This window comes from Ammodytes marinus (assembly GCF_949987685.1).
Source record: "Ammodytes marinus genome assembly, chromosome: 5".
Lineage (NCBI taxonomy): Eukaryota > Metazoa > Chordata > Actinopteri > Uranoscopiformes > Ammodytidae > Ammodytes > Ammodytes marinus.
The window spans coordinates 21,338,754-21,410,842 of NC_137234.1; the positions used below are offsets into that span (position 1 = coordinate 21,338,754).

Below are 72,089 nucleotides of genomic sequence, written 5' to 3' on the forward strand. Positions count from 1 at the left end.
GTGATTACATGATTCAGCCGCTCTCAAACCGTCTGAAACCAACGTTTACAACGCAGCAAAAGTTTTTCTTATGTGGGTTCATTCTTCAACTACAACCACTGTTGGTGTTGTCAAAATGTGACACATTATTAAATGTATTGATATGTTTTAGTTCCCCATATTGTGTATTTAAACATTTCATGATAGTGGCTGTGCTGAAATTATTTCATTAATAGACTACATTAATTTTGACATCTTATTACCACACCAGAGGAAATCTTCATTTTCCACACAGAGTTGGCTTTTTAAACAAAATGCACTTAGCTTGTGTTTTCAAAATATCTAATGTAGCCGCACAAGATGTGAACATATATTTAAAATTAATTTGTTTTCAGGGGTTTACACATAATATTTTTCCATGGTAAAGATGCAGATCAATAGCTGAACAATTTTAAAACCCATTAAAAAATAATGTTATTGTGTTTATTTGTGATTACTTCAGAATGTGTGTTGTGATGGTAATGTGTGGTGGAAATGACAGCATGTGTTGGAAATGACAAATGTGACAACAGTAATGTTGAATAATGTGAATTAGCTAATAACATGTTGTTTAACTGTTTAATTTATGCATATTTTTCAGTGATAAAGTGGAAACTTAATCTCATAAAAAATAAAAGGACATCTTGAATAGGCTATCACTATGCAGCATCTAGGCTAGCCTACTGTCAGCCAGTTTAGCCAACTTATTTCATTGACTGACATTGTTTAATGTTACCGAAGATTGTTAGGCAAAGATATAGGACTACTACTGTGGATGTAATATGCTCGTGTATGACAATTTTTAGCAATGTTGGGATTGGCTTTATAAAGAATCACGTGACATTTTCAAGTTTCGTGGCGCAATCCCATAATGCACGGGCACAATGGATAACGCGTCTGACTGTCTTTATAGGACCATGGTCTGACTGCGGATCAGAATATACTAGGTTCAACTCCTGGCTGGCAGACAGACCAGCGGACAAAAAATAAGCATCTTGGTACCTGTCATGACCTGAGATGCCTGCTTTCGGGCCAGTGACTGATGTACTTCCTGACCATGTTAATGACAATTTCCCCTGTCAGAAGTAGGCTAAAGAACTTTCAATACAAGGATAAAACATGCACTAGGCTACTATTACATAGATTTCATGGCCGGCGATTCAAATTACAATGAGGATTTCTGTCTTTATTTCTATGGTTGTTTAATATTCAATCAAAACATCATCAACCCTTACTAATGTCACGGTTTCCTGTTGTTAAAATAGAGTGAGAAGTTCGATAATGAATGTTAAATCTGTTGATGAATTTTCGTGCAGCTTCAATTGTGACAGACTGTTTTCTGACAGAGCCCAGGCGGCACAAGCTCCCCTGAATGAATCCTCCGTGTTTGAGCAACACACGCAGCCAAGGGCTCATCTCTCGCGAGGAACGACGCCGTTATCGGAATCTCTACAAACAACACGAGAATTCATCATTCACACGGTAATATAACCCAATCTTACACGGTACATGTGTCGTGTGCCAGCATTGGGGGAAAAGAGATGAATCAAAATCGCATTTTATTATTATTTCTTCAAATACCTTAGCATTCGTGCATTACATTTCGCGGCCTTCGGGCCCGTGTAGCATGCTAACCACCGCGCTAGCTTAAACGCCGACTCATTTGAAGCCGTTCAGTTTTAACGTTAGCACGCGAGCTCGCAAAACCATGTTTTGTAGCGCAAGCTAACATTAGCTAGTGTGCGTTTCTCTTCGGGCAAGCTAACTAGCGTTAGTTCCAAATATAATTTATTTTGCAGAAATGCATAAGTAAAAAACGCTAGCAGGGATACATTGCATACAAAAATGAATATGAATGCATATACAGCTGAACCTTCCCGTTTGATTGTTTCCTTAGTTTCTTTTATTTGCCCATACTGAACATCTTAAAGAGACCCCCGCCCAGTTAGCTTATTGCTAACTGTGAGACGACGCAGCTAATAATCTAAACGCATGTTGCAAGGATATAATGACTTTTCTATCTCTGCTCGCCATTTCCATTGCCGTATCAGAGATGTTAAAAGTAATTAATATTGAACATCACGGGTTTGAACAAATTAAATGATAAAATATTTACCATACCAGTCTGACCATACTAACAGAGCTAACTCAATGCTAAGGGGTATTGCAGTTTCGAGTCGGTTATCGTTGATGAAATGTAATGAAATTATTTTGATATTCTCATACACATCGTTACTGTGCCCCTTTACACTATTTTCATCAATTTGCATGCTTAAAGGTTCAATAAATGATTCCTGATCGACTCGGAGTGTTGAGTGAGACATAAAATCATCCTGATATTTAATCTGTAAATTGTGTAAAGTTTTGTTTTTTCATCACTGAGTTAATTGTTTGCGTGTATTCTTAAGTCTGTGATGGATGAATAGTTTTTTTTGTTTTGTTTTTGTAATACCATGGACTACACCTACACATGTTCCCTGGTGAAATGCAGTTCACCATGAAAACAGACCCAGTAACCAAATCACAATTTTGAAACCGAAAATGAACATAATATGTGACCTTTAAGCACACAGCAGTATAAAGACATCAAAAAGAGCAGAACTATGTTGAATATGATAATCATAACCGTACTACAGAACACAATACAAACTTAACTAGGTGCAACAAAGTATTGCCCAAAGAGCAAATAGAAAAGGCATAGTATTAAACTATATAGCCTCAACATGTTTTTATGTCTCAGATATTCCTGCCATGTTTTGCTTAGAAAGAAAAGGCTGATTGGGAAAATAATATGGCTATGATGCAGTATACTGTCTTAGTAAACTTTTTTAGAGGTTGTGTCTAATCAAACTGTTTCTTACACCCTGTCCACACAGGGAGTTTAGTGAACACAGTTGTCCTTCATCAAAGCAGCTTCAGTCATCCATTATTGACTAATACAGATGCGTTCAATAACAGTACTGCTGTATGTGACCAACTGCATTTTGGCAGCATTCACAGTCCAGTAAATAATCACTATAGTTATGCAAGTCAAACAGAAGAAAAGAAACAACCAGTTGGTCAGAGTTTTACACAAGAAAAACTGCACAAGCACAGCATCAAGCTATTCTGCCTTAGCATGTCAATAAATATATATTGTGCTGTTTTACTAAATTAACCAAGTATTCCCTTAATCTCATTTCAGTTATGAACAATGGCTGAGCAAGAGTTGGATGACATTGTGCAAATAACAGTGGAGGACTTTAACCAGGATGACCGTACAGGTAAGATTCTTGTGGAACACCCTGAAAACATACTGGTTTTGTATTGAATACAATTATTTAGGACCTGCAACACTATATGAGATTGTGACTTTGTATCAGCATCAATTTGCCTTCGATTGGAACAGGCGCACAGCTGTAATCTGGGCATCCCATAGAGAAATCCTAACAAGAAGGCTATGTGTTGTTTTGAGGGTGACCCTATGTTTGATTTATGGCAGACATGCTGGACAATCATGAAGATGATGACGAAAGACCTACGAAAAAAAAGAGGAAATTAAGCAACAGCCAGGAGAGTAACGGCAATAATCAAGACATATCGTTTATTAAGGTACCAGCTTTGCCTAATGGAAACTGTCCAAAGCTCATATCTTTATATATGTTGAATAGTGTTTCTTAATGCATAATGGTATTTATTTAACTTTTTTAATTTGGCAATAAATAACAGAGACTACATCTTTTTATCTGTGTTTCCAGAATCTGTTGGTCTCATTGACCGCATCAATCAGCCAGCGACTAGAAGGAATTGAATCAAAGTTACAGGCTCTGGACGCCACATGCAAAGCCCTCGGACGCAAACTGGACAGCATGATGCCTTGTGCAAAGAGTCCTATCCAGGTTCCTATGGTTGCAGGTTCTCCTCAGGGAGCAACTCAAACTTGGAACAAAGTGCGATGGTAAGTGGCCAGTTTTTTCCCATTAGCAAATGTTGCTTCTAATCGAACATTGTCTTAATTCTAGCAGAACCACACTACATGTTTAATTTATATGGACTGTACACAGCATGCATACATTTGCCAGTTAACCAATGTGTTCTGAACTTCTGCTTTAGTGTTGTTCCACAAACAAATGTGATAGTGAGCAGTGAACAACCGAAGGGCAGTAGCCAAGAAGACACCCCTCTGGAGAACCTTCTCAGCAAGTGAGTGGCTCTTATTCACCCTATGCCTACAAGCCCTAGTGTTGACTGAATATAGAAATGTGCAAATCCCTCAAGACACAATGGTGGGGCTTTTGTGTCGCAATGTTTGCTTTACTTAATAAATGTAGAAAACTTCAGCTTTCTGTAGTCTTTTTGACAAGTTGGTTACTCCAGTTATGTTGTATGCATGTGAAGTGTGAGGGTTTGAAAAACTACATATGTTGGAAAAACTACATCTCAAATTTCTTAGGCGCATCTTAAAAGAGAAAAGAACAACCTGCAGTCATATGGTGTATGGGGAACTTGGGAGATACCCACTTTGTGTTGGAGTTAAAAAAAGAATAATTGGATATTGGAGGAGACTGTTAGAATGTAAAGAAAGTAAAATTATGTACAATCATCTACACAGCTTGCATAGCAGCGGTGCATATTCTTCACCCTGGGTATCACAGGTAAAGCAGATACTAGATGACTGCGGGTTGTCCTACATCTGGATCACACAAAAATGCATCAACATTAAATGGTTGAAATTAACTGTTGAACGGAGGCTGAAAGATCAATTTATCCAGAGGTGGCAGAGTGAGCTCACAGACATGACCTCTTGCGACACCAATGTATTATTCAAAATAGAGTTTAGATTAGAAAAGTATCTCATGTATGAAAACCAAAAGTCCAGGCAGGCTATCTGTAACTTTAGAACCAACAACAGAATACCGAAAGTCACTGGAAGATATAAAGGGCTTGAAAGAAGCCAGAGAATTTGTAACCTGTGTAATGATAATTGTTTTGGTGATGAATTTCATATCCTGTTTGTGTGTAAGAATATTAATGTTATGTATTATCGAAAAAAGTACTTGCCAAAATATTTTGTGAATTTCCCATCTATGTTTAAAATGATTTTGCTTTTGAGTTCAGACAAGCCAAACGTTATTGGTAATACAGGTGCCTTCTTGAAATATGTCCTAACATTAGTTAAGTAGTGTTTTTGTGTTTGCCCCTGCCGGGCACCATTGTTTTGTTATTATTTGATTTGATTGTTGTGCTCCATGCCATGTGCTGTGGCCGAGAGCCGTGAATAAAATGAAATGAAATTAAATGGAAAACTGTAATCAAATGTACTCCCCTCCCTCTAAACGCTCCTATATTTAGCCATGCCATAGAGGAATACACAGATTCTGACACATCCGTGATCTGTAAATATAGTCACCCTAATGATTACAAATCTGCATTTCTTTTCAGCACGGCAGCTAGGAGGCGGCAGAACACAATCCTGGTAAAGGTGCCGGGCCCTGATGAGAGCCAGGAAGAACAAGATAGTGGCTCAGAGGCCAGTGACACTGTTTCTAACGGGGGCAATTCCAGCAATGCACAAAATGGCCAAAACGTCACACTCATCACACTCAATTCGGAAGGTATGACTCACCAATGCTGATATAGACACATGAACTCACGCACATGGATGTTATTACTTTTTTCCCCCTGTTGATTGTCAATGAATATAAATTAACATATTGTTTATATTGACTATGCTAGAGACAAAGCTGTATCTTTCAGGACCACCTCTCAGATTTTAAATTAGCGAATTGAAGACAACCATCTCACTAATATCAAAATAGAGGTGCAAATAAATATGGTGTGTGCAGCCAGGTCATCTGTGTCAATTTAGGAAAACTGTTGTGTAATGGATTATTGGTGATGTGTTGTGTTGATGTCCCTGTGGTTCTCTCCAATATGAAAATGTCTTATCGTGCAAAGCTAAATGAAGTCTGCATTGTTGTTGTATTAGCTGAGATTATTGGTTTGGTGATTCTGCGGTTTTCAGTTTTCTTCAAAGGCAAACTATTACTCATTTATTTGCAGCTGCGGGTTACCATGATAAAACTGTGTTAGTCAGCATTAGCTAGTTGGTACCATGTGGTGTTCTTCAGAACAGTCTGTCTCATGCTTTTTTTGTGTGTTATTTTGTACGATGGACTGGACATCACATACGTGGTTAGCAAACAGCCACACCACATATTCTTCTTTTTAATAGCTTTAATAATAACACAGTTTTTCCCAAAATTAACCTACTTCTCATTTTCTGCCACACGAGTGTGCTGTTGTATTACATGAAGTGTCTCTGTGGCTCTGCACCAGTACAGTATTTGTCAACCTTTGATTCAATACAGATACATTTTATAGTATGGAGATATTTTGCTCCCCATTAAAGGAAGACTAGGTTGAATTTGCACACTTTTAATGGATATCAGTATTCTTAACAGGCTGCAGGTTTGTTAAGAGAGCTGAGTAGATGTGTTTGAATAACCGTCCCTCCTCCTGTTTCATCTAGATGATTACCCAGCGGGCACTTGGTTGGGAGACGAGAACAACCCAGAGATGCGAGTCCGTTGCCCGGTGTCTGCAGCTGACATGCTCCATATAACCACAAACTGTCGCACAGCAGAGAAAATGGCGCTGACGCTGTTGGACTACCTGTTCCATCGGGAGATCCAGGCCATGTCCAACCTCTCTGGCCAGGGCAAACACGGCAAGAAGCAGCTGGACCCGCTCATGATCTATGGCATTCGTTGTGAGTCCTTTCAGGCTAACACTGACAGAACCCATCAAGCCTTTGAAGATAACCTAGCATATCCTCTGTCAAGTGTTTCTCAGCTGTTTTAACTTGACTCTTTGTGAGAAATTCATTGACAAAATGACCCACTAGTAACTGCCAAGGTGGTGTCTAGCAATCACAATTTATTTCATGATTATTACATGATTTCTGCATAGTTTAGATTATACACACAAGTTTCACTCAGCTGGGGTTACACCTTATATCAATAAATTAACTCCAATATTTCCCTTCAATAGTTTCATCCCCATTCCAATACAAAGCGGCAACCAATTGAACACAGGAATAGACTGCAGTCTGTATTCCTAAGGCGGGTTACAACAACATGCATTCATCATTGCACACACGCATAAATGTGCAACACATTTTGTAACATACCAGCCTCTAAATGACAAGCACATGTCGGGCTACAAAGTCACCCTCACTTCAGTGATTTCTTTAATTCCTGATTAAGCAGAGTCAGGTTTATGATGGTAGACACAAAATTATTTATGAAATTCCTGGTGATTTATAATATGTTTATATGGTTTATACTGCAGTGTTAAAGAGTGCAGTTTGTGCCCCCTGCAGGAAGTTTTATTAAATATCCCCCATGGCACATATAAGTGTTTTTTTTTCTCTCCTACTTGGATACCTATATATTGCTGTGGGTGTGTGTAGTTAAATGCAGATTTGGCCTGACATAGAGGTATGCAGAGGCTGGAGCACAGCCAAGGAACTTATCGGTGACTCATTCTGCTTGCATAAAAAAACAAAAAAGAAATGAAAAAGGAATGAAGGAGCAGCTGTCCTGCTTGTCTGTACAGGACCCATCAGGTGTGAAAAAGCTGCTATACACTCACTGCCACCCCACTAACCCCATATTGCTCTCAGCTACCCCTCTGTCCCATTTTCTACCCTGAGGCTTTGGCTGCATGGCTAATTTATGTAGAAAATTAGCTGTCAAGGGGCTCATTCCTTTTAAAACAATTCATAACACTGAGATAGACAGCCACTAGAACAGCTGCATCGAGCCTCACCTGCACATGTCTCCAGTGAGGGGGGGGGGGGGGGGTTGCAAGCCACAATCACAGACCTGTGTTCACACTGCTTGTCCAAGGGTGTAGAGTATTACTCAATTATGTCCAATTTATGTCTATTCTAATTTATCTACCGTATATCTATTATTGCAAGGACTTTTGTAGGATAAAGTACTGTATGCATGATAATGTTATGAGTTTAAGATTAAAGGTGGAGCAAGCGATTCTGGAGAACTGTTGTTGTCAAAATCAATTTTGTCAACATTTTGACAAGCATTCTCCAGATTTGAGAGACAGCTGAGTGTCCAACTGTACACACCTTGCTAGTGAATGCACTTGGTAAATGGACATACAGTATATAGCGGCTTACATATTTTTTCTCACACACACACACACACACACACACACACACACTAAAAATATATATATATATATATATATATATATATATATATATATATATATATATATATATATATATATATATATATATATATATATATATATATATTTTTTTTATAGTACTTTACTTACTCAATTTGATGTCCCCACAGGCCACTTGTTCCACAAATTTGGCATCACGGAGTCGGACTGGTACCGCATCAAGCAAAGCATTGACTCAAAGTGTCGCACTGCCTGGAGACGCAAGCAGCGTGGACAGAGTCTGGCTGTCAAGAGCTTTTCCAAACGCACACCTCGAGGCTCAGGTAAAGTACATAGAAGAAATTGACATAAGATATAATAGACTGTGTGTGTGTGTGTTTTAAGTGTCCAAGTTTAGATGCATTCCTGTGATCACAATAACTATAAGAAACTATATTTGTACACTGCACTTACAGTTGAACAGTGAGAGTTTTTTTTAAATACTGTAAATGCTTCAAGATTAGCATATTAATACAGCCTATCTTTCAATATCAAATATGACAGGCAGATAGACAGACAGACAGTGTGAAAAAGAAAGATAAGCAGAAACGGTATGGGAGAGAATGAAAAACACATTAAGAAAATAATGAACAGTTCTCAAATCTAAGATTACTCTAAGGTACTTTTCAGAACACTTCACGTTTGGTCTAGGATGATATTAACTGTGCATCACTTTTTATTCAAAAAAGTTAAAGCCCAGATTACATTCAAGTCCAACCTTTTTCAGCTTTCGGAAGTGAGCATCTCTATGGTCTGAGAAAACTAATACTTACCTGGCTCGACTCTCCCTAGAATTTTCCAGCTGATAACGTTGCTACGTTTCTCTTGTTGTTTTCCAATCAAACATGGTCCATAGTTGTGAAAAGACTGCTGCTGTTTCTTTTGCTAACAGGTTTTCAGTTTGTTTGGTTTAAGTGGAGCGGCATGTGGTGTAGGTTGGCTTGTAGTTATGGATCTGGTTATCTTTGTGCTGTCAGCTTTGAGCTGTGAACTGGTTCTCAACCAATTAGAAAGGAATGGATGTTCATGTTTTCTTTCTGAAAACTTTGAGGAAGTTCACACTCAAGTCTTGTCGGCCTCTTCACTTAATCATCTTGATAGCCAAAGCTTTCTTATGGTTGTGATGAAGTTATTCCAGCTTGAGGCTTTTCTTTTTTTAGTATTACACTAATAAATAGCGCAAATAGCTTTGTTGCACATTTTCGGTTGGTTAAGTTTGACACGACCAGTCAACTATTTAGTCACCTAATTGACATGTGCCTTTTCTCATTGATTGTCTGATTTAGATTAAAAGCAAATACATAATTCAAGGTTCCATTTCTATTACTTTTATCCCGGAAAATTATTGTACGCAAACAGTCAACAAACACAATCACACACCCAACACTCAGACAGGTCTTACTTCATCAGCTATTTAAAAACCTAAATCCAAATGCAGATACAGTTGTGTTTCTGCAGATGGTTGTAATCTGCACACAATGCCTGCTGTCCCTTCCTCCCTGTGAGCCATCACCTCTCACCTCTGACCAGGGAAAAATGAGACTGTTGGGGAAACCCAAATATCCTGTGTGTACACACTAGGGGTGGATTGTCAGGCCCTGCCTTTACAGGCCACACACACCCCGGAGTGTACAACACAAATACTACTTCAACACAAACATGCAAAGACACACACCGAACATTCATTTCTTCCTTAATCAGATAACATGTTAATGGATCGGAAAGAGGCAATTCTGCTGCTTTTAAAACTATTATTCACAGTGAAGCAGCAAGCAGAGCTCAACTTGAGTTGTCACAAGCCACCTGGCTCTTGCTTCATCGTTTGATAAACAAAATTTCAGAGGGTTATTAACATCATAAAGTACATGGCAGTGATAATGAAATATGTGAATTGTCTTTACTCTGAAGGTGTATGTGATATGGGCTGTATGTTTCCTGCCATTTAAGGCTAATTTCCTTGATTTGTTTTTGTAAGTAGTTTCATTAGTATTTTGCTGCATTAAGGTCTATTAAAAGAAATGCTCTCAAAACCCTTTCTGGCCTCACTCGTCTCACCTATCCCAAATGGTGATTTTGTTGCTGCACATTTTGCAAAGGGAAGGTGTGATTTTGTGTATGTTCTGACCTGTAGTATAGACAAGTTTCCCCAAGTGTTTTCTGTCTTTGAATCCAAGAACGGTGTTTTTTTGGTCGTATTGCAGCTGCAGAAGGTGATGGTACAGGATCCATGCTGGGTTTTTCAGTACACTGGTGTGATAGCGGCTGTTTAGACTGAGGGCTGGAGATTGTGTTTAGCTGCTAGATCATAAGTGTGTTTGGAGGGCTGTTGCTGGAGAGTCCTTGTTGTGTATTAAGGCGTTTGATAAAGTACAAACATGCCATCATTCAGCAGATGGCCTGGGAATCCGCCAGAATCTTCTTTACAAGAGGTTGCTAAGGCCCCTTGTGTGTGTGTGTGTGTGTGTCTGTGTGTGTCTGTGTGTGTCTGTGTGTGTGTCTGTGTCTAAGAGTAATTTTTCATTATTTTATGTGACCTGGACTCATTTGCACTGTATTTCTGACATACTTCCACATGCACGAGCGCACAAATGACCATACTTATTTTTCTCCTCCTTACCAGATGGAGGCATGGCAGAGGAGGCGGCCCACATGGAGGCAGCCACCCAGCAGACTTTGCACTACACACTGGGCAATCAACAGGTCCAGTTTCACCGTATTGGTGAGGATGGACAAGTTCAGGTGGTGAGTGTCAGACAATTCATTCCGCCATTCTTCTATATTTATCTACTGGCAAACCAACGACAAAGTATTCTCTTAAGAGGCAAAGATAAGATGACTTTGTACAGCTGTGGCCAAAGGTCAAAGTCAGGCCCACTGCAGCGTTCTGGGTGGGCTAACAAAGAGGATGTGGACCTGAACCTCTCAAATCTTGTCTTCCCTGTGCTCTGAAAAGTCCTAAAATACCTTGCTTAATGGGACAAGGGAGGAACCCGTTCACAGTGTTAGTACATCAGAGTTTGAAAAGTTATGTTGTGCCTGTGGAATATCTCCAATTGGCAAAGTGCCATGTATAAGTCGAAGCTTTATCATTTAATGTACAGTCATTAATTGAGTGGGAGCAGTCTTGTTCATTTGTTTTTTGTTTAAACAGCCACTGACAGATACATACAAGATGTGAGACAACATTTGTCGTGAGGGATTTTTCATGAGTAAATTCCATTTTCTTATTTTTCCCCTTGTGCTACAAGCAGGTGTTTGAGATGTAAAGTCGGTGTTGCCAACTAAAGTATAGGATCGTTATCACAGCACATGATTTGATAAATGAGTAATTTTCATTCTGCTCTACTCGTTGACACACCCACTGTATATGACAGTGCTATTGAACTATCTCATAATTTACAGTGTTAAGTATATCAGCTGTTAATGTTACATGATGAATGAGTTCAGGGGTAGTGATGATTGGTGACTCGCTTGAGAAATGTTGAGGGCGGACAAGCAGGAAGAGAAGTTATGGACAAAATAAAAGAGTGGGAGAGAATTTCATAATTTTGTCCCCCATGACTAACATTTGAAACAGGGACTTCTTAAAGCCTCTAGAAACCTGGTCTGAAATAGTAAACATCAATACAGATATCAAAGTTGGATGTCTTGATAAGCTTTTACAAAAATGTTATTGAAAATAAATGTTCATAAATATCCTAAAACTTGGCCAGTACCAGTGTGCCGTGCACTGCTTTATTCATTGTCTAGACTGTTTGACAGGACTGGGTGGGCGGGGCCCTTTCAAACTGTCTCCATGGCAACAGTCATTGTTTTAAAATAACGTTCGGGAAGAGAACTTCAGCAGACATTGGGTCAAAATACTTATTGTTTCATAAGAACCACAGCATAGCCCGCCTCATCTAAACCAAATTCATGAAAAGTTTATGTTTATAATTTTATAAACTCAAATGACAATATACAGTATATACAGTATTTCTAAGATTATTATTTGGCTTTTTTCACTTTATTAGACAGATTATGAGAGACAGAGATGAAATGGGGCAAAGAGGGGAGGACATGCAGAGAACAAACCATGGGTCGGATTCGAACACTCTAACACTACACCACGAGCGCCCCTACAAATAACAATATCTTTAATTTGGATTGATAAATATGCTATAATAAACAACTCTTTTCATATGCTTACTATCATGGGACTAACTCCCCAAATTGTTATGGATTTGGGAATGTATCAGTATATTCAGAATGAACAAGGAGGAATCATTACTGCAAACAAAGTCTTCAATTAGCTCCTGACAATTGTTTCAAGACAGCCTTGAAAATGTGTGAACGTGACTACATTTTAGAATTGGGATACTTATTTGTAGATTTAATTATAAGAAAGGGAAACTTATTGATCAAATTGGTGGAATATATAATTAACAGCTGCCTCTAATCCTTCATCTGTCTCTTTCAGATTCCACAGGGTCAGTTGCACATTGCCCAGGTGCCAGGAGAAGAGGTGCAGATCACACAGGACAGTGAGGCAAGTGTGTGTGTGTGTGTGTGTGTGTGTGTGTGTGTGTGGTGTCTAAGTGAGTCTATCTGCCAGTTCTTAGTTTGAGTCATTCTTCCTAGGTTATTTATTGTCTCACTCTCCTTTGATGAACCTTTCTGTCACATCGAAAGCTCACCAAGTGTCTCTTCAGCACATTTTAGATGATGTTCCTACAGCTGTGTGGGAGAATATAAATGATTTATTTGCTATACCCATTTCCCATTGATTGACACAATGTGTGGCTGCACAGCTCTCGATTAGGAGACCATAAGCAGATCTGCTTATGAAAGAAAGAGGGGTTTATCTTCATTTAATAAAGAAAACTATTATTATTTAAATTAAGTTTGGTAAGAATCTTTAAGCAATTATGTGTCCTTTGAGTGTCTGTATTACCATGCTTATAGCAATCGCTGTAAAGCATAATGCACCCACACAATGCCTGAATCATTTTAAGTTAGTATTGAATTTGAGCAAAAACAGATGTTCAGTTCAGAAAATCTTTATATTTGTATATCCACCTCCTTGTGTGTATGGTGTTATGACTTATGCCTAGATGTCCCACATCACCCAACAGACATGCACTCTGAATGCACACTAAGCGCTGGCCTGCTAGTTGAAATCAAAATGGAACTCCAAACCACACCAACTGCTGTAGAGGAATTTCCGCGTCAGCGTCATTTTTAGTGATTTTTCAAGGATGTGGGAGAGGGATTTTTTAACGAGGCACCAGTCTGTGTAGTACATACATACACATGTAATCACATACTCGAGTGTACATGATGCATGCCAAACATGCATGACATTCATGCAAAATCAATTGACACGTTTGCCATCTGTTTTTCTAATTTCCTAGTCAGTTGTTCTAAAGAGGAAGAAATGCAGGATCGAGTGAGAAAGAGAAAGTGACTTGGAGGCAGAAAAGCTCTAAAGCCTTTCCTGCTCTTTGTGTCTGAGCCCAGATTTTTTCATCTCTCTCCTTCCTATTTCATGATATTGTTTGTTTTTTTTAGTTCAAAGCTTAGCAACAAAATCCCACTACTCCCAACTGCCACTCATGGAATATGTTTTCATAAGAAACGGGCCCCTTTCATCAAAGACATTGGTTTTAGCGTGCTTGAAAAGGAAATGAGCTGTTTGAGAGATTACACTGCTCTCTGGCCACATGGCAGCTCGGATATATACATGAAATACAATTAGTAAGAGAAAACAGCTGAAACTTGGGTTAAATATGGCTCATATGATGTCCTCTCTCATGTGGTCTTGTTAACATCAATGTGGGTGTTCAGAGACTTTATGATGGACATTGCATCTTGAGGAGACGGCGATGAGCTTGTGCCTGTTTGAATCTCTTTCTGTTTTTGTTTACAGGCTCCTCGATGTAGCCAACAATTACAGAATAGCTGACGTTCATACAAAGACATTGCATCCTTTTAGGATTTTTATGTCATCATATCTAAACACGCTCTTTCAAAGCCAGCCTGCTTAAAATCCTGTAAAGACAGTTTTGACACTGCCGTGCTGCACTTTGCACATTTATCATGAAAGTGCACTTTCACACCATCTAAGCTTGAATGACTTTGTGACATTGCAGTCTTAACTAGGTGTCCATGCAGGTTAAGTTGAATAGGAGAGCAAATAAATGGGTAGATGTAGATATACATTTCAATGGTTTTTTGCCAGTTCAAATAGATAAATGATTGATTGTGTAATTATTATATGGCACAAGGGTTTTTGACATGATATATCACTTCTCTATTTCAGGGAAATCTCCAGATCCACCAGGTACATGTTGGTCAGGATGGACAGGTAAGAACACATTCAAAGTAAACTGATATAAATTATAATGTATGAATGGAAGATAAAATTAGGATAAAACACGTATTTTCTTATCTTAATTTTTAATCTTTATTTATAAACAAAGGCTGGATTAGCCCATTGATGACTATGGCAATCTAGGATGCATGTCCTTAATGCCTGAGGGTTTTCTGAAAAAATTGTACGGATTGTCAACGTCTGCCAAAACCTTAATATCTAAGCCTGTGTAGCACATAGAAACATGAAATAAAATACATTTAAAAGGTAAGGTTCACAGGTTTTATTTAAACATGCTCCCTTAGCGCTTACAAACCAACACATTTTTTAAAAAATCATCAAAATTAGATGGGGGAGAAAAAATAAATAAAAATAATATAAGATATTTAAAAATAATGTGCTAAATGAGGTTATAATCCTGCTTCCTTTTAGCATGGATAGCAGTGACTGAGTGTGCAGTGGAGGAATAAAGATAGACAGATATAGGAAGGAGGAGATAGCTTTATTTTATAATTTAGTTCAAATTATCACTGGCACCATCAAGCCAACTTCCCAGTACAACTGGAACGCAGACTGACTCCCGCTGCTGGGAACCGATCAGCTGGTCCAAACGGCTGTATACCACGGAGATGAAAACAAAACTGAAACTTAACTATCGCCTGGCTGGGCTGAATTTGAGTTGGAGCAGCAAAATATAGCCTAAATTCTTAAATATTGTTAATAAATAGATGCAATGGCCCTCATTTATCAATTTTGCGTGGAAACTGGTGCAGATTCTGGCGCAAATACCTCCCTACGCCAGGTGTCGCGTGGTATTTATCAAACAGGCGTATCTCGCCAATCTCAGCGTACGCCAGGCCATTATTGATAAATGCGGCGGATGAAAACAAGCGTATCACGCCCCTATATTTTCTCAGTTTAGAGGCCTCGCCCAGAGGTTTTACGACATGGATATGCGCAATACGGCACTTCCCTGAAGTAGAAATTGACAGAATAACAGCGAAAGTAGAAAAAAAAGAGTTTCATTTCGGAGCATTAGCCTACAAGCAGCATCAAAGAACGACAGAAGGCAGCAGTTAGGAAGGAAATAACTGCTGCGGTCAACAGCGTTGGTGTTGACTCAAAATCGCCTCTAAAAAAAGCGTGTTGCTGTTCTGAAATGCAACCAACTGGGGGTGCGGGGCTGCGGGCATAATATAAGTGGTGGAGGAGAAAAAGACGCACCAACTGTCCGATAATGGTCCCCATAAAATAAATACACGTCTGCAGAGATTTGAATGATTGGAATGTATTGGCCCTTTTAGATAGCACTATTCAAAAGGGTTTTAAAAACTAAAAATAACACATTTAGCGTTTTACTGTATGACAGCATGCGCTTGGCACGAGTGGTCAGCCCGGCCGTCAGCTGCACAAGCCGACCCGGCAGCGATCAGCTGTGAGAGCGCCCACCGTCCTGCTCCACCAGCAGATAGGAACAACGTGCCGGTTAACGGTGGAAATAAATCGCTCGCTTTAGCATTAATGACACATTAAAAGAGGAACTAACATCTACAAAGTGCGTCAAATAAATAAAATGTTAAGCTGAATGTTGTGCCGTGTATTTTTTTGTATCATAAAGAGCAGTGTATGTCTACTACATATTTAATACTTAGGCTAACATTTTGAATGAATGCAGCCCCCGTGCCTCAGTGTCCCCCCAGCTGCTCCAAGTCGAAGATAACTGCCCTTACGCAGTCCCATGCTGCGCTCCTAAGTGGCCGGTGTGCGCACTATTGAATCATCTCTCCTACTCAGTTGCGCACCATAAGCTGCACAATTTTAAGTGATTAATATCTTTATTTCGGTCTGAGCAAACACTGCATTTGTATTATCTTCTAATAAGTGTCCAACAAAGTCATCGGCTACCCGGCACAGCCTGCACTGCGAGTCCAAGCTGTTTTCAAATTTGCGTACACGAGCTGAGAGCTGGCGTGGGATTTGAGCGTACCCTACGCTCACGTCCATATTGATAAATGCCGAGATTTGCGTGGAAATGTACGTACACCCATTTTTCTGGTCTACGCAAGATTGATAAATGAGGGCCATTGTGTTGTGTGATTTTCGTCAGTAGTCTATAGTAGGCCTAGATTCTGTGCTCCGAACGCCACTAACTGTTCTGTAATACACTATCGCGGACACAGCTGGCTTATTTTTTTTATTATTATTATTATTATTAATTAATTCTATGCTGTGCACGTTATGAAAATTAGATAAAGTAACAATGCTGCGCTATGCAGCAGCCGGCAGGAGATACAATGTAGCGTCGCGCAGCAGCCGTCATCAATGGGTTAGAGGAATGGTGGGTCTGTTTTGTATTATGTAAAAAAAACAAAAGAAAACACGGATATTCAGTCAGCTGTACACAGTACAGTTGTAAAGTCATCATCAAATGATTAACAAATTGTTTGTATTTCGAAATGCCCCAAACCCTAAAGAGCTTAGCAGGCCTTTTTTGCTTTTGCAAGTATGAGATGACATGCACAAGCATCGATCACTCTGTCTGGACCAAAACTCTGTCTTTGACGTGACCCCAGTTCTGTCTTTTTATGTTATTGATTTCAGACACCTGATGTACAAAATATATGACTAGTCCAATAACTGTAGAATTAACAAAAAAAACATGTCCGTTTTTTTTGTGTAGGATCTATTAGTGCAGCATTTGCAAGACAACCCATTTTAGCTGTGTTTGCTATCTTTTTTCTCTCTATTTGACTGCCCCCAGATGCAGATGTCAGATGCTATATGTTTCTTTTGTTAATGCCACTCAGAGTAGTGAACCGTGGTGACTTCAGTGTACGGTGATATCATATTCATACCCTCTATTGCCCTGTCTTTGTGAGCGAGACAACCCTGAGGTGGATGTGTGAGGAATATTTTACAACTTTGACCAATTTGGTCTAAATGACCGCCACATTAACAACTTTATTTTGAGCTCCTTAGAAAGAAACGGGTTGAACATGGTGAAATATTATGCATTAGAGGCCAGAAAAAAATACAGACAAAATCTAACCGTTTCAATACTTGCATTGCACTCACTCAAATGTGAACTCACTGTTTAGTGAGGCAGAAATCATTTTGAAGGTGCCCTTTGGAATTCTATTGGCGCTTTTCCACCGCACATGTAGCTCTGCTCGGCTCAACTTGACTTAACTCAACTGGGTTTGGTAGCAGCACGGGTCGTTTTCCACTGCAAATAGTACCTCCTGAACGTGGGCGGGGTCGTCATACTAAGGGGCAGAAAGCCGACTCCGGAGCCAAGTAGCGAAGCAGAAATTACGAGCAGTTGTTGTAGACTATTAACTGAACCAACCTCCAAAAATATGGATGGAAAATGTTTAAGATATATCCCCCATGTATCTGTTTGCTAATAGAAGAAGAAGAATATTTCGACGGGCCATTAAAAGGGAGGACTGGTGTCCCAATGGGTGACTCGACCACTCAGTCAGCTGTAGGGAATCCAGGGTCGTCACGTATATCCCTATGCACCTTAACACGGGCATCATTAAGTTGTTTTGTGCTTGTTTTAGGATACGTGTTTTCAAATGCTAGCCGTGTCTCAGCCTGAATATTTTATTGAGGTAATCAGTGCAGTCCGAGGCTTGTAATGTAATCGCTCGCTATCATTTCTGTCCCAGCTGGCTAACTGCTATCTGCTAGCTGCCCTACATGTCTCTTCTCGTGTACAGTATGTTTAAAGTAACATCCCCAACAACCAACACAACTGGGTGAGCTTAGCGAATATATGGACATTTCATTAGGTTTTTTCGGATCTGTGACGCAAATCAAATGAAAGAGAGCCAGAGACAAAATACACTCAAAGTCCCGGAGAGTTTGGGAGAATAAACAGAATGAAGCCGGTAGTCTCTGGCGTAAAAAATTAAAATTTTTGCATAGGGAACCATTGGTTTAGACGCGTTGATGCGTTACATGTGGTAAAGCGGTGCGTGGGGCGCAGTAGCCGCGCTACACGCGGTAAAGCGGTGCGTGGGGCGCAGTAGCCGCGTTACCAGCGCGCCTACCGCATCAACGCGCAAGTTAATTTTTTTTAACTTTTTACGCTCAAACGTGTGACGCTTAGCTGCGATAGCCAATCAGCTTGGAGAATGACCCGACGTCAAGGACATCGGCACGGTCGGAGGACGCAGAGGCTGAGAAACACTGAGGAGGAAAATGTATTTGCGGGCGGCTGGTGCAGCCGCTCGGGGTTAGAAGACGTGGGGAAAGTGAGCCAGGAGAATGGTCTTCCTACTTAATTCAGTGAATATGTGCGGCTGTTCTTTAGCCGATAAACCAAGTTAGCACCGGTCGGATAGCATTAGTTAACTCACCCGGGTTGTGTAGCACCTCCATAAAATGAACCCAAACATAACGGCTAAGTCCGGGGAACTTTCATGACGAGTACAGCGAAGCACCGGTGTTTATATCTACGCCAGCCACGGTCCCCTGTCACAGCCAGGTAGGGGAATGTAGGCTACTTGCCTTTATTTTGTACCGCCGTGCACACAATGCTGCTGTAAATGTGTTTGGTATGGTGCTGCCTTGCTGTTTGTGTTCATTTCCGAGCGGCGTGAATATGCAATGCCGTTTTAAGGCTATTTGTTCCGTTCAGTTGCTGTTTATTTGTCTTTTGGCACAATTTTTGGCCGTGTTGTTGTTGTTCTTGCTGCGTAGGCGCGTTGGGCACGTTGAACCATTTTTGACACAAAATGATCAAGCGGCAGATTAGGTTCGTTGGGCGTAGGGCTGCTCGATTATGGCAAAAATTATAATCACGATTATTTTGATTGATATTGTAATCACGATTATTAAAGACGATTATTCACTAGGGATGCCCCAAAATGAAAATTCTGTAAATTCTTTCAACATCACATAAATTAAACTCCCAAATGTTCTCCTCAAACACAACTAAAAAGCCACCCTAAATAAATAAACAGTGAAACCTTCCAATCTAAGAGTAAAATTAATATTTTACTAGGGATGTGATGGTGAACAACTCATTTATTTGCACGTTGAGAAGGTATGAATCTACAAAAAGATCAACTCTTTGCCTTTTTTTTTTACAGTGCAGGTTGAGTTGCTGAAAAAAAACTGCACAGTAGCTGCCAACGTAATATTCAGACTTCAGAATTTGCATCAAAGCCCTAATGATCATAAAAACAAGAGGCTTTATTTAAACGATGTCCGTGGTGGTTATTGTAATTTGTTCGGCTGTAGACTGAAACTAACGGAGGGAGGCGGATCACTGTATATTTTCTCTAGTCGCGCTGTCAGTTTGGCGACATGGCTTTGTGTATCCAGGCTCAAGAAATGCAATCCGATCGCGGAAGCCTTCCACATCAACAACGTTAACGGGCAGGATATCCCCGGTTCATTTTAGCTGTAAAGCCACAGGGCTTTTCTGTGCGGCGGCTCCCACTGGCGAGGTGTCACTGTGAATGACACCGTTACCAACCGCCACAGAGTTTCAACTGGCAACTTGCTATTTCGCTCGTGCAAGGCGTTTGTGTTTCGATTTAACGTCAGTCTTGGGCGAGTACTTTAACTTTATGCTGAATAAACCATTGCACTGCAATCGCTGAAAGCAAAAGTGTTCGGGCAGGGGCGGGGCAGGGCGCACACAGAAGGGTTTTCTGCATTTACCACACAAGACACGGCGTGCGACATAATAATTGTTTACAAACAGTACGTGTTCAATGCATTTCCTTCCTCATAAAACATTTACAAAACTGATTTTAAAAAGAAAAAAGTACTTTAAATCCAGGATTGTTTACATCTACAGTATGTTTACTTGCTAGCATTCTTCTCATAATTGCCTTTTCTGGTTACCGTCATCTGTAAAACAGTGGTAAGCAAATACAAACAAAACAGGCATCCACTCATGTAGGAAAACAGTGGTATTTCAACACGTTTCTATTCATATTTGATATACTTGAAGGACTAGTGAACCTGACAATACACATAGCTCAACAGCAGAGTATATAGTGCATTTGAGTGGCACATAGAAAGGGCCATTGTTCCTTTTTGCATTGTACCATACTGTTGGATGCAATAACGATATACTAATTAGAAACACACACCCCTGAGGTGAATTTTAACATGTGATATTGTGCTATGTAAATACAATCACACACACACACACACACACACACACACACACACACACACACACACACACACACACACACACACACACACACACACACAGACATAGGTGTTTTTGAGTCCTCCTGTCTTTGTTCATCTCTCTCCAACCATCCATCTTTGTCTTGTATGTTTTGGAACAAGGGTCCTTCCTGTTTCTCTGTTCTTTCCTCTGAGATCCAAGTGAGTCTCGATCAAAGCAGAGCCGGCCTGTGTATGACCATTGCAGGCCACATATGGACGCCTGAAGACTAACACATAATTTCACTTTCATGCTTTCATCATGTTTGTCTAGAAACAAGGCTTTAGGGAAGGAAGTTCTGTCTCACGCGGCCTGTCTGGTGGTTAAACTGTTTTGTGTTATTCTGTTAGGACAGGTGTTTTGTGTAACAGCCAATGGAGGATCTTTTCCTTCTTAAATGTGAATAAAGGCTATTCACTTCTATCGTTATTCCTAGAATATAACACCTTAATATTTCCTTTTGTTATCGTTTTTTTAAGATAGTGAATTTCATGCTCCCCTAAGAAAAGTAGCTAACCAATTCATCACAGTTCTTTTGCATTATTTCCTCAAACAATAGGGCATTTGCATTATTTCAGTCACTAAATATTTTGAAGGTTAATGCTTTGTAAGAGAAAATAAGAAAATAACACTGCGCTATTAATATTGCACTTTGTTCCATGCAGCCCGTTGTTGGCACAGTCAGGTTGCTATCAAAGAGAGCTCTTGCAAACAGAATGCAGAATGTTGAAAATGGCTCAACTTTTGCTACAACAAAATACCACATCAACAGCAGGCATGGCACGGCGCAGCACTGTACTGGCCAATCTAATATGTGCGAGCACACTTTCCTGGTAGATAACTTTGTAACATGAACAGTATTATTCTACTGTTCTTCTTCTAAGGGAAAAATCATTATTACTGTGATATATTTCCAGAGTTTTTCATCATAGCGTTATAAAGCACTGTGCAATGTTTTAGAATCTGATATGAACTATTACTCAAACCAGTTACATTGAATCATATTTCATCGTCCCTTCAGAACCTCAACCAACAAGCCCCCACCAGCGCAGCGCCTTGTGTTCAAATACACACTAAGACCACATTGCTCAACAATTCCAAGGTTGATATGAAAACTAGTCAAAAATAAATTATCCAGCCTTAAATTCATACGGTTTGAGTTGTATTTGCTACTTTGTTGGCTCTGTCATAAGCACTCTGCACATAATTCTAAGAAATCTGGCATGAACTGAAGGCAGAATAATTCAAATTTTTCCATAGATATTATGCCAATGAAGAAATTTAATAGGATTAAGCCGGTAATGTAATTAAAGCTGGGGTTGAGAGTTTGCGAGAAAACAACGCTCTACCTGCTGTAGTTCCTCCCTCCGAACGACAGCTATGCGCGTTCATGTGAATTCAGTTACATTGACAGGAGACAAACACCATGTCCGATTCCGAGGTGATTAAACATTAGTAATGATAACTACATACGTACATATTGAGCATCTACATTTTAATCAAAGACATACCATGTATGTTAGCTTAAAATCATTGTAAGTGTGCTGGTAGGCCTAAGAAAAGTAGCTGTAACAGCCAGGCAAGATAGCAAACTAATTGTAACTGTAACAGAGCGGAGAGGTGTGTATCTCCTGGTCTGACTGCAGCTGGGAGGGGCTGCTGCGCGAGGACCGGGCTGCCTGTCGGTGCTCTGTGACGGGGGAGGGGCCGGGAGGCTCCCGCTGCTCGTTGAGAAGAGGTGATACTTGCTTTGGCAAAAAAAGTCACCAATAACACCAGAAAAAAAGATTTGTCGCTTGTCGCTGTTTTGAAAAAAAAGTCGCCAGGGGGGCTGAAAAGTCGCTAAATATAGCGACAAAATCGCTATGAGTTGGCAACACTGAGCACAGGACGAGGGATATATAGGGCCAGCGGACGTCCTGCTGCTAGCGGCAGGCAGCCTAGGGGCAGAGGAAGGGGACGAGGTCGCGGTCGGAGAGGTCTTGACGTGATTGGGAAAGAAGACATGGCTGGTGTGGAAACACTCCGACTTTACTCTGGTTTTATTTCGAGCTCTCTCCGTCTCCCTTTTAGCAGTTAACTTTTCAACATTCGTCTTTCCTCGTTTTTTTGCTGTCTTAGCGGTGTTAGTTGTTGGTATCCGGGGAATGGTAAATTGAGGGTTCGTTTGTGAAGACATTGCTACTCGCTGTCCGCTTTAGTAGTGCCAAACAGTCGTGTCAGACTGCTAGGGTCGTTAACGCTCACGCAACTGACACATCAACGTCGTTGCCAAGGTCCCACAGCCAATAAGAACGGAGAATCTGACCTCGCTCTGATTGGTCAAAATTAACATGAGCGGTGGCAATTTTTGGGGGCAGCACACAGAGGCAGGGGGGAGCAAAGTGATGAAAAAATATTTTCAGACCACTTTACCTACATATAGCTGAATGGCTATTATGACAGTTTTGCCAAATATTACAGTGAAAAAATTATCAACCCTAGCTTTAACTGCCAGTTGTTCATTTGTTAAAGTAATGCTTTTTACTTTGTTTCAATGCTGTAAATAATAATAATCGGATTATAATAATATTACTTCTAAGGACATACTGAACATCCAAGCTACTTAAAAACTAAGGCAATCATCAACCTTTCTATGGAACATGTATGAATATGTGTCAGCCCCTGTCTGGAACCATGTGCTTTGGGCTGCTCAGTTAAGACCGAAATCATCCAATGTCTTCATAGGTTCAAAATACCATTTGCTATCTTTGTTTGCCTACACATTCATTAAGTGTGAATGCATCTGCCTTATATGAAGTGTTTTTTGTTGTTGTTTGTTTTATTGGCTGTTGGTCTCAGTGTGTGTTTTTGATTGATGTGGTCACCACACTTCTGCCAAGCTCCTTCTCTCTCACACACATGCATGCCTGTGTCCTCGAATGAACTGCTCACCGAGACGGACGGCAGCATTCCTTTCTGTCTCTCTCAAGGATCTTGGAACAAGTTTTAGACAGATTTTCATTTTGGTTTAACGTGACGCAAATTTCCAACAGTTATTCATATCAGTTCACAGAGTTCATGAACCATTTTACAAAGCTCCTTCCAGCTTTAACATGTTAAGCTCTTCTATAGGGTATATGTTATGCCATACACAACATGCATACACAACAAAAGCACTATTTGAAACTGCAATGTGGGATATGCACTGTATAGGCATTAGTTCCTTTAACATAGACACCAAAGCGTCCCAGGATGTGAGAGCAAAAAGCTGCACAAAGGCCTCTATTCCCTTGGCAGTGTCTGGGAGCCCAGTCCAATAAAAAGCTCTTTTATTTTCCCTTTCTCTTTAGCCCGTGCTTTGAATGGGTCTGTAAAAGGATATGAATGCAATGCCAAAACAAACACACACTGACTTATTCTTTAAACCTCATGTTGCAGGTCAAGCTTTTCACACACATGCGAAGGTACACTACAGTGGCACTGTCTCCTCAATTTCATATTCTCATGGAGCGGAGGGCGGGCGACTCTTAGGTTAGCTCTTAAATCTGATGAATTCCAGAAAGAAGATAAAGACACTCAAGGGAAACAGGGTCCAAACAATGAGATAAATCACTTTGACCAGTTTTGGTTGCATGCAAACCACATATTATGTCTTCATCATCATTGTTGTAGTGGACCAGAATTTGTCAAGAAACTCAGACAAAGACAATACAGATCTGGCTTAATTCTGATGTACGCTTTCTAAAATGTCTAATTTGTCTGTTTACACAAAGGGCTCACTTCAAATAAGCTATGTATGATATCACTGTTTTTGTAATCTGGCAGAATAGTACTGAGGCTATGTTGGTCTAACCCAGCATAAGCAATTCATCACACACAAGCTGTTGTTTTAGTCTTCCTTTAGGGCGGTGTTTCTCTCTTTCCCATCTCACTTTCTTCTTTTAACCTTCCCTGTGCTACGTAGCTGAGGTTACACCTGTCTTTTAAAGGCCACCTGCTACATCCAATCACTCCAGATCTCAGAAGCTGTCGATGTTTACACTTTTTAGGTTGAATTTTGGAGCGTGAGGAAAAGTTTTCCCACTCTCAGGCTCCATCAGCGTCTCTTAATTTAAGTGCATATTTTCTATAGTTGGTTCTGCACCTTGCATATTTTTGAGTCTCTGGAGTATGTTTCCCATTGGGCTTCATTTAAAAAAAAAAAAAACAGTCTGAAGTGGCCTGGCTAGTATTCGGTTATGTGTGGAGTTGTGTCTGGCCACTCTCTGAATGCGAGAAGCACCAAGCATCTAATTGACTGGACAAAATAAATGTGTCTAGTTGCATTGAAGAAAAGGGTTTAAACCTGGCCTCCATTATGCGAGCAGTTCAGTAATTCCGTTCACTGATTTCTTTCCCGCACTACTAGGGATGTGTACGAGTAATGGATCGTTTAATAATTGCATGTGTACTTGCCAAATATTTTTTATTTCAGTAAATAACACTTAATTTAAATTCCCTTCTCAAAGCTGTCATTAGATGTCAATATTCTACACTGACTGACCTTACAATATATGGGAATTTTAGTGTAAAACAACTTTATAAACCGGAAAAATTTAAATTGCTATTTTGGACTGTTTGATGAGTGGTTTTTTAGTTCTGTTTATGAGGCGGCTACTTGCCTGTTCCGTGCTGCTATTGTGATGCTATCCTCTGTTGTCATAACTGGAGTATTTTCCCATGAATCTCTTCTCTGAATTGAGAATGAAACTCATTGTGTTGAAAGGCAATACAAATAACATTAAGACCATATTACGAGGGGAAAAAAGAGGATGTTGTCATGCAATATCACTACGATTAGTGCTGCATGAAAAAGACTGCATTGCCATAACTGATTTTCTCCCCTGGGTGATGTTTTGTTCTGGAAATGAATACATCTTGCAATCATTCATTAAGGAAAGGAAAAAGGATTATCTTTATTCTTTCGCTGTCAGATTGCCAGTCCTGTGTGTCAGTGTTTGATTCATACTGTCCAGTGAGTTAAATTAGAACTAAGCATGCATGCTTTGCTTACTATTGCACAACACAAGCAGCTGCAGACTGACCCCTATACCATGCTCTAATGTAACTGGAAATGTAATGAATCCAATGAACAGTGCAGTTTTTTACACATATCTCACTATTTCCTTTGTATGTTTATCTTCAGCTCATGCACACAACACATCTGTGTAGTTTGGCTACAGATGTTTGTGTATTCGCTAGTCGATGCCAACTTTGCCCTGTAGCCAACTTCGCCAGCTGAAAATCGGAGCAAAATGGGTTTAAAAGTTTTTTTGCGTGCCTATAAAATCCCTCTCTTGCAGACAAAGGGAAGGCAGACCCACAAAACTATAAAATAACTAGTATTTTACTGCACTCCCTGTCTGTCATAGCCTCTTAACTAGTGGCCTTCCCTCTCTCTGCTGTGACCTTACCCTGCACTGATGCAGACCAAATGGAGGATTGGAAGATAAAAGCAGTGACTGACGAGGAGGAGGGGAGAAAGAAAAAAGATGGGGAGAGGAAAGCCAAAAAAGGATGACTGTCTGGAAGAGATGTTTTGTCCCGTTCATGATTGAAAACTGAGACCACTTGAGCTGTGAATGAGACAACAATGCAAATACATGCGATCAGCTGCCACATAAAAAAACATTGAAGGGGTGAGGCCCTTGGCTAGCTCAAATGGCTTAGGGAATTACAATGTGCCCACAATGGCCTCGGATGCCCCTGCTCCCTTTTTCCTGACTCATCTTTTCTGTTCTTTTAAAGCTATGTGATGGTGAAAAAAAAAACTAAAATAATGTAATAATAAAATCCACAGAAGAGCAGCAAATCCATTGTCATTTTGAAAAATAAGAACATCTCGTCTCTCAAAAAAGCCTTTCCAAATGAATTGATCCTGTCTCCTGCCGGTGTCATTCAGTGATGAAGGACTTGAAGGCCACTCAAAAGGGGCTTTCTACGGGATTGTCAACAGTCTGAAGGATTCAATCAATATTTGAACCTGTGCAATCTGTTTCTGTCAGCACATGTTATGATGCATTTGTTGGAGCGTCCCAAGTGGCATTGTTCATGGTCAGTGTGGGAAGTGGTTCACAGAACAGACTGTCCAGTTTGGCTCGGTCCAGCTTGGCACTGGTCAGTCCGTCTGTGCCGCCAGGGTCTTGTAAACAAAAACAACTGTCCAGAAAAAGTAAAAAAAACACAAGTTGTGTTTGAGTGATGGTGCAAAGAGGGAGATTGATGTGTAGAGAAGTTAAAGACAGACACAATGAGAAAATAATGGCTAAAAGAGGAAACCATAGATAGTAAATAATATGGATGTAGCATCCGGGCTGACCTCAGTTAATCACACGGCATCCAATAATCCTGGTTTGTGCGCGTCGCCATTTTGTGAGGGGGAGGGAGATAGCTGAGGTATACCTCCGAGGCAAAGTGAGGGACAACGGGCGGAGAGCTGTTACTCAAGAGATCGCGCCTATACATTTTAACCCACCCGGAAGTGGTTACTACAGTTGTGGTCACTTCCTTATTGGATGCTGGTAAAAATCCCTGAGGTTGGGGCTTGGAGGAAACTCAAGAGACTGTTGTGAGATAATAGAGAAGAAATTATGAGGAAACAGATGTATTTATGCGTTTTGATTTAAACTCCTCATCCTCCTCAAGTGTTGATGTTTTTAGTTTTGTGCATTTGTGCCAGATATATTAGCTTGTTTAATGCCTGTTGTTAGTTAGTTTCGGCGGCTGGCTTTTGATTTTTTATTTCTACACACAAAGCAGATGCTTAAACATAGTTTCTCGGTTTTCCCTTTTCCCTCTCTGCTCAAGAATGCTTTTTGTAGTGTTCAAGGGGAAGTTGAGATTCCTGCGATTCACAGCGCAAAGGGACAGTAAAAATGAGATCAAATGATACAAACAAGATGTTTAATGCCCATTGTTCAGTATAAATTGGATGCATATAAGCGGTCTAGGATTTAGAGGTCTTGAGGTGGATCCTGTTTCAAAGAAGTTGTTATCATAGCCTGGAGACAAAAGGCTACAGATTCGGTCAATCTTTAGTTGTGAATGTTTGTGTGGGTGTGTGATTGTAACTCAACATTTGGGAGCAGTGCAAAGGAGGATACCCCTAGTGGTGTTTTCTTTTGTCTTCGTGGGCCGAGCCAAGTGGTGCTGTCAGTGTGAGCAAGAGTGACCCAGATGTTTTGGATACATTTCAGTAAGACTCACCATAAGCACAGGCCCGCTGCAGCCCTGCGTCAACAGCCCCAGGCCTACAGTACCCAACATCCATCACTTTCAACTACAATAGAATAGTGACATGACAGCAATTCTTACAGCAGTAGTTAGTGCTTTTACATGGGCTCTAGGTTAAGGCAATGCTTCTGTCATCTAATCAACTTAATCAGAGCATTTGACACCCAGAGCCATAATAAGCATATAATAAGCATAATTTGATGAACAGAGCCACACAACTCATCAGTCCTTCTCTTGTACTGATGAGTACTGTAATACGATTCCTTTGTTTTTTGTCCTGCATGAGTTTCTGCATGAGTCAAACGGATGCAAAGTATCGTGTTTGATTCAGTAAGGGAATAATACAACTTCTCTTTAGTGGGACTTTTGGCAAAACAGCATCAACTAAATAACACGACATATAAAATGTTGTTTTCTGAAATAAATGGAAGCAGAGGGTTAAAAGTTCCAACACAATATAGTATTGAATTATTTTCAGACTTTTTTTTTAAATTCTTTTGTACGTTTATTTTACAATTAGGAAGTTGTGCCAGAGAAATGACAAAACAGATGGTCAAGTTGGATGTTGCATAATAGAGTTTCCCTAAATAGTTTGTTTTGATTCTTCTTTTACCACTGCTGGTGTGTGCTCAGACGGCAGTAAAAGTGATTGAATCTGATAGATATGATGCCTAAATAAGTCAAAGACTCCAGCGTACTACATGATGATGTGACCTGGAACATTTCTTTCACAGTCAATTTGAGAATTTAAGTAGAACTATTGGCTGCAAAGGTGTCAAAGGGGATGAGTTTGGGACCTATTGAGTCCTCTTCATATGGGATTGATTGTAGGTTTGGGTGTACTAGCTAGAAGGTCAGTCTTAGGTCACCTGGATGTGTTCAAGACTTAAAATACAGTTTCTTAAGCGTTTCCATTCTGTTTGATATTTAAAGGGGAAGGACCAGAACAAAAAAGAAAATAAGATGTATCTCTTCAGTTGCGTAATCAAAAATAATATTCGATTGAACTTCTTTATCAATGTGCGTTTGTAGATTGTGCCTGAATACTAGATTGAACTTGTTAGCATACCCGTCGCTATGGGCGGGCCATAGGGGGCCGGGCCCGCCCCCAGAAATGCTTGTGCCCCCCCACTTGGGGCACAGATCTCTCAAAAAAAATTACTTTAATTTTTATTTTATACTATCATAGTAGCTAATTTTGTGTTGATAAATACTAATGTTGCATTCTTTATCATAAAAACATTTAAAATATAAATAAACAATGGTGTGATTTTGTTTGATTGATGGGCCTACGTAATACGTCAATGCAGCCGCTCAACAGTTACCGCGCATTTTGAAAGTGAAGCTGGATGAGTTTTCGCCGGCTTACTATTTAATTTCTAGTTCATCATAATCGATATTTGGTAACGGTTGAAAAGCCCACTAACAGTCTCCTCTGCCAAATCGGATCGTCAAACTGTTGTCACTTTTCGAGCCGCATGACAGACTACAATCCGAAATTATGGACTTGTTCAGCGCGGTGATACTTCTGATTGCGTAAAGCCACAGTTTTGCACTGTGGGAACTCTGCGCTCCTCCAGCCACGGCCATCAAGGCTGTGCCGGAGACCGACCCCGGTCCAAGCAAGAGAAGACGCACAATTTACAAGAACCTACGCGGATTTGCGGTTGAGGAAACAGTTGGTCCGTCAGAAAGTGACATAGACGAAAAGACTGAGTTCAAGAGTATTTTACAGTGTTATTGATGCTGTGCAAGGAGAGATGGATGCGCGTTTTGGAGAGCGCAGTAGCTAGCTCATTGGCGCACTGGCTGCTTTGAACCCGGAGGCCGAAATATATGTTGATGAGGAGGTTGAGCTCGGAGAAACGCCGCCTCCCGCTGTACTGATAGAATGGACTGGAGAGAGCACAGCCCTGCCTCCACTCAAAGTAGGCTACCGTGTGTGTGTGTGTGTGTGTGTGTGTGTGTGTGTGTGTGTGTGTGTGTGTGTGTGTGTGTGTGTGTGTGTGTGTGTGTGTGTGTGTGTGTGTGTGTGTGTGTGTGTGTGTGTGTGTGTGTGTGTGTGTGTGTGTGTGTGTGTGTGTGTGTGTGTGTGTGTGTGTGTGTGTGTTTAACGTGATGATTACGTGCTGCGCGAATAGAGTATAGGACTATTAAAAATATACGTACTGTAGGCTAATAATAATTGTGCCCCCCTATGCATTTCATATGCCCCCCTTAAGACTGAGGTCTGGCGATGGGTCTGCTTGTTAGGATTGGTGTTCTGTGCAAAGTGATATCTTGTTGTTACTTGAGTTATACAACCTGTGTTTATTACCTCTTCTAGCTGTGCTGAATTGAATGAAGTCATCATCTTAAATCATAAAATGTACCCACATTTTAAAAATGCTTTTCTTCAGTTAGGCAGGCCAAGTTTGGATTTGAGCTAGAGAACAGAGAGTAACTTCGGTGGAATTTTGTTTTTTAAGGGGTGCGACTCTTAATTACAGCTGTTATTTTTGTCATCAGTCCCCCCTTTTGATTTGCTGGTTCTGGATCAGGATTTGAGTCGAGCTGGTTTTGTCATAAAACCTCTCTGAGCCCCGTTCTGAATCTGAATCCCAATCTGCTGGTGGGAGTTGTGGAGCAAAGGATGCAAGGGAGGGTTTGATTGGAAGCAGGTGTTGGGCTCTGGGCTCTGGTTTAGAAACAGTGTCAGGCCGTGGGTGGAGATGGGAAGCACTGGGACAGGTTAAAGGTTCAGAGGTTTTGCAAGACATAAAGATTAATAATGAAGACATATTTCAAACGATAACATGTAGACATTATTGTATGGTTAAATCACTTATAAAAATTCTGATTGAATAACTGCAAATAAATTAGACAAGTTCCAAGGAACAATGCATGATACTGTCTGGCTTCTATTTAAACTTCTGACATTTCTTATCCTTTTTTTTGTTTGTTTCACAAGCAAAATCAGAATAGTTGTCAGACCCAGAGCTGGTATAGAAAAACTATGTTCTAAGAATCAATGACTGCAATGAGACATATTTAGGCCAGTGTGTTCATTTTCCCAGTACATACATGAGCATACAAACTCAACAAGCACTCAGAGCAGCGCTGTGTCTACTGACAAGTCGCAGCCCCCCCTTAACTCCTTCCCACTACCCAACCGTAGATATTGTTTCTCCTCAGACATCTGTCCACGGTTGGCAGTTACAGATGTTGTTGACGGCTGTGAAGCCGAGAGGAAGTTCCAGCCACTCCAAAGTCCAAATGTTTCTTTTTTTCATTTCCCTGTTTTTTTTCCATTTTGTTTTGCTTTGTTTCCTTTTTCCCCCGGACTGAAATGAGGTATTCCTTTGGGAATGATAGGAACCAGATATGTGGGATTCTCTTTTCTTAGAGCACAGCAACACCTAATGTGTATGAATTTTTGTTTCTTCTAAAAGGGGAACTTATCAGGGATTCTAGTGCAGTACAGAGAGAGTGAAGCAAAACCTTTAAAAACATCCCCAGACACAAACACCCTCATGCACACTAAGTGGGTGACTCATCGCATCTTCCGATTCACAGCTGAGTTTAACCAAGACCTCCTGTGAGCCTGGGAATTGTTGCCAGCCTGCATCAAGTGTATTGTGGAAGCATATTTTCGGATTGATGCATTTCTTTGAGACTGGTACAGAGATGGAACTTCACAGACATTGTTGTATTGTACCGCCCATATGTTCTTAAATCTCTTTTTTTTCAAGTTTAACTCGTGTAAGTAAAGGAGAAAAAGTTAATTTAAAAAAATCCTCAGACAAAGAACAGTTGTGGAATAGGAAACAAAGTATTGTTTATCTAATTGTTTTTTGTCTTTGAATCATCATTGTTTTTTGCATTAAGCTGCAGTAGTTGTTCTTTTTTTTGTATTTCCTCTCCCTGTCCTAGATCCATTACTGAACACATTACAGCATCAACAAAAGATTCAATTTTTTTCCTATCCTTTTTTCTGAAGGCCATAGCAGCTAGCGAAGCCTGCAGATCATTTAAGGTGCTCTTGGTTGTTAGATACTCTTCTCTTTGGCACTGTGCTGCTCTATCATAGACCTTTAATGCTGGTGGCCTGCTCTGCTCTTTGGACATCCAACATTTGGGTGGCCACACTGCCAGCAGTGTTTAATTAAGGGTCCCAGTCGCTAAAACATTGAGATCATCAGTAATAGATTGGGCTTAATACTTCAAATTTAATTTAACTTAGTTGAAAAGTAATGGAGTTAGACAGTAAAAGCCAGGACTCAAAATGTTTCCCTTTGTCAAGGGATTTGTCTGCTCCAAGAAAGCCCCCTCAAGTTTTTTTCACTTTGTTGTATTATGTATTACCGGCTTCTACTAACAATATTGAGTCGTTGTTTATTCAACCTAGTCAACAAGCAACATAATCGCCTTCCTCATAAAACCTTTCCTTGATACAATTGTGTAATTATGTTAGTTTGTACATCATTACAAACCAGCCTAATGATGATTATGTCCTATTGGTGGAATAAGAGGCGATTATCATCAGTACTCATAGAATCACTTAATGGCGCTCAATGGGGTTTTGTATGTACTTCAAAACTTGTGGTAATCGTATACAACAAATCATTAAGTTATGTAAGTAGGAGAAAAAATATACTGCAGGACTGCCATTTTTTCCGGCAATCGTCCTTGAAGTGGAGGTAATATTCTTGAGTGTAATGTAGGTTTTGATTTTTTTCGACTGAGTCTTATTGTCAAGCCAAGCATGTGACAGTATAACACCCTCATAGTGGAGACGAGTTGTTCTGACAGAGCGAGTCGTGGGACAGGATGTGGGCCTGAGATGTTCCTGTGTAATCGCTGCAGAGGTCTCACACAACGTTCCAACTCTGTAAATGCTTTTGTGAGCCTCTGTGTGCTGCTCCTCACAGCTGAGAATGCAAACTGCTCTCAAATGGAGGTTGAGAGTATAATTGAGTGAGACACAAGTTTACAATTTCAAGTATCAACCGTGGCATCTCTTGAACCCTGGTGATTATCAGATACAATTAGATACGCAAGTTGTACAGTACAGAAACTCAAGATCCTTCTTGAGTTTCAACATAGATATGACCACAGAGAGACACACATTTGGAAGAAGCTGTTTGATTCCGTGTAAGAGAAGAGTGTGATGAAGTGTGGGGATATGGATGAATCTTTATAGCACTTAAACAGCTGGATGTGCATTTGGTTTCTCACTGTTTCTGAGAAACAGTGAGAAACGTCTAGCTGACTGAGCTTTATTGGCATAGATATAGTCTCTGTGGCATGATGCCCACTGTAAGCATGTATATGCTCCGTAAAGAAAGAGTTTGACAAGTTTGGGAAATGTTCTTAATTACTTTGGCAAGGAGATGGCTAACTTAGCCTAAGCATCGTTTCCACTTAGTGGTACAGTTCTGTTTGGTATGGTACGGCACACAATTATTTGCTTTTCAAATATAAAAAGCTGGGAAGGTTACCAAAATAAGTGTACTGTGCTGTGTTTGTCATCTTTTCGTTAGGGTACCAAGAGGTCACAAAGACTCACAAAAGGGTGGTGCAACACAATGCATTCCGTTGACTGTTCAATAGAATCATCATTCCCGTGCAAGAGATAAACCACCATCTGTAATCACCTGGGACACAGTGAATCATTTTGTGTTTTGAGAACAATGTTGGCGTGTAGCTCTGTATTTATTGTGTCGCATTCCTCCTCTTCAATAAATGTATTCGCAGGCTGCACTGTGTCCTGCTGCTATCATATCACTATAGTCAGTGATGCCGGTAAAGTAACGCGTTACCGGCATCGGACCTCTTTTTTCAGTAACGAGTAATCTAACGCGTTACTAACTATCAGGGCTAACTCAGAACTTCAAAGCAAAGGTTTTGACTGGGGGTTTGGGAGGCAGTGTGGGACTCTGGAATTGGAAGGGTTAGGGGGCAACAAACATCATCTGTAATTGAGGTTTGGGTTTTTCTGCAGGCATTGCATATTCTCCCTTAAATGTTTAATGTCTGTTGAGTGTCCCGGCATGTACCAGCCAGTCCCAGTGCAGCTGGAGACGGAGACCTCACATAACATCGCAGAGAAAGAACACAAAGACTGCATACATATGAAACCTATGAGACAGCAGACTCTGGAGGAGGCCTGTCTTAAGTCCGTGGCCATGAAACTGGAAAAAATATTAATGAGACCATGCTGTCGGGTCATGCAGGAATGTCTTTTATTTCAAACCCCTATAAGAAACCTATTCCTGGGAAGTTCATGGCCACACTTGAAGGTGGTTGTCTGACCTCTGGCTAAAATGAACAAGCATTTGCAAAAAGCTGGGTGAATTTCTCCCTCCATCGATCTTTGTCCATGTCTGTTGACAGGATGCTAAATTGTATCTCTGTTGTCACGTAAAAGTTATGCTATCCAAATTAACTAATTTATAAATGTATTAATTAATTGTTTGTGGTTACAGTCTAGCAAACTATAGGAATACCCTCAACAGTCCAGCTGCACTGCGATGCTCTGTAATTTTTGCATTGAAACCGAAGAGCTCCAATGTCGCCTGGCTAACTTTCAACATTGTGTGAGATAAAAGCCCTATGTGATGACTCGCTCTCCGTTCTTTGTAAATTCCTTTGATTCCATTACGTTTATCTCCAATTTAATGTATAAACAGAAGGCGACTGAAAAGTAGTGAAAACAGCCAAACTTAAATGTTTATTTACATCACTCGCATACCACCACATTACTCTTTCCTTGCTGGAAAGTCACTTTGTGTGTTTGTGTGACACCGTGCTTGTGCAAACTGATGGCTGTAATCTATATGAGAATATAAACACATCCGATTGGACATATTAGAGGAGGCTTTCTGCTGTTTGCCTTTGTTTTTTTCACTGCTGTGTGCTGTAGATGACTGCACAGCCAGCCAGTTTGTTGCTTTTTAAACTTAGCGGGACCAAGCTGATTTGGTGGGTTTCATTCAGATCTATTACATTTTTTTATGAATGTTTGTTGAAAATGGACTGAAAAGGACAGTTATAGTTGACTGTGCTCTCCCTCTTGTCTGTCCTAGGTGCTGCGTGGGGCTCAGCTCATAGCGGTGGCGTCAGCTGATGGGGGGGCCACAGCAGTAGAGGGCTCCCCCCTCCCCCCTGACATCCAAGTGCAGTATGTTCAACTAGCCCCCGTTGCAGATCACACAGCTGCAGTACAGGTAAAACAACCACAACAACACAGACACACACACACTCACACACACTCTGTTTGTAACTGGGTAGCATTTCAAGTTTGTTTGTTTGTAACCTAAGCTGGAGTATGCAGTTAACGTCTGATATGAAACAGACCCTAGTACAGATCTCAATCAGTCCCACTATTTGTTTGTTTTAACCTCTGTTATAAATAACCTTACCTCTTTTCATAAATTAAAAGTACATAGATCAGTAATCAATCCGTCAGTGATGCCATTAATCTGTGCTGGATACTAAGTACTTGGCTGAAAATGACAAGCCCCAGGATTGTGTGTATTTTTAGTACTCAGTAAAATAACTTCAATGCATTCTTTTGAAAAAGCAACTTCAATGTTGCAGCAATTTTCTTATATATGCTATAACATCAATGTTTCATTCATTCATCTGTACTGCACTGTCAGCCTCCCTCTCTGACTGTGCCTTCCCCCACCCCTCCCGGGGATTCCACTAGATGCCTGGGGCCTCATTTATCAACCGTACTTACACACAAATCTGTGGAGGGCGTAAGAACATTGCAACGCAAAGTATGGGATTTACCAAAATGTACTTAGACTTAGGAATGTGTGTAAATTTAAGCACAGCTCTGACCATGCTTACGAACAGAATCTAGTGGTAGAATAGCGATATTACAAGCGCAAAGCAAAGCAAAGCATTTAAGAGTTTCAACGTAATTTAAAGTCATACATTTGTTTGTTTAATCATCATCTGTGTTTTGGACCTCTTGTTTTATAATCTTAAGTTTCTTTAAGAACACTGATCACGTTTCGTGGCGACTCAGTAGGTTAATGAAACTGAAAGTAGATAATATCGCCAATAGGCTATATCAATGAAAACAGCCGGTCAAAACAGCATCCAAATGAGCTAAAATCCTAAATACAATAAATAGTTACATGACACACTTATTTTTAGGTAAGCTCTAATTGATTATTCATTAAATTTGTCACACGTTTACATGTTTTGAGGCGGAGGTTCCCTCCGACGCTCTCTGTGTCTCATCTGACAGCACTCAGCTGTCAGTTGAGCTGGATGAGCCGCGGTGACTCGCCAGACTCGCCAATCACTCATTTCACTTAGTAACTCTAATGTTGTTAGGAATTTATCTACATCTCTTATTTATTGAAAGAGTTTATGAATGACTGCACGTATAGTTGTCAGATCGCGGACCCCAAACAATGCCGTTGCCTAACAACAAATATCACATTTTCCCATGCAGCAAGCTTTCTTTTGTTTTAATGCCTCCTTCACTGGGTGAGCCAACAAAATATGTTTCGCTTTGATTCAACCTCGTTTACAAGGGTTTCCATTTCTGTGTTGGAGAAGTTTCTTTTTGTTACCCTCGGCTCTTTGCCATTGTGGCGGAGAGGGGTAAAACACATTCAGATGGTTGATAAAGGGATGTGTTGTGACCATATATGGTTAATTGGAGGCGTTTCTGAATGCAAATGACCTGAGCGTGAACGAGCATGACACTTAAGAACATGAACAACACAAAATTTAATTCATAATTACTTTAATGTTGAAACATACTTACAGGTTCAAAGGGGTTCCCTTTCACCATGTTGTCATAACTTTTCTTATGTAAATGCTTTTAGCTTGTAGTCATTATGACAGGTATTCGGACAAACAGTAACTTAACATAATAAAGAACAATGGATGGAGTGTTACAAGCAGAACACCTGTAATTGGTTGATATGCCTAATATAAAACCTCTTGATCGTTGAGCTAGTTAAGCAACAGTCACATGTGGAACCAGGATGGTGCACATGGCCCAGTTGGCTTTGAAGTGGCCAGTTTAACTGTGCAGAGAATATAAAAGGGCAGCACTTTTCCATTGTTCCCTCTGCTTTTTGTTTTCCCCAAAATATCTTGAATGTCACATTCTCTCCTTGCAAATTATTTCCGTCTATTCTGAAACGGGTATCCTCTAGCCCTGATGTGAGTCAAGTTTGTTTCACTGTTCTGAACTTTGAATGATGTATCGCTGTGTATAATATCAGACTTATGATCATATGGACCTACCTAGAGACTACTATGATTGACTCCTATTCACCTCCCTGCAGCGGGGAACAATTTTGATGACCAGCCATGCATCAGGTTTTGGTTGTTCCTAGTTAACCCTCTCATTTAGAACCTGTCTTGTTGTCATTTTGTCGTCTTGGTAATTGGTTCTTTGCCCCTGTGGGTGTAGAGGTGATTACGGCATCTTATTTTGATTGTTTTGTGTTGTCGACCGTACACAAACTGAAATGCTATTTATTTATGTATTTACAAATGTACAAAATGATTGCAATCCCCATGCACTGCATTCCAAGATCTGTGCTCCATGTTGCCTGGAACAGCAAGCCATCAAACTATTTGTTTACTCAACTGATTTGTTTGAATGGATTTTTAGGTCTAAAAAGAGCAATCTTTCTTCTAGTGTTTGATTGTACACAGATGTAAACAGAAATCAACAAAGTTTTCAAAGGTCCGATCAGTCATCAGCTTTAAGTTCAGTAAAGTTTGGGTTCAGAACAGGCACATGGATAGAATGCACCCTTTTAGTAACTATGGTGTATATTCCAACTCTTAAAGAAGATTTTCATCAAACGTAGTCCAAAAATGATGGAAGCTGTTAATGTGCCTAGGAAATAAGTTGGTGCTAAGATACGTCCAGTATGTTCGAGTAGACGTCTTTAATTGGATTTCTTTTTAAAGGTTGTCATTAAGGACCAATAATCAATGATGGTAAAAATTGTAGCAAAACAAGTAAGGACTAAAAGCAAAACTCACTGACATTCCAGTCAAGTAGCCCATGGGGGCATGGACACTTGGCCTAGCCTGTCTGGTACAGGGTGGGTTATTATCCCAGTTCAGTCTTTATGTCCTACAATTTAAACATTGACAACTTTCAGTTTAAAGTTCAGAGGAAGGTCAGCTCTGTTCTTTTCCCCTCTTTCTGAAAAGAAAGTGTTGAATGGAGAGAATGACTTTCATCTGTTTCCAGACATATGGTAGCATTTATACAAGTGCTTGAAAAATTACATCGGCATTTGTATTTATTTATCTGCATTTTTCCTTTCTCTTTTATTAAATTGTTTCCATCACACACACATGATGAAGTTGGTGACAACACACAGGGATATTTTTTTTTTTGCAATTTCGCAAGTTTGTGTCAGTCTGTGGCCGAACTTTGACCTAACACAGTTTATCCCCATCTTAGATCAGAAGACAACAGAGCACCAGCTCCCTAGTTTAAGCACACTTCTTACAAAAATGCCGGAAAAGTTTCTGATACATACAATTTCAAGGAACAGCTTCATTACCTATCTGCATTTTCAAATGGAGAGCGATGCCTCTGCTCTGACAAGTCATCACGTCCAGTTTATTTAGTGTTTCAAACGCTCAGGAAAAACACACGCAACCATACAACTTTTATTTTGCCTATTTACTGCCAGTGGTTACAGTGTGTCAGCCTCATGTGTTGTGGGCTGCTGTGGTGCAGCTGTGCTCCATTCATTGCTGTTGTCTAGTGACAGCATGCTGGGCTGGAGGGAGGATTAAATGCTGCAGGTGTGTTTGAGGGAACCTTTGGCGTGGATTCATGGAAGGAGTGAGTCACTCTTCATGGTCATCATCCAGGACTGAGTCATCGAACCTCTCATCTTTTTAAGGGGTTTTTATCCTCACAATACCTCGCTCTGTCTGACAACAGCCATAGAGACAGTCAGAAAAGCATTCAAATGCAAAAAGCCCATCTCTTGTCAAGTCTCTCCACCTGTCAACCCTGCTTCACTCCTCAGTCCCACCTTGCCCTTTCTTCTCTATGATATATCTCACCTCTAATCTCTCGTCAATCCTCCGCTCCGTCTATCTTTGGTTGTCTCCCATAATGACACAGGGGCAGGGGGAGCTGCAGTATGACTTGGTCTCCAACTATTAGTTCCCGGGAAACACACTTCACTTGCGCTACAGCCTTTTCAAATTTACATTGATTAGTTCAAGCAGGATGCTGCAGGATTTGGGAATGTTTTCTGTTAAAGATCCTCACTTTCTTCTCTTCCGTTTTTTCTTTCCACGTGTCCCAGGCTGCTGAGCTGGCCCCGGCCCTGCAGGCAGACATGGAGGTGAAAGAGGCTATCCAGGGTGCCATCCAGGGAGAGAACGGCGAGATGGTCCAGATCGTCACCTCTGTTGCCACCTGAGAGCCCCCATCTGGTTCACCGCAGCCCCCAGGAAACTCTGCTCTGCAAATGTGGCCTCAGTCTCAGCCAGAGGTCGAGAAATGCTTACAGTCTGACGAGCAATCAAGTCAGACAGCCTTTTTAACAAACACTGAAGGTCACTGATGAAACACAGGGAAGAAGCGTCATTCAGCTTTTTTTTTTTTATTGTTTGTTTTCCCCTGCAAACGGCTCGATTCATTGCCAACCAGATGTCGCAATGTGGAAACGTTCACACAGAGAACTGGAGAAGACTTTTTAAACTCCAAAATCAACTGTGGCCCTTCTGGTGTTTTCGTCACCAAAAGGGTCTGGCTCACCGCTGAGTACACAGTGGGAGTATTGTCTAGTCTCCAGGGAGGATACTTCTTATGCAGACCATCACCCTGCCACTTCATCAGGATACACGCTTGTTTACATCGACGTTTGAAGATAGTTATTTGAAGTTAAGCTGCTCGGCTAACTCCGAAAAGGTGTGTAAACCCATCGAACTGCACATCAACCAACCAGTACTGTGCTACTTTTCTCGTCATTTCTCGTCAGTGGACTTTCAGTGGCATGTAGATTTAGCAAAGAAAAACTAGTGTTGGTTATGATGCATCAGGTGTCCCGTCACTGTCTCTTGACTGTGAGCCCGTCCTTCCTTTACTTCACTTCACTCAGTTTGTTTTCATATTGCTTAGGCCGCACAGCTTTGTTTGTTTGTTTGTTTGATTTATCTAATTGTTTCATGCCGAAAATTTTGGGGAGCTTCAATTTTTGAGGTAGAAAAACCATGAAATAGAAGAGATGGTGCCAGTGGTAGACAGTACAAGTTGCTTGTAGAATACCAAGAAAACCAAGAAAATCTTGTTTAAATTTCCCGTTCTGCTCTTTGAAAGATACATTCATGTGAATAAAACATGTTTGTGGTTGCAATAACAGTGCTTTTATTTTGGTTTCCTTCTGTTTTTTTACTCTCTATTTCAATCAACCATAGCCGTCAAAATATCTTTAAGGAATTCTAAGGCATTGCTTTGCTTTCATCCAATGCAAGTAGACAGCATAGAGCATGAAATGATAGTTTGGTTTTGAGGTCTTTTTTCATGTTGCGCTAATTTATTTACTATTGTTAAAGTAAATATGCATCATGCCAACTCCAACAATCATAGGATTATGCTACTTAATTGTCAGCAATCCCAGCAAAGTTTGAGCTTATACGTGGTCTTAATATGTTTTTCTTTTCAAAACAGTAATAAATATGTTGGCTTCATTATAACAGTGTCTGACCTGTAATTACATCTCTTCAAAATCTGCTTTGAGCCAACTACGTGATTTTGTTTTGAAGTAAAGAAAGGGAATGTGTTGCTGTGATGTGTTGGAGTGATGCTCCGCTAATGATAGATATCTCCGCAGACAGCAATAAAAGAGATAAGCAAGACACTCTATGAATGCATGTCGATCTGGAGAAGTTTCCCATGCTCAGTGTGATGTAATATTGTATTTTGGAGTGTGGAAAAGAACCAGGCGACAAAATGAACTTGATAAAACAACATCGACAGTCTTGGCTGCTTCCTCTTGTTTCCTTTCAGTCTGCTGTTGCTGTCTCTGACCCCCTTTTACACGGATTCGTCATCTTGTCTGATCCCTTCACCGGCTCTCCTAGGTATTTCCCTTCTCCCACTCAATTGGTGTTTTCCTCTTTCCCCTTCAGAAGCCACGTTAAAGTTAATTTACTTTCTGTTAAATTATACACTAAGCTGGGCTAAAATGTAGTGGGATAGCCTGGTGGGTCCATCCCATTTTAAAATAACCTTGATGGAGCTGAGTTGAACCGTTGGCTTGGACAACTGTCTCCCCCCCAGTGCCTCCTCCATTAAATCTTGGACTTGGATGGGGAACAGACTCTCAACGTTACAGTCTTTTTCTCTTCATTTTTACAACCCTGGGCTCCATCCAGAAGCTGGAGTGGTTACCGTAGCAACGGGCCCTCTTTCAGGCCGCCCTAAAGATAACCTGCTGAAAGCAGAAATAAATGATGGATTGAGAGACGAAATTGTTTGGAAGCAGAGTGCATGTTTGGGGAGAAGGAGTGGAGTGACGGACAGAGACCAGGCGGTGTATCTTTCCCTTTCCTTCTCTGAGCAGCTCTGTGTTCCCCTGCAGCGACGGCAACTCTGCTACAACACGCACAAGTACCAAGCTCTGCCCTGCCTGGCTTTTACTTTGACGGCATGTCTTCCCCTGCTCCAACCTTTTTACGATGCTGGAAGAGTTATCTCAGGATGTGTAAAAATGAGGGAACATGTTTGTTTGAGCATAAAATCTACAAACAATGTGTCTCCAGCATCATAAATCAGCAATTGGTAAACTTGGAGAAACAAAGCTCCCACAGCCAGGATTTATCTGTCTCGCACTTGATTGGTAAAAGATGAAAAGCTCCTAAAAAGGTCTTTCTTGATCTTCCATTATTTATTTATTTATGTTTTACTTAGTTTCCATACGACACGACAACAGATGCATGGTCCCCTTTCTGCACCACTGGTATAATTTATTTCTATCTATCTGTAAATATCTAAGTATCAGTGCTCCACGAAGTCCTTTAAGAAAGCTACTGATCTGAAAACTTAAGGAATCATTCAGTGCTTCAGTATGGATTAAACAAAAATGTCTGTATTGAATAGGGATTCATTTATTCCAAGAATACTTTACAGTTTAGTTTATATTTACTTGAACTTAAACTGAGACTGTTTTTGTGAATTTGACTAAATTAGGCATCTATCTTCAAATACAATTACAACAGGCTAGCCTACTTCAGCAAAGTAATACAGCCTACTTTATCTTCTTAAATGCAGAACCTAGTTCCCTTATGTTGGCAATACATATAATAATGTTAACGGCATGCTTTTTAAAGATGGCCACATTATTAAAATAACGAATTGGGATATTTGTAGGATTTTTTCTGAATTGTCCAATTGCTGCATTATTTCCCCCCTGGGGAACTCTCAATTGGTCCTGACTTAATCCTATATCCACTGCAATAACAAGCACATATTTATGTGAATGCATCATGGTATTTTCTGTCCTCATTGTCTCGCTTGTTATTTTTTATTAACCTTGACGTTACTTAACCCCTGCGTCAACTAGCGCGAGGCTGTTTAATAGCCATGCACGCGCAGCATTGTGGTGATTAGGTCACCTGGGAACGGCGGTCTGTAAGAGTTTCTTTTAACTGGCGATGCAAATATACACACGATAATTCAGTCAGAAGCAACAGGGAATTCCTTGAGTCGTGAAAAGAAGCACAGACTGTCAGAAGTGGGCGCCCAGCTGAAAGCTGCGTGAATGGGAGGTTCTCTCCTTCAGTTCGGGGACCAGATGTTTGAGAGAGAGAGAGAGAGAGGAGGGGTAGCCTGCAAACTCATCCAGACAAGGAAAAAATGCTCCCTCGTCCAACAGTTTGGTCAAAAACAAACCACATTTGTTTAGAGCTCGGACCTCCGACTGAATGCGTCTTCTTTTGGCGTCGAAGGTAAGATGAAGACATGGCCACCGTCTGTATTATTAATTGAAATGCGCGGTACGTCGATGAACTGGATTTGAACTTAAGACGTGATGACGTGAAAGGGGTAACCTACTTTTGACGGGCTCACAAGTTGCTTTCCGATGTGCATCTGCAGCGCTTTTTGTGATGTTTACTTGCATTTGTCTGCTGCTATTTAGGCTACTCCAAAGTCGAATACCAACTCACGCCAAATGTTATGTTTGGTTTTTCACAAACCTGTGTGGTTGGTTCAACTGAGTTACCACACTGCTGTCTGTGACACAATGAAGCAGGTGCATCTTGCCAAGGACCTAACGCTATCACTAGGACTAGGCTAGGACCAAGATGCTATTAAGCCCACTTCAATACACGTTTTAAAGGCAGAATAGCTGGTTATCTATTACCCACATCTATCCCCCTGTTTATTTTTGTTACAACACTTGTACCATTGTATGATTTATCTGTACGAGATTTAATCTGTGTGTAGGTGGGTGTGTTTTGTTGTTAGGAGTGTGTGGCTGGGTAGTAATACATCATTTCTTGATATCTAAGTGGCCATGCTTGTTTTATGAGCCACAGTGCCATCATTAAATCTTACCTGCAGATATTAAGTGCCTGAAGGGGCAATTGTACAATAGGTGTCTGAACGAGAAGCATTTAGAAAACTGTGGTCTGCTTGAACAAGTGACTAAAACGTTTTATTGGCATTACATGTTGAGATAGAGCTTACTGTTTACTGTAAACTGCAGGAAACCTAATAAGAAATCCCCCCTCTGTCCCTTTAAGAAGATTCCCAAGTAGGCTACTATACCTTTTGTTGGTTAACAATGAGTAGCCAGGCTAATCTACATTTGCAGAAAGTGCACTGACCTTATTGTCAATGCTTGGAACCACTGTTCGACTTTTGCCTCGGCTCCTTCTCTTTCCTTATCGTAGAATGCTCTTTGGCAAATGGCAGATGGCAACTCACTGTAAAATCCAGATTGATAAAGTCTGTGTAAATGTGCATCGGGGCAAGGATAAGAAAGACATGGATTGTTCTTACACTATAGGTCAGAGACGGAAATGACTGCATCATGCAGTGTATCTTTGTTCACACTTGGTGAGTTTTAACATGCCAGAAGGGTCCTTTGTTTTCAGAGTCATTAGTTTGGACCGAGGCCGACTCATATTCCATGGGAGAACGACTGCTTGTTTGTTAACGCCAGAAAGCTGATGAAAGGAAACTCCAATTTGCTTTTCACCGAGACAAAATGTAAGTGCTGTGAAAGAGGCTGTGTTTGATTTACATCCTCTTATCTTTGTTATGGCTATAAATATGATTATGCCAGATGTGGCATGCAGTACAAGGTTTTTTTGTCAGGAGCCAGAAATGGTTTGATATCTCAGAGCATGCCTTTCTCCGGTCCAACCATACCAGGAGGTCAGCCCAGTAAAACAGGGACCCAGAGGTTTTCTGGATGTGTTGAACACCAGTGTCTGACACTGCATCCCACCATCTCTGGTTGTATTCAGACATTATACCTATCAAGATTTAAGAGTCAGTCTGTGTGTGTTCGCTGCGGATTTGCTCACATTGATTTGTGTATGTGTGGAAAAGACATGTTTTTTTTTACCTTTTTTTGCCTTGTACTATATACTATACAGCATATTACTACAAGAGTATATCAGCCTAAGCATATCTGCTCATTCATCTTAGAGGTAGCCCACTATCAAAGTCTCCAGAGGACGAGAGTCAGAAAAAAGCCTGGTTCTGTCTTTCAACATGTTACTGGAAAGATAGGCTGGATAAATGACGGCAGCATAGAGCGATACTGAATTTCCACATTAAGAGAAAGTCAAGACATGGAGGGATCCACATTACTGCACTGATTAAGCACGTGTGACTCAAGCAAAGTGGTAGGCGGAGAAAGACCTTTATCTGACATTGCAGTTGGCTGGGGAGTGAAAAAAAAAGATCTTTTGATGAAAAGATAGATTGAATTTAATGGGGTGAAAGAATTAGACATGGAGGTAGGGAAGAGGAGGACGGCTTAAGATCTACAACGTGGTTTTCCAGTTTCAGCTGGGATTTTAATTTATTCTAAGGCCTGCCAACCATCACATAACCTGCATGTATACGATAGTGATGGCACTGCATTTACTTAACAATTGACAGACTTTGTGGCTGCTTTGTAACAGCTAATCAAACATTACAATTCTCTACTAAGGCCAGATAATTAGCATTTTAAATGCAAGCTGGACAGCACTTTGTACATCCATCAAGGGGATGTACCTTTTTCCATGGTTCAAAAGTATGATCATGATCTTTCCACATATTTTTTGGTCAGTATGCCCCTTTTTTCTTTTTACAGCCATGTATTTCTCATCACATACAGACTGTGAGTGAAGTGTGAGTGGAAAAATGTTAATTAATATGGAATAATGTCAAATAGGATGTCTGGTTATAGTTTTCTTAAATTGCATTGGCCTGATACAATGCTTATTTCTGGAAAATATCTTTGGAAAAGTGGGGTCACAACAGCAGATGATCACTTTTGGCGTGAGTACACATTATAGCAAAACCTTTTACTTTAAGAGTGTTGCATTGTTTGTTGTTTTTAGCCTTAAAGTAGCTAGATGAGCACATTTATCTCTGCCTGTCTATAATAAAGTCTCCAGTTAGCTACGCTTCATCGGCTTGAATTATTTGCCAGCTTCTGATATGTGATTTGCTGCAACAGAGGACATATTTGCTACTGAGAGCTTTGTATGTAAATTAAGTTTTTATTACAAAATGCACAGGTTCAGAATTTAAAGGTTCTGTTCCAAGGAAGAAACTCTTGTTCAAAACCCCACTAACCAACAGAAAACATGCCTTTACGTTTTTCCCAGCAGATTTGTGCTTTTGACTTTTCATAGCAGGAAAAGCACACATGAAACACATTTCGTTAACGATGGCACATGCTGTGTTCCGTACAACTGGGCGGTCGAGATATTCCAACCTCTTACTAGAATGAGGTTAGTGAAACACAACTTTAACTGCTTTCTGAGATGGAACATTTCCCAGTTGTAATTTCTGACTTGGACCTCCAAGCATTCCAAGAAACATGGCTGACTGTGACGTGTTTCAAACTTTTTTAATTGGTCCATGGCTCCAAAACCTAAAGATAATGTTTAAATTAATGGGAAGCAATTAGTGTTCACATCAAATTAAGATTATCTTAAATGATATTGTGAATATGTGAGGGCCTGGTGAGAAGATGGTTCATCTTTGTAAACTGGGGAACAATATATATGAAGAAGCATATTTATATAGCCTTTGTATGATTATGAGACTATATGACCAATAATACTGATATTCAAAACTGTGCATTTTGCACTGACCCAGTTAGAGTGACATAAATCCACATTACCTGTTAAACTTGTTGATTTCTAGCTTCATCTCTATAATCTGCAAAATTCAGTACATGTTCACCAAAGTTCACCAGTAGGAAATTTGAGTAGCGTTCCACTGTCATTTTTTGTAGTAGGAGGTCTGAATATTTAGAATTACCATTTGTCTGGAACGCAGCAATAAGTCAGGTTTCCTACTTGTGAACCTCGGAGCAAACCCATCTACCCCGACTTCTGAAAATATCCTTTGCCTGATGTCACACAACAATAGCACCCACAAAGGCACACATCGTGAATGGTTAATCGTCAACTAAAAGACAACATGAAGTATATTTCTCTATATTTAATAAGTACCAACACATGCTATCATACATAACATTGATATCAAATATGTTGCCAATGTGATTAGGTAGCTGGTTATGTAGTACGGAAGTAGCAAATGATGTAGTGGGGCTGTCTTGTTGTAACAGCCTGACTGACCGTTAGGGTGTAGCACATTCTATGGCATGCCACAGGTTGCTAAAGGATCTCGGCGCTACTGGTATTCATAGCCATTTAACGTTTCATATTCTTCTCACATGGCCTTTACTTAATCGCATTATCATTTAAGATAATCTTTATTTCATGTATGCGTACACTGATTGGGTTCCAATAAATCTCACATTGTCTATAGACTTGCCATAGGAACATGTCATCCCATGTTTCTCTTTTACGGTTGGAGTCATGCAGCTCAGAAGCACTGAGATTAGAAATTACCATTTGGAAATCCTCCGCTTCAAAGTTATCTTGAATGCAGCATCAGTACCATCATGTTTCCCAGTAAGCCTCGACCATGGAACTATCTCACCCAAAAGCAGTCATGTTTAATTTTTTGTACCAATCACACCTGTGTCCTTTCCTACTATGCCATGCAAAATATATACCTTGTAAAAAAGGCCAAATGTATGAATTGTAAAAGTTTCCACCACCCTGTGACCATGGCAACCACAGAAAAAACATTGAGGAACACGCTGTAGGAGCTATTATTACTGGCATGTAGTTATCGGAATAATACAAGACATGAACAAACATCAGTTTAACAAAGTCTGTCTTGAACAACTAAAACATTAAAGCTGGGTAACTCCGGTCTAGGTGAAATAAATAGTGTTAATTATATAGGCCTATTATAATTGTTTATTAACTAAATGTGCTATATTAATTGCATCACATTGCCAGCAGTTTTGTGATAGACATGTATGTATGATACAGGCAGTACTCGAGTTGAGGGGGGATGAGGGGGAATGGCATCCCCCTTGTAAATAAAGATTGCAAAATCATTCCCCATCTAAAACGGCCATCCCCCCTTCCCATCCCCCTTGTTATTTTATCAATGAATGTGGAAGTATTACCACTATTTCAAAATGTAGTAACACTGGCACTTAAGGCCTTTGCACACCGGGCGCGACGCGAATAAACGCAACGTAAAAGCGAATGTTTTGAAATGTGAATTTTGTCGCGTCCCACTTTAGAAGCGACGTCCTAGAAAAATCGAACTCAGTTCGAAAAAATTAAAAACGCAAATTCGCGATGCGAAATGACGGCGCTGGTGTGGAGGCTTGTATTGACTCTGTTCGTTAATTCTAAGAAATTTAGAAAATTAAATACTTCTGCTTTTCATAGAAGGTGCAGATGGTTGTTATACTTATGTGGAAAGCGTCTGGTAGCAGTGATATCATGATAACCCCCTCCCATCCCCATACAGCATTGATGTGTCTAAAAGCTCACATTACAGTACTGTGCCAAAAAGCAAGCGCAACGATCTTGCAAGGGCAAACAAATTCTGCCCGCGTATTAGGCCTATTTCCACCCGTGGCTGTTCAATCTCTGCGTCTTGACTCTAAAGATTCAGAATATCACAATGGTTTACTGATTTGCAAACTAATATGTGAATAAGGGAGTAGGCTACTTGTACTCTCCCCCCCCCCCCCCCCCCCCCACCATTTCAAGCACTGAATATAATATAATAATTATCTCTATCTGTGCTTAAACAATAATCAAAAAGGTACACCATAGGTCTCCCATGCGCTGTCATCAGCACAAATGATCTGTCCCTAAACGTTAAAGCCAATCCACCATCACCCCTGATTTTTTTTTTACAACTCGAGGACTGGATACAGGTGGTTAGGATTTGGATGTAACTGGAAGCTGTTGTGGATGTTATGATGATGTATGTGACCATTGCTGTGTTACAATTCCAGAGGAGCTGCTGTTCTTCATTGCTTTGCTTTTGTGTTGTGGCCTTTTTTTTCTCTCTTTTGTCTCTGGAAGGATACAGACTTGATTGATTTGAGGCCTGAAATAACTTTCTAATGCACTATAAGTATTCTGTTAAAGGTTATTTGAAATTCTGTTGTCGATAGCACCAACTGTTGTGGTCCCTTGGCTAGCAATTCACAAAGATCATTCCACACTCATCAGTATTGTATCAACTTTTTCCTGTGATTTTCTGTTGATGAAGGTTTTGGTCGTCCTACCTATGTTGACTCAAATTGCTAGTGGTAATTACTATGTTCTTCTATCTGTTTGAAAGAAAAATACTCTTCCACACCCAAGTGATTTCCCTTGAGTGAGACCTACAGTATTTTACATATGTTTAAAAATCAAATATAACAGCTTTGGAGCGGAACACTAGGTAAAGGTTATATATATATATATATATATATATATATATATATATATATATATATATATATATGTGTTTAGTATAATTTGATGGCTTGTGGCAAAATGGAGATTTATTCACGTGATTGTTTTTAAGTAGCTGTTAGGAGCTTTCCGTTTTTGTTGATTCTACAGCCACCAAGTGGTAGTATTTTTATGAAATCAGCCCCTAATCATGTGCAAGTCATTTAAATGTCATGCCCAACACCTCTATTGTGTCAAAACTTTCATGTCAATTCTGTAGACTGCCAACTCACGTGATTCTCTTGGTTTTTCTTAATGACCTCCAGAAAGTGTTTGGCGAAACCGAGAGAAAATGTAAACTAGAAGCAGATCCTCATTAAATCTTTCACACTTAAGCAAATTGCATCCACTGTCTTAGCTTGGAAACACAGGCAGAAACATATGAAGGAGGATGTGATGCGGACCTCTTAGCTCAGGCCATTTTTCGGTTTAGTTGATGGTGTTTGGGTCCAATCAGTGTCCTGGGTGCTGTAGGACAAACAGTGGTTTATAGTTGTACCGTGGTTATACGTGAAGAAAGGGAACTGGAGAAAAAGGCAGGGGAGCTTCGTTGCCTTCTAGCTCAGATAATTATCTTTGCAATCAGTGCTGAACAAGAACCTTTTCATTTCAAGGATTCGCCTTGCCTGCACCACTCAGCTCAACTGTACTCAGCCCAGGAAAGTTAGGTGAATATTGTTGTGCCCAGCTGTGTCTTGGCTCAGCAACAGTTTAGTGCAATTAGAGAGAAGAGACAAGATCAGGAAACACCCAAAGGCCATGTTGTCACTGCTGTGTAACATGATGAAGTGAGTGTGGCTGGCAGTGGCCCTCAGAAAAAGGCTAGGGAGAAATCTTCGAGGATTAGTTAAACTCCAGAGTCCTCACAAAGCAACAGCAAAGCCAGTCTATTTGTTGTGGAGCTGTGTAGCATTAGTGAGATAGTTTTATAATGTCCAGGAGAAACAGAGTGCATACTGGCAGGCGACTGTTGCATGTGTTTTTTTATACCTGCATCTACATCTACTGGAGAAAACTGTTTGATTGGATTGTATACGTTTTCAGCTAAATGAGCATTGTTGCGTATCAAAGGATTGTGTGATAATGTATTACTGTAGTGTTAGAGTTTTGGAGTAAATGGTTTAAGTGATACCATAAGCTTGTGTGTGTGTATGTGTGTGTGTGTGTGTGTGGGGGGGGGGGGGCATAGTCAAGAGAGAGCATTCATTTTCCAGACTAATTCTCCACCATCTGGTTCAGCTCTTCTTGATCACATGATCAGTGGGTAGAGGAGTTTGGTTACAAAACACACACACACACACACACACACACACACACACACTCTTAGAGGTCACTTTTTAGATTTCCTGTTTTTGTGTAATATTTTCTAACCAAGCTTGAGAGCAAGCCATACTTTATTTTTTTCTTGACTTGACACACTTCTGATAAAATACCCACCATACATTTTGAGTAACTCTAACATTAACAATTTATTTGCAGGAACTTAGTCATTAACCTAAAAAACAAGTTTAAAATGTGTAAGACATCTCACAACGAGAGATAGATGCACTCTGAATCATGTTGATTTATCATGTCAAAGATATTCAACAATGTATAGTTTCTACCCACACAAGAAAATCTTTAGTCATTCGATTTATTAAAGATCCTGAACCCCATACTTATATACAGTATGCTGTATATATCAGGCCAATATCTCTATAACCAACAGAATAGAGTATGGTCTATTTTGCATCACTCATCCTGTCTTCTTCCCCCAACAGTGCTCTAAACACAAGCACAAAATCTTCAGTAACCTGCAAATATAACTATGATGAATTTATCTTGAGGAGGAAATAAAAGGTGGTAAATTTTTCGTTCAGGTAGTAATTGCAACTAATTTGTTAATTTTGTAAATGTGATCACAAAGCTGTTATTGATGTTATATACAAGATGAGCACAAATGTATACGGGAGATGAATGAGGAGCAAGTTCACTTAGCTGGCTCTCTCTTTGTCTTGTTTTCCCCAGAAACATTCCTAGTTTATGATGCAGAGCGCTACCTGAAGGTACATTGACAGAAACATGACATTGGATTCCTGAGAATGTGTGTATGCATTGTACTGTGTGTGTGTGTGTGTATGTGTGTGTGTGTGTGTGTGTGTGTGTGTGTGTGCATTCGTGCATTGACTGTCGTGTGTCATTTTCAAGGATTGCATCTTAGAGGATAAGGAGAAAAGACAATGATGGTCCCTCCATAAACAGCAGATATTTTGACACGTGAAACACTCTTAAAATGTTGGCAATAATATCTTACAGCTGTCAAATGCCATTGTCATTTTGTGGTGCGATTTGAGATTTTAATTTCATTTAACCTTTATTCATACTTGAGAGATCATTGAGGGGTGACCCCTTGTTTCCAATGACGTTGAGTCAAACAGAAATGCAAAAGTAAAAACAACAACACAAACACAATATACACTGCAAATACATCAAATACACAACAAGCTGATAAAAAGAGCCAACACAATTGAAACAGTGATGTAGAAGGGCTACAGTGAAAATAACGTGGCTGACAGTACAATATAGATTTTTTCAATAAAGCCTACAATGTAGCCTATTTTAAACAGCTGCAGGTAGAGTTTGGCAGATTTAAGATAACATGTCTACATTTGTTAAAGGATATGAAGGTATTTATTTTAATTTGTTGCTAAAATTTGTTCCAGGAGTCAGGGGCACTGAAACTAAAAGCTGTCTTTCCAAGCTCAGCCTGGACTTGTGGAAAATATAACATGAGCATGTCAGTGAAGCGGGTCTGATGAAGCCCATCTGAAATTTGCGGCATCAGTAGTCTAACATAATATCCGATATGTCCAATGCAAACAGTTTTAACATGTGCAGATATCCAAAGCTTGGCAGGCCTGCTGTAATTACACTCAACAAAAATATAAACGCAACACTTTTGTTTTTGCTCCCATTTTTCATGAGATGGACTTAAAGATCTAAAATTCATTCCAGATACACAATTGTACCATTTCTCTCAAACATTGTTCACAAATATGTCTAAATGTGTGATAGTGAGCACTTCTGCTTTGCTGAGATAATCCATCCCACCTCACAGGTGTGCCACATCAAGATGCTGATCTGACATCATGATTAGTGCACAGGTGTGCCTTAGACTGTCCACAATAAAAGGCCACTCTGAAATGTGCATTTTTTTGCTTTATTGGGGGTCTGGGGACTCAGAACCAGTCAGTATCTGGTGTGACCACCATTTGCCTCATGCAGTGCAACACATCTTCTTCGCATAGAGTTTATCAGATTGTCAATTGTGGCCTGTGGAATGTTGGTCCACTCCTCTTCAATGGCTGTGCGAAGTTGCTGGAGACGGCTTATGGTGGAGAAATGAACATTCAATGCACGAGCAACAGATCTGGTTGACATTCCTGCTGTCAGCATGCCAATTGCACGCTCCCTCAATGCTTGTGGCATCTGTGGCATTTTGCTGTGAGACAAAACTGCACATTTCAGACTGGCCTTTTATTGTGGACAGTCTAAGGCACACCGGTGCACTAATCATGATGTCAGATCAGCATCTTGATGTGGCACACCTGTGAGGTGGGATGGATTATCTCAGCAAAGCAGAAGTGCTCACTATCACACATTTAGACAGATTTGTGAACAATGTTTGAGAGAAATGGTACAATTCTGTATCTGGAATGAATTTTAGATCTTTAAAGCGGACCTATGATGCTTTTTGACTTTTATGACCTATAAACGTTGTTATGATGATTCATAGTCATGCTTAACCATACTAAATTATCAAATAATGACTTACATGCATTTCGACGTATTCCCTGCTGACCGTCTGGGGTGTCTGTGCAGAGCACTAAACACTATTCTAGCCAGTCGAGAAGTCACGTGTTCAAAGCGGTCTACCCTTCCGTAACTTTGTGACGTCGCATGTAACTTTGTGAAGTCACCACGCGGATGTTTCCATGTATGGTAATGCTGTCACTTCCCTGTTCGCGTCTACCTCGCGCCCTTATAGGTCCATGCTCACGCTTCCCGCCACTGAAAGTGTTCCGGAAGGAAGGTAACCAATCACAACGGAGTGGGGTTTGCAGGAGGGGGGGGGGGAGCGGAGATGGCCGATCACAGGCGGAGGGAGCGGAGATTGCCGAAGCACACACACTCAAGTGTTGACAGGACGTGCTGGATCGCCAAAATAAGAGAAAGAGCTTCCCGAAAATCTACATAGTTTTTTGTGATGTGATTTGTGTCAGGTTGCTCTATAGCAGTGTAAAACAAGAAATTAAGACCAGAAAAGTAGTATAATAGGTCCTCTTTAAGTCCATCTCATGAAAAATGGGAGCAAAAACAAAAGTGTTGCGTTTATATTTTTGTTGAGTGTAGTTAGCGTTGCTTAGCTGGTTGGACAATTGTCTTTTTTGAAGGGGTTTTAAAGAATGGCCAATTGTTTGATAGATACAGTTTAAGGCTTTGTCCGCCTTGAAGCAACTTGTAAAATATAAAAAGTTAACAACTGACAATGTACTTGATCATTCTTAAATCTTATTTTGTGTTTTATGTTTTAATCCAGCATATAACTGGTTAAATGCGGATGATATAATGTCATGTCAAGATATTTCCTCTGAAGAGACAATTTATCAAAAGGCCAAGAAAAAACGATTGCTTCATAAACATTGTAATGATGTAGGCCTACATAGTGCCAGTGTGCTCATGAGGGACTGGGAATGGTGCATACTGTATGCAGATGGTCACAAAGCCTCGAATTTCCTTAGGATGAAGATTTACAGTGTTGTTGCATTAGATGGAAAAAAAGGGAATGCAAACTTAAGAAACTTTATTCAGTTTATTCAGTTCTGTCCTGCTGTTTTTCAGGGCAATACAACACAAATGAGGCAACCAAAGAGATATACTTATGATGTGTAATGTAAAAGCACAAAGAGTGTCCTTTACCATTAGACAAAACAACAGCATTGAACATATTGAATGTATTAAACATATTGCGAAACAATACATACAGTATTCTCAGGAATGTTCCCACTCTTTGCACTGCTTTCCAGGAGCCCCATTGGTCTGGTGAATACATTGCTGTACGGTTCTGGGCACACTCGTGCAGATTCTTTCTGGCCAAAGATTGGAAAGTTTGGGTAAATTGTTCGTCCACATAATGTCAATATGGTTCAACAGAAATAATTAAGAGATCTGCTAAATTCTTATTGTAAAAGAAAGCGGGCAATTCTTATTTTGGACAACCCCTTTGAACACTTCACTTTCCAAGCTCTCAAAAGGAGCAGCGAGACCTATCATGTCCCAAAAGATTGTCAAAATAATGGTTTCTGATTGTCAGTCAGATTGTATGCTTTATTCTTATACATAGAGACATGGCTTGGACAATTTATTGAGTTAGCTATTTAATAGATTCCAGTGACTGACATCAGACCGGAGAACAAATACAAATGTAACATCTCTTTGGGCTCAAAGCTTAACAAATGCTATGGAGCCTACATCTATGTCTGCGGTCTAGTTGCATTTGATCTAATCTAAATCCAGTTTCAATTTAATTTCAGTTGATTTTGGTTATACCTTCCATTGGAGTTAGATGAGAGGACTGATACCACATTCATGCCTGTCCCTTAAATATCAGGTTTGCTTTGCCTAGCATAATACCATAAACATGGTGAAAACAACTAGCCTGGCTCTGTTTTATAGAAACAAAATCCGTAATCCGCTGGTTACTTGTAAGGCTCACTTCACAGTGATAACAGGACTCTGCTTCTTTAAGCTAAGGTAGGGTAACCAACTGAGTACAGTGTCCTATTAGTTTCCATATATGATATAGGAGTGGTAGTGTGATCTTTTCATTTCACTTTTGGCAAAAAAAGCTAATGAGCATATTTTCTAAAATGGAAAATGTCTTTAAGCTTTCAGCAATTTTAAGCAACAACCTTTATAACTATAAAGGCTCATTTAAAGCCAAGATAGATACCAGATAGATTACCTATTTGTATCTTAAATGAACTGAATGTTTCATGTTAACATTATTCATATTTGGTTTAAGGATTTCTGCTAATAAAAATAATGGGAAGATAAAGATTTATTAGACACAAAACATAGGTAGTTTACGATCTGTAGCCTATTTTGAACTTTTGATTTGGCTGAATACAACTTCTACCAAAGAGTTATCTCAAAAGTTTGCCAGATGTAAGAGTGTGCCTGTTAGCCTTGACCAAATATCGTGATTTTACTGGGAGCTGCTCATGTAGATTACTTAGTTACTAGAAAAAGGACACAGTTGAGTTTTAAGCAACTTATAAAAGTGTTTCTCTTTAACCACTTTCAAATGGCTAGCAGGATTGCTATAAGTATTTTATAGTTTTCAGTTTATGTGTAAGGGGTAGTTTTGGCAAATATTTATAATGAAGCCACTCACATCCATGTATTATGATGATATATCTGATCCAGGTCATGATGCTGACCCTCCATTCTAAAATACATACACCCGAACCTATGAACTCCTTGGGCTGAATGAATGTGTTTTGATTAGAAATTAGATCTTGGTCATTACTGATCCATCTTTCTATTAGTTATATAGTCTTATATAAAATTTCACCTTTCTCTCTCTCTCTCTCTCTCTCTCTCTCTCTCTCTCTCTCTCTCTCTCTCTCAATGGCTTCCACATGTCAGGCCCCAGTCTCCAGAGGGCTGTAGTATTGGTGGGTGTGGGGGTTCAGGAGTCAGTATAAAGTGCTAGTACAATCATGGAGTACCCCTGGATGCATCAGTGGAGGGGACACAGAAGCCTGCTGATGAAGAGGCGGAAGGGTGGGTGGGATAAAAAGAGGGTTAGGGGAGGATAGAGGGGCATGCAGGGCATATTGAGGAAATAAGAGGATTTAGGCAGACACATCCTTGGGCTAACTTGGTACTGATGAAAGAAATTTGGATCATGGGGACGCATATAGAACAGATGCTTCCATCTTGATCGCCACATGTGTATATACACACTAGAAGTATTGTAAGTAGGTGTGTTAACATTTAACAGTGTATATATTTGTGTTTAGCCTCTGGGAAAGGTAGATTACACAGCGATTAGGGTGTGCTCGTTTGGCTTGGTGTACGAGTGAATTTGGCAAAGCCCTTCACCTGATAGTTCTTAAGGACAGGATGTGTTTCATATATCCATAATAAGCACAGCGGAGCTTTGGTTGTAAGTTCTACCCCAGGTGGAGCGCACATCTGCCCAAATGATCTGTGTCGGGAAAAACACAAGAGAAATAGGGAAAACAGCTGTGGGGGTTTTCACAAACACACACAAACAGTCTCACCACAATTTTCCACTTGCAGTATGATCAAAATACAGGCAAACTGTTTGGCAATTTATACAGCTCTTCTTTCTGGCTAGCTGTGGTGCTGGTGGTGGGAAGCCAAAGGCGTCAGTGGTGAAGGACACCCCAAAGTTTAGAGAAGAAAGAGAAGAAGATGCTGGGAGAGGGATCAACTTGTATCGCCTTATTTTGATTTGTGGTATATTTGTTCAGGATAGGGGAGTATTGTTATTTAAAAAATGTTGCTGACCTTTAGAGTCAAGCCTCTGAGTTGGCTGGACATTTTCTCTAGTCATTTATATATAATTCTTCACAGGTTGATACTAAGCTTTAGAGAGGTGCTAAAAACCATTGCATAGCCTACCCAAACCATGATCAGTGCATAACACCCAATCAATGCTTTTCTTTATTTTAATAATTTGTTCTCTTATCATTTAGAAGATTTGTTGGCACAGTTCTTTATGTTTTGGCTGTTACTATTTTGTAAGGTCACAAACCGTATAGTTAACCCTAAGAATATATATTTTGAATGCAGTCTTGAAGAAATTGCTCAGTGAACTGCTCCACTCTCAGATAATAATGCTCAGCAACAATTACCCAGCCAGCTGAGACAAGCGTGTAAGTGCTGTCACCTAAACTGACTCAAGGAGACTTAAGATATTCGGTTTCCTGCATATGAAATATACTCAAGCTTGAGGACTATATATTTCTGGCTCCACAGTTTACGGTAACCTGAGAATAATGTGAACAATGGTTTGATAAGAAACATGGGGTTACACAGGCTTTGGCAGCAGTTTCTTGGCATGTGAGGCACTATTCTGCACTGGCATGGTGCTAGATAGCAGCAGTGCATCCTCTTGCAAGGCCAAGGTTTGTACGGAACCCAGTCTATTCTGTCTGTTCCAGAGATACCTCCATATGTTTGGTCAGGGAAGTTACATTGAAAATATCTCTTTTCCACTACACAATGAGCACAGCCAATCCACATTGATTCAAACCATGTGCATGAAACAAGATAATGCTTTTTCAGGACAGTCTAAAAAGAATGTTTTTGTGCTATGGCATGTGCAGTTCTCTTGTCATTATGAATTTAGATTCACTCCGTGTGACTGGTGGGACTGACTCCGAAGCTCTCATTTTGTGGAGGAGGACCCATTTGCCTCAATGAATATTTATACAGCAAGGCCACAGTGGTCATAAACAGACGGTGCCTGTTAGTTTCAGTGCACAAACATGTTGAAGACAATCGGATGAAGATCATACATGACTGTGTTAACAAAACGCACTACACCTTCAAAGTAATTAACCTTTCACATTTCACACTCTCCATCCACCGCACACTGACTCATCAGTGAATCTTATCAGACGTATAGTCCTTAGCAACAAGCCTTCAGTATCAGTAAACAGCTGCAAAACAAAACAAAAACCTTATTATTTTTTTGTAGTGTCCTCATTTCCACTTTTTGGCATTCTATTGTATGTATGTATCTCAAGTATCTCGTGTTCTAATCAGTTCTAGCTGTTGTTGGCAGCGTGAAGCATGTCTACCCAGAGCCTTGTTTGCCAGCAGTCATACAACCCCTATCCTCTTTTAAACCTAGATGCACACTGTGGCTTTTTCCTGTGCACATATTGCATAGCTTGTATAAGTGGCACAACTACTGTACTGTAATTGCCCACAATGTCTTCCATATGTGGTCGTTGTATTTTACCTTTGTAGCTTTTCTCCTCTGGATTTTTCAGAGTTTGAGGAACTGAGTTTTCCTGGTGTCCCCTGTTCAACATAAGCATCGAAGAGGTCTGTTACTGCTGGGCAATGTCCTCTCTTATTTGCATTTCCCTAATTGAAAACTAATCATCACATATCAGAAAAGTGCAAGCAGATGATGTTCTATAGAAAGACATTATATGTATACAGTTCTCAGTTGCTGGTATAGGTCTGTTCAGACATACCGGAATTGATCTTGACATTTTAGACTTACACCTAATTTGCTTTATGTCCCGAACAAGATGCAGCTCAAAATCATTTTGCATATTGAGCCATTGTTGAATCCAGTTTAAAGCTATAATGCGTAACTTCGGTTGCCCCCATAAGGAATTCTGTGGAATTACAAATAATTGTTTATGGCTCTTTTATCACACTCAACCAGAGATCGATAACATATTTTCACTATCCAGCTGGGCTCAGTTCAGATGGTATTAAGATGGGGGGGCCTAACTGTTATGTAATGTGAGTTATTGTCAGCATTTCCACTAATACATCTTTGTTTGCTGGAGGCTAGGGAGACAGCATATTTTGATTCAAAGGACCCTGCATGGCATGCTCTCACAAGTAACACCGTGTCTACGCAGGAGGCAAAACTAAGGCTGTGTTCGGAAAGCCATACTAGCGTCCTACATCCTACATACTCAATATCTATATACTGCATACTGTCTACTCAAAGATCGATTGTGTATGCGAGTGCGTCAAAAAGTTTTCAGTGAAGTATAGCCTACTCAAGCAATAAAGAATTTCTTCTTCTTATAAGATTCAGGCAGTTTAGACGCTGTTTAGCGTATAACCGCCCTCTACAGGTTAGATATTGAACTAGATTTGTACAGTCCTGTGTTCATCATCTGTGTTTTAGACCTATTGTTTTATAATTATGTTTTGAGGCGGAGGATCCATCCGACGCTCTCTGTCCGGCTCATCAGACAGCACTCAGCTGTCTGTCAGTTGAGCTGGACGAGCCGCGTTGTGTGGAACAGCGATCTGTTCTGTTCTCTCTCCACTATCAGACTCACATCACTCATTTCACTTAGTAACTCTAATGTTGTTAGGTATTTATCTTCATCTCTTATCTATTGTAAGAGTTTATGAATGACTGCACGTTCAGTTGTCAGATCGCCGACCCCAAACAATGTCGTTGCCTAGCAACTTGCTCGAAAATATTTCATTTTCCTGTGCGGGTAGAATTGACCCAGTGCATTGTGGGGCGGTTGAGTAGGAAAAGTATCCAATCGATCCATACCCAAAATCTTCTCGGAAGTTAGTACTCATCCAGGAATTTCTCGCATACCCAACCGACACATACTCAAAGTCAAAATGAGTATGAGTAGGACGTTAGTATGGCTTTCCGAACACAGCCAAGGCCAACCACCACAGCAGCAGCAGCAGCAGCTGTGTCAGTGCTCTGTGTGCCATTACGCTGCCTGTGTAGAAAGCTGGATTAATATGAATTTCTGTCCTTCTGTGCCAGTCTACAAATCTCAGAACCCTGCTGTCTTTTATTTAGTAGAGATGGCTTTGACCAATTATTTTTGCTGTTTTTAGTGAGCTGTAAAACACAGACATCTGTCATCATATTGATGTTTATTGCTCTCAACGAAGTTAATGTTGGAATAAATCTAAACAGTGAAGACAAGCCTCTCTCCCATTTGATGAGAGCAATGGACTAAGAATGAATATGAATAGTATTAATGTGCCCTCACACGTGGTGGATCTCTTGAGTTTGATTCACTCGGGCGCAGTTGCCAAAATATCCTGATTGATAAGTGTTGTTTTGCATTGTTTAATTGTCAATCTTGATAGAGATGTTGAGGTTCTTTAATTCAACATTTGATGTGTGTCCAAGAGGCCCTTGCACTGAACAGCCTTACTGTTTTAGCTTGATAAGCATTCTCATGGAGTGGAAATACAGTAGACATTGATTGGGAGATTTCCTTTAAGTGATCATCTATTAGTCATTTTAATGGTGCCCCCTAGTTGTGTGTTGGTCTTTTTTTCAAATGTTGTGTATATATACGTGTACTTGTCCTCTGTCCAGCTGCACTTCTGTCTGGGTGTAATAATTGATTGTTTGTTTTTTGTCTACCCTTGTCCCGGATAGTCTAACCCAGCAGCAGAGAGCACCTGCAGAAATAGATAGAACTCCTACTGGAAATTAAACGGTAAGTGCAACATTCTTTAAGCATGCATTAATAACCAATTACAATAATTTTTAATTGCATGCATACCAACTTTATCTGTATCTGTATCTTTATACTTTGTACTGTATCTTTATTGCTGTATGTATGTGTATGCTACATCATTACTGTATGGAGCAAAATAAGTCTCCATACAAGTGACACATTTGTATCAGGACGCAGAATTTAAATGATTTGCAAATGTATAAGTATTTTAAAGGATTTTAGACTTTTTCCATTAATACTATTCATATTCAATGAATGTTGTACAGTTTTACTAATGGATTCAATTTAAAACCCTATAGTGTCAAGCCAATTTTTTGCTACGAAGCACTCAAAAAAGCATCTTTAGAGTATCAAACACTCACACAGTGTTCATGAAAGTTGGCTCTGAAAGGTCTGTACCTAACTGCGATGTGGAGGATGGAAGCTGTTGTCAGCTTGGATTCACATCATTTAATTCCAATAGGGACCCCAGAGGCACAGTAGAAATCATGTCAAAACATGTTCAAATGCACATAGACACTTGTCAAACTCAACTGATCCCAAATCTCTACTTCTTCACTGTTTATCCTTATGATCTATGAAAGGAGGCAAAAGCATGACAGGGAAGTTGTTGCTATGTTGGAGGGAACTAGGAGTTCTTGGCACATGTGAATGAAGATTGGAGGAGTGGAATATGCCGTAAGGGGTTTGTTTTAGTTCACAACACAAGAGGAAAACTATGTGAAACTGTCTGCCATGTATAGTCATTAAGGTTATGCAAAATATATTGATACTAATTCCATGATTCTAACTTTGGTTTTAATCTATAGTTTTAATATTGTAGCTAGATGGTCATTAGAGTGTTTAGTATCAAATTAAATGTTATTATATATATTAGAAAAGTTTCTCTAAAAAGTAAATGAATTTACACTTGAAATAATTCCTCTTGATTTGACCATGAACGTTCCACTTGGCTGCTGTCAAGCAATATAGCTCTAAATGTTACTCTTCTTACCGTTGAATGTTCATCATTTTGTGTATGGAAGGCAAGCTACTCTGTTACCTTGAAGTTGGGCTCAGTGCAAGTCACCATGCATGTCAGGGAGAGGAGAGCGGTACAGTCTACTGCATGGGTGTCCACTAGGTCGATCGCGATCGACAGGTCGATCGCGAGGGTAGTGTGGGTCGATCGCGTGGCATTCTTAAAAAAAAAAAAAAAAAAAAAAAAATTATTTAATTTAATTTTTAATTTATTATTTTTTTTTACTATGAAAGAGCGAACGAGCCGTGCGAGCATGGGCCGACGTTCGGTGGAGGGAGAGAGGACACCACTTTCTAATTTGACAGTGAGCTAACCAAAGCTAATCCAAGTCAAGGAAGTGGAGAGGCTTCTGCACTGTGACAAATTCTACTATGTAAAATACAGCCAGAGAGAGGAAGACTGTTCACACAAACAGACCACCACATATTCTAGTGCAGGGGTGTCCAAACTACTAAACTTTTTTGCATTTCTTAGTTAACCCACTAGTGCAGGGGTGTCAAAACTGATTGATTGGGCTGTGGCACATTTTAAAAATATGATGTAATATGGCCCTTTTAATTTTTAAATAATTTAAATGCACTCATTATATTACAGAGAAATATGTCCCATAAAAGAAAAAGAGCACCAAGCCCATCCCAGAGGACCCTGCATAATATTTTATTTTAAATTAATATTATTATGGAAAATCCATGTGTCCTTCTCCAATAGCTTCCAATTCATCTGACACAGTGTCTCCATTTTTTTCATATAAAATTCTTCAGCTTTAGCCTCTTAATTTTCCTCTCAAAGTGCACCAGATTCATGCATTTCACTTTAAAAACTTTAAAAAATCTCCCTTGGAGGGGCGGGATCTCGGCTGGCTACTATTTTCACCCAGCTGGACATTGGACGCAAAAGCAGAAAACACTGGGTGTATCAATGGCATTTAACAAGAGGGGGTTGTATCTGTTTAATGTGCAAGTAAAGTGTTGCCGTGAAGAAGGATTACAATTTACGAAGACACTATGAAACTAAACATCAGAGCAGCTATGTCCTGATAAATGTGTTGTTTTTGCAAAGTGGCCTGGCCCTTCGTAGATTTTTCTGTATGTGGCCCTCAGTGAAAATTCAATTCTGCACACATTTTTCCTCTTAACTGAGAACTGTACCATACAGAACAGAACTGTGACTTAAAAACCAAGGTACGTACCGAACCGTGACTTTTGACCCCTTATAGTAGGTGGTAGCTCACTTTGACTTGGTCATTTTAAAAGTAGCTCACAAGCTGAAAAACAGTGGCCACCCCTGGTCTACTGTATATTCGACAGGGGTTGTCTGTTAAGCCAGGCCCAGCCACTAGGGGGCAGTGATATAGTAATGGTGATGCAGTAACATTGTTTATATAAACAGTAGGATGATGATCGAGCTACAGGTTATATTATATGTGCAACATTGATAACATGTTGAGGCTGCATTGCTATAATTGGCAAGTATTTGAAAACAGTCATTGGTATGCACTCATGTGGAACTGATCCCTTGTTGAACTTCACTCTTAAAACATATTTCTATGATTAGTTCTCAAAGAGCAGTTGGTACCCCAATCAATCTGAATCTCTAAATTGCTGCCAGGTAGGATGTGTCCCCCGAAAAACAGATAGTCTGCAGATTGTAGGTAAATACATAATTGATTAAATTAACAACGGGGAAATCCGCAGACTATGAACACCAGTTTTCAGATCAGTTTTTCAGGATCTACTTCCTTCGGGCCTCTCGCACAGGTTGCAGAACACTGTGTTAACAACAGTGCCCAGCATCTTGAGAAAATAATTTCCTTACTAGTTATCAAGATTTTCACGGAGAAAAGGAGTTGAGCATAGTCATGTTCTCGGGAAATATTCGTAAATTAAATTTCTCCAACAGACATTAATTATAATGCATTCATCTGAGTCTGTAATTCAACCCTTAATAATAAAAAAGGGAAAACACTCAAAGTCCCTTCAAAGGTGACTTAACAGATGGCAGGTTCTTTTCCATTTATAAACAGAAAGAAATTCGGCTTTGGAAATACTATCCCATTATCCCATACTTGTAAGTCCAACAGCAATAATCCTTTTGGTAACAACATTTGATTAACCCTAACTAGAACTGTGTTGTTGCAGCAATGTATTCCATTTAGTGCAGAGCTCGCATATTATAGTTGGCATTTGAATAATGCAGAGTAAATGTGCAGTAATGAGCAGCAAAACTACCATTTAAGCCCTGCAAGTATAGCCGTGCACAGTGATCATCATGATAATGATAGCACTGCAAGACAGGAGGCAGAGTTTCGATTGCATAGACGTGGTCTTTAAACGGGGGCACTGTATTTTAGAAACTATAGTTTCACATCAATAGATCATTACCCCAATGTGTGCAGTGATTTATGAGCTAAACTGGGAGCAGTTCCTGTCTGTGGGCTGACAGCCACCCACTGATTGCCACTATTTGTCTATGTGCGTGTGTGCATGTGTGTGTGTTACATGTTTGCGGGGGGCATGGCAGAAATGGAAGCGGAACTGCTGCAAAGGTTTGTTAAAGCAAATATGAGCATGCCTCTTTCAGTGTGTCTGAGGGTGGTTGAGTGTTTTCCTGTCTGGGTGTGTGAGTCCTGGTGTCCTCTCAGGTCTAGAGTTTCTCCCCTGGTAACTGGATACAGTTATGTTTCACTCTGCTGAGTGCTGATGGACTGTATTTTAAGTGGAGCGATGTGAACTCTAAAAACCCATCTGCTTTAAGTGCATCACTGAAATGCCACCACACACACTTTACCATGCTGCTAATTGCCCTGATTTTAAGAGCTGTAATCTGAAGGAGAAGATTAACCAAAGGCTGAGAAACGACCTGCCCAGAGTAGCACCTTGGTGTTTTCTAAGATTTGTTCTACTAATGTGCTCAGCTTTGTGTCCTTTGTGAGGAGATTAGCTCGGTCGTGCTTTCCGTGGGCGAGGTTGAACATGTTGTCGTTTGGACAAGTCTGTGTTGTACTCTGATGCATTTCTGCCAGCATCAGCTCACTTCATCCTCTCACTGACTTCTGTGGCAACCTGTAATTCACCCTAGTGCCTGTGTGTGCATGTGTTTATAAGCATGCAGTGTTAGTATTTGTGTAGTTTACCTGTGTATATGTTTATCTAATGATACATAGTTTGCATTGGTTGTATGGGAAATGCATTCTAAAGATTTATTTTTGTATAAGAAAGTGAGGGTGAATGCATTGCACGCAGTTCTTGGTCGGTGCAAGCAGCGTTGTGTGTGCTGTCATAGGAAATGGCAGGTGTTTGGGGAGTTTTTGTATCAAAGAGTTTTGTTGAGTTATATTTTTTTGTGCCTGCTGTCTTTTGTCTCCCTTCGTAAGTGTGTGTTTGAATGTGGACCACCCAAAGCCTTTGAGCTCATAACAATAACAGGTCCACTTCCTTCCAGTGATATGGCAGTGGTTCCAGTCGAGGGACTGTAGACTGGATAGACGCTATCAGTACACATCACAGCAACAGCAGCTACACTGTTTAGTGGCCCTGTCACAGTTGTGTAGAAGGTCATTCCCCTCCCAGTGACTCTATCTACATTTACAGAATCCCAAATATACAGTCCCAGCCTTATATTTAGAGAAGTCTGGTGTTCTTGAAGAGCACCAACATAGCTTGGTGTGTTAATCCAACTATCCAGATGTTCAAGCTTGATCTTGTAATTAGTCTTTTTTCCTTTTTCTTTTTTCTCTAAAGCCTCACTTGCAAAATGTGGTGTTTTGAAAAAGAAAAGACTCTATCCCTGCTTTTTTTGCCCCTAAACTTCTGCATAAACAGATTCCTCTGGTTAGACAGCATTTTCATTTTTGTGATTCTTTATTTTGTGATTCCTTTTAGTCCTGGTAAGCGAAAATACACTGTGGTAATTAATATGATAATATGTGTGGTGGCATAATTTTTTCCAGGCATCACTGTAAGCCATGTTAAATTGAGGTCTGAGTGAGGTTTTAGCTGGAAACACTGAGGAGAGGCCTAGCACAGTATGTCTCTGTCAGTGCTTGGCCAGTTGAAAGGGGGACATAATATTTGTTTTTTCAAGAGAAGTACGCTTTATGCCCTTGCGAGAACTATTCTTATTTGCCCAGGTAACTGTGTGAAAATGTAGCTCCAGTCGCCTCGGTGCAATGTTTGCTTGCCATGGAGCATTAATATAGCATTTCAGTTTATTTTCAGCTCCAAGACAATTCTGCCTTGTCTGGCTTTATCCATGAAGCTGGAAAAACCCAACATGCCAACACACATGCTATGGCAACCACACTAACTATTCTGTAGCTCCAGCTCGATAATTTATTGCACTGCACAGTTCAGCCTCAGGAATCAAGTGCACTAATGCTTTTGATAAAAGAGAATTCCTTCACAGAGCTTCTTATGCTTTGAAAATTTGTTTACTTTTATTATTACTCTTTAAATTGGTTTCCCGACACCCCAACCATTATAGGCTGTTTATGTCTAAGAGGCTGATTTATGGTGTTAAATGACAGTGGAGCTCTCATCTGTGGTTAAACTGGGTGCAATATACTACTCAGATGCCCATGGCTGCCATTCCCCCAGTCTGTCTAGACGGGGTAAACACCAGGCTTTATAGACCTGCCGACTGACAATCATTGGTGATTGTGTTTGTGGGATATGAGAGGTTGAGTCAGTTAAAATGATTGACAGCTAGTGGCATTCTTTGTGAGTATTTGTTGGGAGTGGGGAGTGGAGGGGAAGAGGTGTGTGTGGGGGGGTGTACAATCTGAAGCAGTGGCATCATCCCTTATGGCAAGCATAAAGCGCCTTCGGCAAAGAAAACGACAGGGCTTCACCTGCTCAAGCTGTTATGAAACGATCAAGACAAATACTGCTCGTAAATGTTAGGTGGATGGGGATACAGTGATAAAAGGCCTTTATCTCTGCTCTACTTTGGAGTCATGAGAAGAACCTTTCCCACACACCCAACAATCACATCCAAAACACAGCTGATGAATCATACTGGTTGAAGGCCGATAACAAAGGCCCTGGGTCCTCCCCAGGAAAATGAGAGTTGGCTTGGATTTGCTCCAAGAATCCATGGATTCCACGTCCCCCTGGCTTTGCTATGTGAATTTGGTGTCAATTGTGGATGATGACGGTAATTATTCTTGTTTTTATTTACTGTGGGTTATTTTGCTTTTGGAGTTGCTGTGAGTTCTGGCTAGGGTGCTGGACTCTGGTTCCCAAGGGGCCCAGCACTGGCTCTGGATGACAGGTATCCATACTGTCAATATTTCACAGATGCACTTACAGTACATACCAGTTCACATACACTTAAGTGCTCACTTATGTGTGTGTTTTTTATCCATGCATACTGGTTTCTTTCAAGTGCTAAACAATCTAATGATTTATTGAGGATGTTGATGTTGCGTTGTATTGTAGCAAAGACCCACATTTTTACTGGGATCATGTTGCTTACAGCTGTGATTGGAATGTTATTAGATTGTATTACGTGGCCACAAAGGATGCTATTTCTCTGAACTATTTTTTTTCTTTATTAGATTTTTTTTGTCTCCCATGTAAGGTAATCAAATAATCTTATGTATACACTGTTGCAAAAAGAGAAATAACAAATGAATATGAGTCTGACAAATCATTCGACAGATATCAGCTTTCTAAGAACTACAGTGTGATTTGCCATGTCTGGATGATGAATGGCATCACTTGGATATCCGTCCGAAGAGATGGGCTTTTAATGGCCATTGGCCAATAATGGAATCTGTCTGCCGCTGATTACAGCAATATGCTGAAATACAAAATGGTTATGGCTTCGACTGTTGTGTTACAGTAAAGTTTATTTTATATCATCCTTGTTTGCCACTCCATCTCTCACACTCTTAATCTGCTAAATGAATTGTTAAACTAGACTGGGAGTTGCTTGATTTTGCAAAATGTGTTTTGCTTGCTCTTTTGGGTGTGGATGTTCATTATTGCATTATGAGTTTTAATAGTGTATATATAACATAGTTTACAAAAGAAAAATAAATATCGCCCTCCATTTAAGTGAATGAATAAGCAAATTCGAATACTGCTACTGGCAGAGAATGTGCCAAGAGAACGCTTTGGTTAATCGTCAAAGTCAAGCCAAGCCTGTACCATAGTGAGTCATTGTGTAAGCACAGGCTCTTATATCAATATCAGAGTTTAACCACATTGCCAAAGGCGTCAAAAATATTTTGCACCTACATAGAGACTTAGGATGTGTAAAAACTTACTGTGTCTCTCTAATGTCATATTCTGTGGAAAGACTATCAGAGTTCAGGATTGGTTTCAGACAGTTCTCCTTTCCTGTGTATCCTTTCCCTGGCTGAGCTTTGTATGCCAACCTCACTCTCAGTTCCACTGGTGTGGCCTGTAGGGTTTGAAGCATTTACAGTTGTTCAATGTTGCCTGGCATTAACATCTAAACCACAGGTATTACTCAGTCAGGTTGATGTGAATTAACCTGACGGTTGTTTTCACAAGAACATTTAAGTCAGAAGTAGGCATTTGGATGATTCACATACATTGATATCCACATTATAAAACCACATGTAATTTTTTAGATTGTACTGCAACAGATAGATATTGGCATACTGCAGAATGCTGAGCAATATGCAATTTGTCCACAAGGGGGTAGACATTCAGCGCACATATGGAGCGTTTCTCTCTGTCAAAGCCTTGGATGAGTTTCAGCAAGTGACCGGCGACACAATGAATACTGTCTGAATGTCTTTTAGCTGGCTGTGTCCTCCTGCTGTGTTTTGGTTTCTCATGTGCATTAGCACAAAAGGAAAACTCCTTAAAATCCATATGCACAGGCATGTCCCCAATACCCCAAAATGCACTCCAGCACGACCCATTGAGACAGGAAGGACTTGAAACTCAATAAGACCCGCTCATTATCTGTAAGGACCTGGTTATTATCCCATTGGCGTCAAGCTATCTTGGTAATTTCCTCAATAAGTTCACCTCTAAACCCTTAAACAACAGGCAGGCAGGGATTCTGATTACATATTCATTAAAAAAGGATAAGTGACACATTTCTTTGAGGATAGATTGGAAATGAAGTGGCAGATAAATAGATATATTAGTAACAGATTGCAGTTCTGTCAGCCAAATGCACTTATGCTGTTTGACAGCAGGGAGCAAAGTAAGGATTAAGTTGGAATTCAAAATTGTAACACATCTTGAGCAGAGTAGCAGTTGTGTCTCTCAAATCAAATTACTATTATTTCTCATACATGTTGTTAATGCACCGCATAGTTTCTTATACAGTTATCATTATCTTAATCAACATTGGAGGGCACGTATAAATATCCACCTTTTTTGTTCCGCTCACAAGTTGTAACAAGGAAATAATGGTAACTAATGTGAAGTAAACATCTACAGTAGATAAACAGCTGGGGATAGTTTGTGTAATTCTGCTGTTATATTTTTGGCAGAATGTTGACAGATTATGAGGCTTCTAATCGGTTTGTGTTAATTGGCCATCTTACACACACACACACACACACACACACACACACACACACACACACACACACACACACACACACACACACACACACACACACACACTCCTCTCTCTCTGTCAATATACACTGTTGCAAGTTATTTTTTTACAGGGCTAGTCTTTGACAAATTTTGCATTAATTGACCACATTATTTTGCTGCTTTCACATTCCAATAATTTTACCTTTTCAAGAAACTATTACAAATTTGGTCCACATGCCATGACATGCCATGACATGCCATATACTCTACATGTCCCATTAAGAGTTTTGTGAGATCTGGTGTTGGTCAAGTTAATGTTTTGACAAGTATTCTTAGTATGTGCATTCATTGTTTATAGGTGTGCATTGTATAGGGGAAACCTGGCCTTTCTTATGTTCTCTGATTGTGTCTATAGATTTATGAGGCCCTGCACTTCGTCTTTACTCAGCCTGATAGTCATGCGGCTTCCAACACACTCCGGCGCACTGCACAGCCTCTCTTTTTCTATTCCCTAGCGGTTATCCCTTCCCCCAAGATCCCACCACACCACCGCAGCCATATCTCTGCGTTGTGTACACTCCCATAAATGTTGTCCTATTGTTTGTGGAGGCACAGTCCTTCTATTGTCCACCTACCGTCGGCCCATTCATGTCTCTCTTTCCGACATAGACTCTCAAGGGAAATTTCTTGGCTTGTATCGCCACATTTAAAACGTGTGTTGGCAGGATTGTACTGCACTATGAGTTCAAACTATAGGGATGTTTCCCGCATTACATTGAGGTGCGCTGTTTAATTTCTTATATAAAATCTGTATGGAAAATGCTTTTATTCTCCAATAATGCCCTGCACCAGAACAGTTGGAAATAGGTATTTCCTATGTATTTATTGCCCTATTTGTCATCCACTGTCATTATAAAAAAGGGCCTCTGGGGTTTCTGAGGTGACCTGCCTTGAACCTTGCACTCATGACATCATTTCATCAAGTTTCAAATCACTCGAGGCATCTGCTCACTTTAAAAGCACACAATTGAATTTCTGCTACCAGGTCACTACATTAGCTGATTTCATACACATGAAGCAAATGTCATTTCAGTTGACGAAAGATACATAGCAGTGAATCATACTTGTTTGAGTTTGCATTTTCACTGGTAAGTCTCACTGGTATGTTTGTAATAAGCCTAATCCATCTTCATTTGTGTTTGAACTTGTTGAACTAGATTCAAGCTCCACTGATTCACACATCAGAAGGCCTGGATTGGTGCCATTCTTAATTCACTCAGCTTTTCCATTCATGGTCCCCATTTTAAACTGCTTTTATAACATGATCTCAGTTAGGTAAAACAACTATCCCTTTTCCCAGAAACATCTGGGCTTCAACATACTTCTTACTACCTTTTCAGAAATGAAGCAGGGTTTATATTTTTTAGAGTTCGGGTGTGGTGCACTGATCTGTCCATGACTATCTGTTCGCTTGTCAGTGCTAGATCAACACAGATGACTTGGCATGTGTCTTTGCATACACACGCATGTGTATATGTATTCTCTTCCTCACTGAGAGCTGGGGTCAGGCATCTCAGTCCCTGACTGTGTTTGTTAAAGCACTCGCATTTGCAGCTGTGAAGGTCACCAGCAAGCACTGGGTGCTGCTTGACCTTGAATGGGGTGTGTTAAACAAGAGAGTTGTTGTTATTGAAGAGCAAAAGGGAAGAGAAGCTTTGAGGGAGTGGGGTAGAATTAAGAATTGGACCAAAAAACAGGAACACTGAATGGTAGAGATTATATTAAGCAAGAATAGAGAGAGTGAGCTGCTGGCTGGGGTCAAAATTAACAAAAAAGAATGACCTTTTGTGATTTTTAGCCGACTGGACATATTGGACATATTTGAGAGTTAGATCGCCTACTCTGCTTGTTTTGGAGTGTTAAAGGAACAATACCTTCTCTATTCTGCTGCGAATGGAATTTGGAGTCAGGTTAGTGGCTCAGGAAGATCCAATCATTCCATTGTTATCTGGGAGAACGATGGTGATGTAGTTGTCCTTGAAGAAGGAGAGGAGACTGAGTGCACCTGGACACCCACTCATTCCACATCTACAGTAGTCCAGTGGAAAGAAGTGCTTCAAACAAATATTCCTGGAGGGTTACGACCGCGGGTTACGTAAGACGTTGAGATAGCCACAAGGGATCTATACCTGCCAGAGCAAAAATATTCATGCCATAATACTGAGCGCGGGCGGGTGAGCGAGTGCATTATTTGTGTCATCTGTCATATATTGAAATAACGACAGATTACTTAAAAATATAGAGCAGATTAATTCCAGTTATAAAACATTTTTATTTATTTTTTTGCATTTTGCAGATCCAGGGAAAATGGGCAAAAAATAAGAAAGAAACCAATATGGACTCAAGAGGATTCAACAGTGACATTAATATGTGAGGACTACTGTGGAGTGTGGACCAAAGAACTGGTTTTGCTTTTTTAACTGTTGAGCATTAAGAGAGGATATCCATTTACCTGTCATTCAAATGAAACTCTGGGCAGCAACTAAGGCCTCTGCTGCAATCCAGTCTAGTGAGTTTGAAGGGAAATGTCTCATCACATGGGTGTTAAGTAATGAAGGGGACTCATGGAAAGTGTCATTTAACTCGACACCGCTTGCCTGCCCACTCCAGCTGGCTCAAATCCTGTTGCATATAAAAGTCCATGTATGCAATTAAATAGTGGAATGCCTTTCACTTCAATTACAATTATTGGTTTTGTCCTTTGCTCTAGCCCTGGGCACGACTCGTGCTAGGGCTGTTTGTCACTTTGACTTTATGACTGCTGAGTGAGGAGGCTGGTAAAGACAGGGTGTTTGCTGAGGAGTGATGAGGGTGACCAGCTCTATTGGAGGTTAAATGAATTATTCTGTCACAGATGTCGGTTTGGACGGACAGTAGTCCGACATTCTCACCTCATCTGTCCAGGAAAATTGATTGACAACAACAACAACAACAACAACAAAGCGTCTTTGTATTATGATAGGACCCTGCAGATTAATGAACCGGCTGTAATGTTGCTCCCATTGAGCCCAACATCTTTTAACTCATGCCAGATCTCTTTCTTGGTTGATCTCACAACAATGATAGC

General features: G+C 40.2%; 1 protein-coding gene across 1 annotated transcript; it reads left to right on the forward strand.

Moving 5' to 3' along the window:
- Positions 1-1,399: 1,399 nt before the first annotated feature.
- banp (BTG3 associated nuclear protein) lies at positions 1,400-41,806 on the forward strand. Its single transcript, XM_080028233.1, has 13 exons — positions 1,400-1,500; positions 3,203-3,281; positions 3,500-3,609; positions 3,756-3,955; positions 4,111-4,200; positions 5,440-5,612; positions 6,530-6,769; positions 8,385-8,537; positions 10,874-10,995; positions 12,713-12,781; positions 14,555-14,599; positions 35,129-35,269; positions 39,371-41,806. The coding sequence occupies exons 2-13, from the start codon at positions 3,212-3,214 to the stop codon at positions 39,485-39,487; spliced, it is 1,530 nt and encodes a 509-aa protein (XP_079884359.1). The 5' UTR covers positions 1,400-1,500; positions 3,203-3,211; the 3' UTR covers positions 39,488-41,806.
- The last annotated feature ends 30,283 nt before the right edge of the window (positions 41,807-72,089 follow it).

Bases quoted from the DNA above. Each gene is read 5' to 3' on its own strand.
- banp (XM_080028233.1), top strand. From the start codon at position 3,212: ATGGCTGAGCAAGAGTTGGATGACATTGTGCAAATAACAGTGGAGGAC. The intron at 3,610-3,755 runs GTACCAGCTTTG...CTGTGTTTCCAG, and splicing joins AAGACATATCGTTTATTAAG to AATCTGTTGGTCTCATTGAC. The intron at 3,956-4,110 runs GTAAGTGGCCAG...CTTCTGCTTTAG, and splicing joins ACTTGGAACAAAGTGCGATG to TGTTGTTCCACAAACAAATG.